The following is a 72,089-nucleotide window of genomic DNA, read 5'->3' as shown; positions in this document are numbered from 1 at the left end:
ACCTGGAATCTCCCTGAATAAAATAAATTCTCAACCCTACAAATATGCAGGAGACGTTTTTGATTTCTTACCCAGACTTCATTTCTTCCTTCCTCCCTAATTTTTATTCACATACCTACACATTCTCCCTTCACTTCTCTATTTCAAAAAAAGCTAACTCCACTCCCAATTCCAGATAGGTTAGAGGAACTCTACTGATTGGTTTAGGAGTTGTGAGGCTACAACTTGGTCCAATGGGGCCTAAGGGATAAGTCCCAGTGCTTCTGGGATAGTAGCTTCTTCATTATAAAGAGCCACCAGAACATAAGGTATTTCTCTCCCTCTGGGTGAGGTTCTGTGCAGCTAAGCATCCCAGAACTACAGCAACCATCTTGCTGCTAGTTGGAGGTTGAAACTCTTGCAAAGAGAACTGAATTCCCTCCAATTCTGCCTGCTTATTATGATCAGCTAGGTTTTCTTTAAACAAACCCCCCTTCAAATGTAAGTCTGTTTGAGTTGACCTCCAGCTGTTTCTCAATGGGTGCCTTTTGGAAAGTTGTAAGGATGTTTTTGTTGTCCAAGTCATTGGCAGTGGAGCCTGGCACTTAACGTAAGGAAACTAAGGAAGCTAGAGCTTGTGAGATAAGCTTGCATGACCAAGAATCTTCCCTCATCCTGCACATTTTTTCAATGATCTATTGGGATTCCAAGTAGATGACAACTTATTTAATATTGTTTGAACCTAGAGCCTAACTCCATTTTACACAAAGTATTTAAAATTTTTGTCTGGTTTTAATACACACTGAATTTCCTATTGTTTAAATTGAGGGAAGAGTTTGAAACTCTTTCGAGATTTGTTCACCTTTTCAGAAAATCTGTTACCAATGACAGTGGCACTATGGGGCATGAGTTGTCAACACAATACTCCTTTATTAGTCTGCATTTGTAGCTGTCACCTTCATGGCAATTCTATCTGATGGTCCAAATTCTGACAAGTCCTTCATCTTTACATTGTAAAGTATTTTCTTTTTATTTCTCAACTATGCTGGTAGGGCAGGACATATTTTCTTGGTTATATGATAGGTGCCTTAAACTCTCTGTGGATTCAATCAAAGAATAATAAAGGGGATGTTACAAACTATTTAAAATAAACAGAAGGTGTTGTATTTACTGGGAGACGAAGGGAGGAGAATCAAGCTCCCAAAGAATCCTAACTGGTATAGAATCAGGCAGCAAGAAGTGGGAGTTCTTAAAATAACAGACTCTAAAATGAGAAGTTGGCTCAGCTGTTGGAGTGAGTAAAGAATAATGATAAGACTCTTTTAGGTCAGGCTGAGAAGTTAGAGATCTCTGGTTTTGCGTTGGAAAAACGTTTGTGACAAAAACTAAGTCACACTTACTCTGGAAAGATGAGTCCTAGCTGGTTTGGCTCAGTGGATAGAGCATCGGCCCACAGACTCAAGAGTCCTGGGTTCGATTCTGATCAAGGGCACATAGCTGGGTTGCAGGCTCAATCCCCAGCCCTGGCCAGGGTGTGTGCTGGAGGCAACCAATTGATGGGCCTCTCTCACATTGATATTTCTCTCTCTGTGTCTCTCCCCCTCCCTTCCACTCTCTCTAAAAATCAATGGAAAAACATCCTCGGGTGAAGATTAACAAAAAATTAAAAAACTTAAAAAGAAAGATGATCATGTACCCTCAAATCTATAGCCTTAGAGATGGTGATATAAAAATTCAGAGAAATATTGGCTATGTCCTGCAGCCTTCTGTTCGGTCTAAGAGGAAATAGATATTTTCAGCTGATGAGTCTGGAGCTGTGTGAGAAAGACATCTAACTTTACTGACTCCAGGAGGCCGTCTCCTGCTATGAACTATGTGTCTGGGAATATGCAGTAAGCAGAGTTGGAAGATGCAAACAGTACCCCGATCTAAAGGATGTGCGGAAGAAGCAGATGAGTGAGTGCTATATGTGAAGATAAAATCTGGGTCCAGACAAGCATCACCTCCAAAGAAAGCAAGCCATGAAATCTCTCTCTCTCTCTCTCTCTCTCTCTCTCTCTCTCTCTCTCTCTCTCTCACACACACACACACACACACTCAGATCACACACCATTCTCCCCATTCCTCTTAGACACATTGTCCCCGTGACTTTCATACTTCGATGACATCTCCAAAAGCAGCATCACAAAACCCTCGCTGGTCAGAGCAAACTGAACAAGGTCAGCTGCGGAAGCCCCAAGGCTGACTCAGAGCAAAGGTGCCCCTGCTGCTGTGCGCAGACGCTCTCCCTGGAAAAGCAAAATCTTCCGCAGCTGAAATGGAGGCGGCCAACTGCCGGGCATGGGAAGCTTAGGTTCCTGTTGAAGAAGTGCTTTCTTTTACAAAAACAAATGGAATTAATAATGACTATGTCACTTAGTAATTAAACTTATATTCTTAAGTAAACAAGTCAATAAGAATGATGAAAGATTTAGAATGGAAATTAAAAGAATAAATATTTCTGTCAATTTATTCTGACCACATGGTTTAATAGGTTATTTTGAGCCCAGTAAAGGAGTTGGAAATAAGACACACAAAGACATTCCAGAGACTCCTGTCTTCAATTTACTTTCTGGTTAAGAATTCTATTTGTGGGCTGCTTTGTGGCCATGTTTTTTTTTAAATAAATGAACTGAGGAAGCAAAGCAAATAACTTGAAATTCAGAGGACTGGCCCAGTTGAAAGACTGACCCCCTTTCACTTTATTCAATGGAGGAGTTTGGACTAAGATTTCATTGCCGGCTTGAGACACTGTAATACAAAGGAAAAAGCATCAGGAGTATCAGTAACAGGCAGATTTGGGACAAATCCAATGCTCTACCTAGTACCGCCTATGTGACATTGGTCAGAATCATAATCTGAGCTTCAATGTCATCTATACAATATGACTAAAAACTTCTTACCTTGTGGATCTGTGTGAGGATTTAAAACAATCCAAAGTAAAGCACCTAGTACAATTCCTAACATATACTAGACCAGTGGTTCTTAACCTTCTGGCCCTTTAAAAACAGTTCCTCATGTTGTGACCCAACCATAAAATTATTTTCGTTGCTACTTCATAACTGTAATGTTGCTACTGTTATGAATCGTAATGTAAATATCTGATATGCAGGATGGTCTTAGGCGACCCCTGTGAAAGGGTCGTTCGACCGCCAAAGGGGTCGCGACCCACAGGTTGAAAACCGCTGTACTAGACTCTCAAAATAGTTATATTATTATCTGTGTGATGATTATTTTATCATTATCATTTGCATGTGGAACTTTGTCCTGGATTCTGTATCTTGGCTCCAAAGATGAGCCTCTCCCGCACCCTCCCGCCCTGCCCCTCTGGATTTTCCCAGCACCTATAGGCCAGATCACATTCAGGTGACCTTGTAAGGTTTGTGCGGCATCTGTGTTGTTCTCTCATTGCATTGGGTGTTGGTGCCATCTCACTTACTATGTAATATTTTGCTTAAAGAAAAGGACTCTCCATCTTCTGTCGCTCCTGGGTGCCTGGGCGTGTTAGCACACGTGCCCAGTCAAGATTTCAAGTACAGTGTTGGGGACAGAACTTTGCACTTGAAGCCAGAAGACCTGGGCTGGAAGCCCTGTGTGTGGTCTGCCACATCACACTCGGCCTCTGGAAGAACATCACCAGCAGGATGTTTAGCAACTCAGGGACTTGGGGGTGTTCAACGTGGATCTTGGGGATCCAGGGAGAAGAGCTCCTTTAGAAATGAGCCTTAGCTATGATGATATTCTCCATCTCCCCCCACCTATACCCTCCATCCCTCAGGCACAGGATGCACTGATACTGGGCCCTAGGACAGTAAGATCATCAGGTCTGTAATACTAGGAAACCTAAGTTAGATCAGAGTTCCAGTGGGGAGAGGAAAGGGTGTGGGAAGGGAAGGTTCACAGGGTGGGGCAGGGGGCAGGGTAAGGAAGTAAAAGTGAGCAATTGAAAAGAACTAAGGGGAAAAGATCATGGGTTGGCTTCATCCCTAAGCCTTCCAATGGCTCCAGCCCACACCTTCTCAATCACAGGCTCCCAGCCAGGCTCCATGGTGCCCTGCCTCTGACAGTCACCCAGAGAACCTCCTCCACAAGTTCCTTCCTCCTGCTGCCCTCGCTCAGTCTCACAGTCTCTCCCACACTTTGATTCTGTTATCTGATTCCTCACATGAGCCCCAGGCCCTCCTTGTTTTGACAGCCCATTTGGATCTTTTCTCCGGTTTAATTATCCACAGATCTCAACTTGCACATCCCCACACGCCTCCTGCTGCGACTGGTGCAGGAGGTGCCCCTGGAACTTGCCTCACCCATAGGCTCATGGCATTGACTTAGCACCCCTGAAGATATTGGGGTTTTTCGGGGGGAGGTGAGGAGATAGAGATGGGAAGAGGGAGCAGTCTCCTTAATTCTACTCAGTCACATGTGATCAGATACTCTCAATCTCTTGCCAACATATGATTAGCACTGATATTGGCTTATAATTGTACGTCAAAATGTTAAAACTCATGATTTTCCTTTTATTCTTTGAGGTTTTCTCAGTTCTCTCAAGTAAGAGAAGATGATAAACATCATTTCTGACCACTCTTTCTCTCTGTCCAGGTCACGTGGTCTGATCTATGAGGTGCTGCACAGTGAGAACATCCCAGTGTAAGGGCAGGCGGACTGATAGTCACCAAAGCAGGTTTGCAGGCTCCACAGTCATTTGTGAAAAAAGCCAGGAGGTTACCAAGGCATGTTTGCTAAGACAAGCAAAATTTTTAAAGAAAGACTAAACGTACAGTTGATTACAGTTACAGTTGGTTACAGTTACAATTGGTTCAAACAGTGTAAAAACAGGTCACCAGTGTGAAAACCTGCTGCAGAGTTTTTCCTGAACAACGGGAGGAGGACACCTCAGCGATCAAAGGGTTAACTTGGACACAAGTAGTTTAGAAAGTGAAGATTTTTTCCCTAGAAGTTTTATTTATTGTATTTTAAAATCTATTTCTAGCACCGTTTCAATGATCTTCCCCCAGCACCTTATTTTTAGTAAAATGAGTAAAATCCTTTAGTGCCAACTAAGGACTTTCACCCCCAGTGTTTTTCAGACAACAGTGCCCTTAGACAGCAAGGGAGTAGGATTATTTATATGTTTATCCTTAGCATCAGGCTTGCATTTCAACTGAGCCTAGATTAGGCCAAAGGAGCCAACAGGTTTGATTTCCTACCTGAGCCATAATGAGTATATAATGCATAAATAAATCAGATTTTCGTTCCTGAAAATAACACATTAAAATAAAGCACAGCAATTAATGCAAAGATGATAATATTCCTATCTTGTTCCCCCCGCCCTCTCCCACCTAATTCTACCAAAGGATTTGAGACGATGACTGTTGTTTCATACATATCATTAAGAGATGTTACGACTTAAAGCAAGATTTCAGATTTCCATGCGGTGATAAAAGAGCACAAAGAATATGAGAATGGAAGATCAATAACTTCAAGGCTGGCTGCAATGAGCAGAATAACCTAGTCAGTTATTAACTTGTTTATTTTGACAGATTTCCCATTGCAATGACGTTAAGAGTGACTTGGCCAAATAAAAGGTAGAAGTTAATATAAATATTAGAGTCGTGGTGACTTAGAGCATGAAAGGTCTTGGAAATCAGCTTGTTCAATCCTCCCATTTACAGAGTAGCTCCTGAGGCAGACAGATGGAGAATGACTTGTCCAAGGTCATAGATCAAGAATTGGAGCCTGGCAGGCCTGGCTCAGTGGTTGCGTGTCCACCTATGAACAAGGAGGTCAAGATTCTATTCCTGGTCAGGGCACATGCCCGGGTTGCAGGCTCGATCCCCAGTGAGGGGTATACAGGAGGCAGCCAATCAATGATTGTCTCTCATCATTGATGTTTCTATCTCTGTCTCCCTCTTCCTTTCTCTCTGAAATCAATATATATAAAAGAATTGGAGATGGCTGGGAATCTGCTGTGTGTGAGTGTGGGGAAGGTGTCAGTAAGGACTGGCTTACCTTTGGGTTCTAAGAGAAGTAAGTGCAAATCTAGGTGACAAACAAGGTGATGGCATCGAAGTTGCCAGCGTGGTATTTAAGATTGCGTTCATGCAATCCCAGCTGTTTTTCTTGAGCCTTTTCGGTATGGACATGCTTTCTCTTCCAAGAATGGTTTTCCACGTTGACTTCAAAACAGGGCAGACTTTGTTTATACTTGTTTGTTGTTGTTGTTTGTTTTGTTTTGTTTCTCTGTGATTCTTCTGTTATTATTGTTGTTGTTGCTTTATGCTTCTCTATTCAATGCCAATATTTTCTTGTTATTAAGGGATTGGAGCTCCAAACATAAAAATAAGTAAAGGTCCATAGAAAAATCTTCTGAACTTACCACCCTACATACTGTGTGGCCTCACCTATGAAATGTCACAGACAGAGAATATCTCGGGTAAGGGTGGACAACCCCCAAACCATCATAAAACAGCTCTCTAAGTCCCACAGTAATTTGCAAAAAGGCCAGGGGATTATAGAAGCATTTTGGGTAAAACTTGCAAAAATAAAGAAGAGGAGACTGTGTTTTCTTCCTGTTTTTCTTCCTAACTGGCCCCAAATTCCATCAGTAAATCAAAATGTTCAATCTATTTACCAAACCAAGGCAATTTGCCTGACCACCTATGGCTCTCCAGCCAAATCCTCCAGGCAAATATGCCTTTTAGAGAAAGGCAGAGTCTACTTCTCAGAGAAGCTTTGTGGAGCAAGTTGGCCAACCATATAGTTTATTGTCCAAACCAGGACATTTGTGAAAGTGAAAGAGGGATATTCATAATCACTCCTGGACAATCGATGTTAATTAGAACTTCCCAAGGAAACTGGGGACAAGGGAAGAAGCTTCAGATTTGAGGTTTCACCAGCCTGAGGTGGAGCCTGGGGTGTATCCGTGTAAGTCATGCATCATAATACAGTGTGCTTTGCAGCGTGGTATTTAAGATTAGCTTGATATGTATGCAAAGGTCCTCACACACAGTAGGTTTTCAACTACAGGTGGCCATGGCTAACATAGCAACCCTATGAGATGGGTATAATTATTACCCAATTAAAAAGTTCAGGAGCCTTGCCAGTGTGGTTCAGTGGTTGAGTATTGGTCCACGAACCAGGAGGTCACAGTTTGATTCCCAGCCAGGGTACATGCCCGGGTTTCTGGCTTGATCCCCAGTAGGGGGCGTGTAGAAAGCAGCCAACCAATGATTCTTTCTCTTCATTGATGTTTCTCTCTCTCCCTCTCATTTCCTCTCTCTGAAAAAAATAAAAACATTTTTAAAAAATTTAGGAAATTGAGGCACAAAAGGGGCTAAGTAAGTTGTCTAAGGCCACAGAGCTCGTGAGTGGTAGAGCTGAGAAGCACCCCAACCCAGGGCATCTGGCTTCACCATCTGTCTCTTAACTTGGTCACAAGCTAGCCTCTCAACATGTGACCCGTGTAATGTGAACCTACCTGTATGTAAGGTAGGTACACAGACAATAAGGCAGCATGGTGGACAGTAGTGGGAGGAGGTGGAGTGAGGGAGGAGACAGCTGGGAGCATGTGACAGTGTGACCTCCCAGGACGGGTGTGATGGCCACATAGGCCTAGGTGCGCATCCTCCTTTCTCTTGCAATGCAAAGTTAGACACCATGAAGCTCACTTGCTGAGTGAGTGACCAGACAAGATCCCCTTTCTAAGGTCAGTTTCCTCACCCGTAAAGGGGCCTGTCAGTTCTCTGAGGCCACTTTTTTCCACTTCAGTGCTGGAGTCAACTTCTGGCTGCGCCTCTGATGTCTTGGAAAAGCTAGAAAGGCCTGAACAGCCCGGTCTCCCAGGAAGAGTGGGCTTGCCTTCTCCTGAGATGGCCTCCGGGCCAGACCCGGCATCCTGGGCTGTGTGGGCGAGAGGCGGATTCTGCACACCCACACCTCGGCCAGCCGGAGAGGCTGACCACCCAGGCTCAGGTCTGCCCTGGCCACATCAGACGGCCGCCTGGGTGGCCTCGCTGTCACTGCAGGCAGAGTTGTCCACCAGCATTAGCTGGACCAGCCGCAGAGGCTCCTGCCAGCCCCTGGTTCCTGGGGGTCCTGGGGCAAGGCATCTCCAATTCTTCCGTCTGCTCAGTGCGGTAGAATGGAGCTCGCTGTGAAAAGCAATGAAATCGCCACCAGGGGAGGAAAATCTGTGCTGGCGAGGTGTTCTGGACATGCGTGTGCACCGGCCCTCTGAAATGGCACAAGCAGAGAGCCCCGGAGAATTGCTCTAACCATTTTCATTCTTTCATTCATTCATGGACCCAGCAAACATTTCTTTAACATCTATGTGCTGGACACACTACTAGATGTTAGGAATGAAAGAGATGACTCAGACATAATCTTAATTTAAAAAACAAAACAACATGGAGTGAAACCTCACTGGAAATTGAAAAGCAACCACAAAAATAAGTTATTTCTTTATGAGCCAAAATGCAGCCGTGATAGTCACAGAGCATTGTGAGACCCTGCCTTTGCAAAAGGATGGGGTGTGCAAGGGTCATAGATGGTTTCTTAGAAAAAGGGTTCACGGCATAGACTTAGAGTAGAAGCTAGACAGGTGACAAGGGGGTGAGGAAGGTAATACAGGCAGAGAAGAGAAGCACCAGGCATCCTCTGTGTTGATAAGTTTGCTTCTTGTTCATTGGATTTGGGTGGTCTTTGGGTCTCTTGCTAGCCATGAACTGGTATTTCCCTGGAGATTTGTTAATACTCCTACTTTCAGCTGCTGCTTCTGACTCTAAAGTGAGGAATAGGCTGCTTCTCCCCTTTGATGTCTTGGAGGGGAAAGGTGGCTTCCACAGATGACAGCAGGGGTGCTGGCCCTGTGTCTGTGCAGCTGACATGTAGCACCGGCTTTCATTTCAACTGAGCCCAGATCGGGCCAAATGCGCCAACTGGGCAGGCTGCTTTGGTGCCAAGAGCATTTCCCTTGGCAATACTCCCCTGCGTCGGGCATTGCACCGTGAAGACCGTGCCTGCACCTGCAAACGGGTGACAAGTGGGAAGGCAGGTTTGCACAACAGCCCCCGGCACGCTGACTTCATCAGGTGAACTGTGTGCGCACATGTCTGTTCGTTTTGGTGAGCAGTTCTGTTTCTAGATCACTCGTTAATCGTGTCCCCAAATCATTCTGTCCATTGCCGTCTCACCACTGCGTTTTAGGGCATTGTTACCAGGTGTAATTATTGGTTAGCCTGTTGGGTAATGACTGTGACCTGCGTGGTGTTTGCTATTCTCACAATAACGGGGAGGTATATTTACAAGCAAACAATCCAAGGGGGAAATTTTATCTACAGTGGCGAAGTGAAATGCATTGTTTCCTACACCCCAGCTGGCCTAGGGATACGGATGCTAGCGATGCACATCCTTCCTGTGTGGCCCCCACCCCCAAGACCTTTACCTTCCACGCAAGCCCTCCCCTGAGGCAGGCTGTTCTCCTTTCTCCTTGGACCTCTCTCTGCTCACATGGTCATTTGCACTAAGAATGCCCTCTGCCCTTTAGTAGCACTGCCTGACTCCTGCCTTCCACTCAGATCTACTGAAGATGAGAGCTCTGATAAGGAACAAGGAACACGGACCACGGGCCATCTGGCATGCCTCTACCCAGGGCCCTGCACTCCCCGTCTGTCTCTATCTGGGCTTCTGAAGGCCCGAAGGAGGCACAGATGAAATGGACTTCAAATTGAAAAAAAAAGAGTAGAAATAGAGACTCTGGAAGGATAATGAATGCAGGAAGCACCAGTAATGGTCACTGTGAATAACCTGCTCTCCCCACCAATATCAGTCCCTACACAACATGCCTGGCACGGTCACCACCTCTTTGCTGGGCCACACATGCCTCAAAGGCAAGGAATGTGGTTTATATGCCACTGTGCCACCATTGCCAAGAACACTGTGAGGCCAGAAGAGTTGCTCAGTTAAGTGTTACAGAATTATTAATTCATTCTTGACTGAATAAACGCTTAAGGCGGTCGGCCAGCCTGGCCTCGTGTCCACTCAGTGGCTGGGAGCACACTTTCTCATACGGCAGCCCCTGTCCATTTGAATGGCTATTCCCCCAGAAATGTCTTCTTTAAATTGGATCAGAATCTGTCTCAATGTAACTCCCACCCCACGGGTCCCAGCTCCCCCCTACAGAGGCACACCGACAAGTCTCCTCTTCTGTGCAGGTTCCCGGCCAGCGGCACGTCCTCCTGAAACATCACTTCTCCATGTCGATGGACGCCAGGTTCTCCAGCAGCTGATTCAGAGTCTTCCTTGGGCTTCTGTACTCGTAAGTAAAATCTTCCTGATAGAATGTATTCTGTGGAACTCCCCCTCAAGGCCCAGTGTTTCAGCATAAGGGATGCTTGCTTTAGGGATCAAAGGCCCAGAGGGAGGTTGGGGGAGCAAAAATGAGGCTGGATGGGAGCGCACTCCCTCGGATCCATCCTGTGACCGTCCCGGCTGACAGAAGTGTGCCCACCTCCCTCCCCCCCTCACTGACTTAAGCGGATGGGTTATGAATGTAGGGATAAATCTGCCTCATTCTATAAATCACTCTGATAAATCAGCCAATGAAGAATGCAGAGGCCAGGGTGGAAGGGGGTGCTGGGGACCAGAGGAGTGGCAGTCACCGATTGCAATACAGGAAGCCTGGACGTGAGCAATACTGTGGAAGGCATGTTGGCCTCCGGAACATCCAGGAGGGACCCGTCCTGTGTATCTGAGCACCGCAGGTACAAGGTTGTAGGAAAGCAAACATGGGCCAACCAGAAACATTCACGGATAGACTACCACGTAGCTTTTCAGCTCTTTCTGACTTGGGAGGGTCTGGGTGTTAGTTTGGTTTGCCATCTTACAGCAATTACAAGGTTTCACCTTTCCTTAGGACAGTGGTTCTCAACCTTCCTAATGCCGCAACCCTTTAATACAGTTCCTCATGTTGTGGCGACCCCCAACCATAAAATTTTCGTTGCTACTTCATAACTGTAATTTTGCTACTGTTATGAATCGTAATGTAAATATCTGATATGCAGGATGTATTTAGGTGACCCCTGTGAAAGGGTCGTTCAACCCCCAAAGGGGTCGCGACCCACAGGTTGAGAATCACTGCCTCAGGAGGTATTCTCCCCTCTGTGCCCCTTGCATATGCTGTCTACTTGACTTAAAATGTGCTTCCCCGTCTACAATCCACACCCAGACCTGTCTTCGCAGTATTTCCCCGACTCGGAATGCTCTCAGCCCATCCCGTTCCTTAGTCCATACGGGCAACTTGTCCATCTCACAAAGTGCACCTTCACAGTCCCCCCCCCCAGGAATCACGTCTCTCTCCTTTGATCCCACACAGCTCTCTGTCTGCGGAGATAGAAGGACAGGCACCATTTGTAAACGTGTAGACAAATATGGCATAAAGGAAGCTGCCTCACTGTGTTGGGGAGGATGTCCACAGAGACCTCCTCTAGAAATGGCTTCAACAATGAAGCAATGCAATGATTCAAATGCAGAGAGAAATAAAAGAGGTATTATGTAGAGTCAGGGGAAAGGGTGAGCCAAGGCAGAGAGGAGATCTGGTCTGGAGGCCCCAAATTCTGGGCGGAGCAGCTTGGAGAGTTTATCAATAGCCAACGGGGATATACTGGTGGCTCCTGAAGTTCCCTGGACTGGGCTGAGTATTCCAGAGCAGGCGTGGAATTTGGGTGGATGGAGAGAGAGCCTCTCTGGTTCTATGGAACAGTCTTCTGTGGCTTTGAACCCCATTTAACGTGAGTGTCATTGCAACCACTAGGCAAAAGGTCAGGGACATAGCACCTGCTGTGGATGTAGACCCGTGGCAAGACTCCGTTGTCCACAGAACATTTTCCTAATAACCTGATGCCTATTTACCTGGCATGATCAGGGAATGAGCACTTCTACTTTAAAGACATTTCCAGATGCATCATGCTCATCCCTTTAAACATCAATAACTTAAAACATGTTCGCCAATCTGGCTAGAGATTTTCTAAAGTGAATTGCATGCTCCCCTACCTCATAATTTTCTCTTTACTTGGGCCCAGCCTCAGGGCAAAAATCAAACATCCGCCACTGCTTTTTCTTACACCAACCTTGACCCAGAGCTGTTGAAAGTGTGGCTATATTTTCATAGACAGCTGATTATGATTGAGACTATGCAAATGGTGGCCAAAGCCTATTGAAGTGCAGGTCTGACATAGCAAATAGTTCATGTGAAAACTCTTTATCTGCTGCCTGTTATGCCTCGGGTACCATGCTTGGTGAGAGGAGCCCAAAGAGAAAAGGACTCCTTAGCCTCTTCACCTTCTTATCTATCTTCCAACTTCCCAACCTTTATCCAACCGCCATAGTCATTTTACCATTCATCTTTTAATATCAATGCAGAGAGGCCAAGTGAATAGACTAAAGGTTTACCTTAAAATGAGATTATATCCTTATTCTTTATCTTTAAGAAGGGGCTTTCCTGAGGGCTGTGCAATAATTGAAATGCTTGGTTCTAGGAGAACCAAGTGATTCAGTGGTTGCATCAGTTAAATGGTGGTGGCCTCTTCTGAAGGCAGGGAGCTGGTCCAGACTGTGGTTGGCAGGTTGTGCTGTTCTGAGAACTGTGATGCCAGGACATTCGCCTTGAATGCCCAGTTGGCCTAACGTTAGCCCAGCCTGTGCTGTATGAACTCTTTCTGTTCTGCTGAGTCCATTTCTGTCTGCAGACTTCCCAGATGCAAAACAATTGCATAAGCCTCTGCTAGTTAGCTTAATTGGCACATTCAGGTTAGTCATATAAACCGGGTTCTTTTATATTTTGCCAGTCTTTCCTCGTGTAACAGGACTGTTCCCATGTTAAGAATTTCAAATAAGTGTGATTAGAATCTGACTAGACTGTACTCAGTAATTACCTGCCAACACGTTGATGCTTGTGCTTGATGGTGGATAAAGGGAGTGTGAAGGCACCTACCTCCATGACATCCTTCTTCACCTCCTCGTATAAAGACAAGGACCAGCTGTGCTGGGGTGGAGGCTCCACGGAGCACTTCTGGGAGGAGTTTTGGGGGCTCTGGAGCTGCCACAGGCTGGGCTTGTCCTGACTCCGTGCCTTTTCTGCCACCTCCCACCGTCAATCATCAAAGAGGCTGCTCCTTCACTTTCCTTGGATGCTTCAACTCTCCCCATTTCCACTCTGTCTGCCCCTCTCTACCTCTGCCCTCAATGACTGCATCAGGCTTCCAACTCATTCTCCTCAAACCCCCCTGCCTGGAGTGACCTTCTGGAAATGCAAATCTGAAACTCTCTTTCACCCCTTTCCTAGGGGGATCCCCACTGACCGTAGAATGGGCATCGAAGAAAGCCCACAGTCCTTCCCCTAGCTGGGCCCCATCTACTTGTCAGATTTCATTTCTCTGCCCTGACACTTTCTCCTTAAACTCCAGAAAAGACTTATCCCTGTTGGGGATCAAGGAGCCTTGAAGTTCAGTCTCTCAGATGGGAAGCTATTTCTGTTGGCAACTGTCAGGCAGAGTTGCATTGTGGGATAGTATTGGTGTTTACCGCCGGGATCCCCACCAGGTTCTCACAATGAAGAGCCAAGGAAGATCCCATTTGGCTCTGGCAGGAGGTAGGGAAAGTGACTGTTTTTAAATAGCCAGACTGTCTAGAGCAGTGGTTCTCAACCTTCTGGCCCTTTAAATACAGTTCCTCATGTTGTGACCCAACCATAAAATTATTTTCGTTGCTACTTCATAACTGTAATGTTGCCACTGTTATGAATCGTAATGTAAATATCTGATATGCAGGATGGTCTTAGGTGACCCCTGTGAAAGGGTCATTCAACCGCCAAAGGGGTCGCGACCCACAGGTTGAGAACCGCTGGCCTAGAGCCTTATCACACCTGTGGGGAAGGCATTTCTCCCACTCCAGCCCCTCTGGTCCCTGTGTGACCTAAGTGGGGGAACAAGGTAAGAAGAAGTGAACTAGGAAACTGTGAATTCCTAGAAGCCTGGGAGTCAGATGGCTTCAGGGGAGGACCTTGCAAGGGGCTGAGGTCATTGCAGCACCAAACCTGTAGGAGTCCGAATCCCATTGACTTCAGGGACCTCAGTCCTTTGTTAATCCCTGACTCAGACCTTCTTTCATTCTATGTGCACTTCACTGGGAAGTGAGTAGCAATATCTAAGGGTGGGGCAGGGAATCTTATGAGAAGGCAGCAATAATCCCTTTTCGACTTCCCAAGTGACTGCCAGGAAGTCTGCTCTGGCCTTCCGGTTCTCATTCTCAAACCCATCCACTCTCTCATGGTCAGTCTATGGGAGGGGCCACTAACCAGGGGTCCAAGACCCAGAAAATAGTCAAATGGGGAGCCTATGGGTTCAAGTGCAGTTTTCTGAGGTCATAGGTTCCATTATGCTTTATCAGATTCCTCAAAGCCCATTAACCAAAAGAGGCAAAGTAGCACTAAAAACAATTAGCCCCTTCTTGAGAGTGTGTCCTGAGAGAAGTGTTCCCAAAGAAAGCTATTGAAAAGAAAATCAATCCACCTAGTAAGCCCTTCTTCGGTCTCAGTTAGCCATGGACCAGTGAAAACTTAACAAATGGACCAGCACTGGTCCCTGGGCCTGTACTTGGAAATCACGTGTATATGCCATTTTATAAAAATGGAAAGTGATGAGGAGTTTTAGAAAATCTTAAGTAGAGGAGTAAGAATGTCACATTTGCAATTTAGACAGCTCATGCTGGTCTCAATATTCAGGAGGGATTATGTAGGAGAGCGGGAGGCAGGGAGGCCAGTTAAAAGGTCCTTTTAATCGTCTAGCAAAAGGCCTTAAGGCCCAGAGTTAAAGAAGACCATTGAGTACTTCTTTAATGAGACAGTTATTTTGACTTTTATCCCCCTTCCAACTGAAATAAACCCTGAATTTTCTTTTTAAATCACCAATAAAAAGCTATGTTAGGTCATTGGTTTCCATATTTTGGGTAATTGCTGGAGGCACCGTGCTTAACTGAGGTTGGTAGTGGGCACGTGTTTCTATTTGATACTTTATCTGGGACATTTGGGGGTGGGCACTGGAGAATATTTTAAGGGTTCCCTTACACTCCATCTTTAAGATTTGTTTTTCAATTTTCTCTTTATTGGCTGGGAGTTTGGATCAAAATAGTATATATTGACCGTGTTGCTCTGGCCTGTATGTGTCACTATATATTAGACTTTATTCTCTCTGTTGAAATAATTAATGTATTCTTTTGGTTGGTATATTTTAGGATGTGGGAATGCATTTTAAGGACTTGTCTCCCAAACTAGTTTTATCCTCCTCTAAACAAAATTAGCTCAGATGAAAAAAGTACCTTGAGAGGTGATTTGGCTCTCTTCTATGCAAATATGGATTTTGGTACTGAGCATTGAAGTTATTTTGAAAAAATTAGTTGAAAGTAACTTGTACACATGTAGCTCAGTGGCTGCTTTATAAATGAAGTGTAAAAACCGCTTACACAGTTACTACCTCGTAAATGAAATATAAAAACCACTTGAGTTTTACCAGTTACAAGGAAAGTGTATCTGGAAAACACTGAGCAGGAATTACCCCATCTCTGAGGATTAGCAGAGAAGAGGTGAGGAAGAGCACCAAAGCAGACACCATTGTTTCGTGTTTTAAAATGGTTCCCTTGGTAATAATTCATTTGATGGTGACTAATGATGATTAAGACATTAAAAATGGCCCCACACGTACCTTTGGTTTTGAAGAATAGATATGCCTGATTTTTAAGGGATGTTTTTAACTGCATAGCTTTAATTTTAACAGATATTTGTAGAGTATATACTGTACACAGGGTAAGAAATATTTGCTGTGAGGAGGGTGAGGACTAGAGATAAATTCAACAGTTTCCACTCTCAAAGAACTAACTGTCTAGTAATTGTTCCGAGTGAACAACACAACAATCTATAATTGTAAGACTGAACTAAAGGAGGACCTTACTTAGTAGTGATTGGGGATCATTGGCTTCATGAGGACAAAGGCTGTCTCTCTATTTCCAGTACTTTCCAAAGAACCCTCCAGAGGAGAGGCCCAGTCACTAACAATGACAGATTCTAGACTGCAAACTCCGTCACAATAAGGGTCAATTTTTATGTGTATCTGTATTCTCAGTAGCTACCACAGACCAGGCACATAGTAAGTGCTCAATAAGACGTTAACTTAACGAACTCTGCATAAATGAATAAGTAATTCAATGTTTTGGAGCATAGAAGAACTCATAATTCGACTAATTAAGATACGTCAGAGCAGCCCTAACCAGTTTGGCTCAGTGGCTAGAGCGTCGGCCTGTGGACTGAAGGGTCCCAGGTTCGATTCCGGCCAGGGGCATGCACCTTGGTTGCGGGCACATCCCCAGTTTGGGGTGTGCAGGAAGCAGCTGATTGATCTTTCTCTCTCATTGATGTTTCTAACTCTCTATCCCTCTCCCTTCCTCTCTGTAAAAAATCAATAAAATATATATTTTAAAAAAAAAGATACGTCAGAGCAATGAGGGGCGTCTTAAGAATCAGGTGGCATTTGAGGAGGGTCTTGAAGAATATATGCTCAGTGCCTATTCAATGTTTGTTTTCATATTCAAAAGGGACCTCTAAAAAATGAATCTCTAATGATAGATAAATCAAACTGCATCGTCTAGCATCCAGCCAGGCTAGGTGAACATCCCAAGAATTTCTTCCTAAGCCTAACAATCTGTACTTGGCTCAAGAATCAAATAAGGCCCCTCATAAGTGGTCTCAATCCACCTCTCCAAACTGATCTCCCTTTCTTCAAGCCCTTCCCTACCACTGCAGCCAGACCACTGTCCCCTCTGCTTCAGCACTGGCCATTCTTAATGCAGTCCCCAGCCACACCTGCAGTGCCCTAAAAGCAATTCACTGGAGAACAATGGGGAGCTAGTGAAGTCTCTGAACCACTGACATGACCTAAATGGTTTTATTTTTTTAATAGTGAAACGTAATTATTTAATTTAATGAAATGCTTTCAAACCTTCTGCAACCAAAAGAAATAGCACCTTTATACTTTTACATTGAAAGTGGTAAACAAAGAAACCCAAATAAAAAAGTGAGATACTATGTTTTACATATTAAATTGGCTTAAAAAAAAACACCCCAAAATCAAAAACAAAATTATCGAGCTGCTCTTCTAATCTGTGTTTTAGCACACAAGAATGATACATTTCTGTAGTGGTCAGGATATAGGTGCATGTTCTTTAACAACTAGAGGCCCGGTGCATAAAAGTCGTGCATGGGTGGGGTCCCTAGGCCTGGCCTGCGATCAGGGCCGATCAGGATCAGGTTCCCCGCTACCCCACCTCCCTGCCTCCTCCTCCCCTCGCCACCTGCATCCGCTACCACCCACCAGCCCGGGGCTGGCCAGGGGGAGGGACCGGGAGTTTGGCCGGCAGGTTCCATTGGCGATTGGAGCCTGCAGGCTGGGGGCAGCTCCTGCGTTGAGCATCAACCCCCTGGTGGTCAGTGCACGTCATAGTGACCGGTCATTCTGGTCGTTCTGGTTATTCCGGTCATTCCGTTGTAATGGTCACTTAGGCTTTTATATATATACATGAGCAAGATAAAAATTACTGAAGCAAAATAGTTTTCATGTTTTCTCTCATGGACCGGTCTGAAGTGGTAGGTAATCTCAGAGGCACAGGAAGCTCTGCTCCACAAAGTTACTCGAAGACCCAGGCTCCTTGTTCCTTGTGTCCCTCCATCCATGGAAGTGCTGCCTTTATCTATAGGGTAAAATGGACTCACTACTATGTCTACATGTCTTGCCCATCAGAGAATAGAAAGGCAAATGACACACAGAAATTGCACATATCACACACCATCACTCCCACGTATGACTTTTTGGACAGAATCTAGTCGTATGGCATACCTCACTGTAAGAGAAGTGGGGAAATGCACCCTCTAGTTGAACAATCCTATGCCCAAATGGACCTTGGGTGTTCTGTTATTAAAAAGAAGAATGAATATTGGGGAATGGTTAGTTGACTATAACATAGTTGGCAGTTGGCTTGCCTTCCCCTCTTGTACTGCAATAAGCTTATTGCCCCAACAATGACATTGACCTACTGACATGTGAATATAGACCAGCGCCTGGAAAATAAAGCAGCATGAAGAGAGAGAGAGAGAGAGAGAGAGAGAGAGAGAGAGAGATCATTTTTTATGTTTCTACAGAGTGCCCATGCCCTTCCCATGTTTGACATATGCTATCAAAATCAATTCTCAAAACATCAAGGAACAGTAGATGTTATTATCCCTAATATAGGAGAGTAATGTAGGTTCAAAAATTTTATGGCCACAAGACTAAGTAATCAAAGCTGGTTTGCACTCAGGTCTATCTAATTCCAATTCCTCTTCACATCGCAGTTCGTGCTTAGTCTTACTCCAGACTGATTGATACACGTACGTCTCCTGTTCCCTTTCTGGTACGTGCATGTCAAACTGTTTTTTTCCTATAGTTAATAACTATCCACAACTGCATGGAAACTCAGTCCATAGATTGTGTAATTTCTTGTCCCTGGATAACCTAACACTCAGTAGAATACAGTGTTTCATGACTAACCAATATCTGAGGGACTGGGGTAATTTTAGCAAACACTAGATCTCCCTTTCCAGGGACCACACAAGGGAAGCCAAGTCTTCTCTTTCTGTTTTGGATTTATTTTTTAATTTTAATTTTATTTTTTCATACCACTGAGAAAACATTCTGTTTGCTTCCTCATCTCAAACTATCTTTTGGGGTTATAAAACCTCCACAAACGAGCGCTAGATGCCACAGGAGAATTCACACTTAACGTTTCAGAAACAGCAATGAATATCCGCCTCTTTGTGGGGCGCTGAGGATCCTGATCTATTAAACAGTCCCCTGATCACTCCCTCCTTCCATGGGGCCAGGATGCAATTTGCGAGCAAATTGGAATCAGAATTGGGTTTTTTAAAGAGAACCTTCCCACAGTTATAAACATCCTTAATTTTTACAGCAACACATCGACTTCAAACCGGACTCATAATTATTGCAATATTTTCTTTAAAAGCCTGCATTGTAGATTTGGCAAGGTCCAGACATCTGCTTCAAATCCAGAAGTTTCTTTCCTTTCTCAAAAAAAAAAGGTTGCTCTCCTCCAATTAGCCTCGCCAGAGCAGCGGGGCAAGCGGGGCTGTGCGGATGGGGTTTCATGTTTCTGGGCACATTCCGGCCTCACCCGCCTTTTCCCACGTGGGACCCTAATAACCACTTGGCCTGTTGGACCCGCGACCAAATGGCTTTTGAAGTACAAAAGAGATATGTCTTGAGTCTTTTTAAAATATCCTCTGGCAAACCTTTGGTTCATCATAAAGAAATGCCATTTACCTCCGACAACACCCTTCCTTGACATTTCTATGTGAAGTATTGGGCAGAAAGTTTAAGTATCGGTGGGAGGAAACTTTTCTTATTGGTGAGACCTTTCTTTACACACCTGAAAGGCAAAATCCTGGAGGCTGCTTGGCTGGGTTGGTGGTTGGAGGCAGTAACTTATTATTCAAGACCCAGGGGGGCATGGTAATGATGATTGCAACTGATGCTTAAACCTGTCTTTCATCCCCAGTCATTTCAGAGCTCCTGAAAAATGGCCTTGTGTTAAATGCTAATATGGTTAAATGAATTATTCTAACTTCAGTCTACATTTTTCAGAAATTCTTCACTAAAAGATCATAGGTTTGGGCTTCATAAAAATGTAAGGTTAGGTAACAACTCTGTTACTTACCATGAATGAACTCATAGGAGACTTTTACCCTCTGGGCTCAGTGCATATCGGCCCCAGGTCTCATTTTCCCCATTGGTGAAATGGAGAGGAGTGGGGTTTTAAGAGTCAACAGTAACAATGTCTCTTTTATTAGTCTACCTCCAAGTTTAGAACCAGTTGTTCAGAAATGGGCGGAGAACAAGAAAGCCATGTCTGCCAACAGAGTGAGTTTGGGGAATGAGGCTTGAGGATGTATGGCCCATCCGAGAGCTGCCATGGGATGATTAGAAGTGTAGATCTGGAGCTCAGAGGGGACATCTGAGCTGGAGGGAGAGATAAGGCCGGCTGTGGAAATCATTAGTGTAGGACGGTCTTGTAATTGGAGCCATGAGAGAAGCTAGGATCACACAGAGGTTGTTCAAACTGAGAAAAGGCAGAGGTTCAGATGGGCAGAGCAGAAGGACCTGGGCAGGGACCCGAGTGAAAGCCAGGCCAGGAGAAGACACTCCGTTATGGACACATTTAGGCTAAGAGATATGTGTCCAAAGCAACCTGGCTTCCCCTGCTCAGCTTTCTGAGGCTCTCTAGACTCAGAGGCAAGACCAGTAACTGCCCAGCTTGGGAGAGGGTGCAGGTCTGGTGCATGGTATCCCTGTACCTGCACACTTCATGCGGTGGTATAGCCTTGTTATCAATGAGCTCTGATGCTCCCAAAATACTAAATAATTAGGGTTCCTACTCCTCAAGCTAACAGCCCCCCCCCCCCAAAAAAAGAAAATCCCAATGGAACATCTCTTTAAATTGTCCGGATTGTTTGGATGTTGTTACACACACCAGTAAGATCAGCTCTTGGGGTCTCCCAGAAAAATATCTTTTGTCAAACATGAGTCCTGAATATATATATATATATATATATATATATATATATATATATATCTCCTTTCCAACCAGAAATCAAGCTCAGCTGACTGAACCCTGGGAGTTATGTTATAGGAGGTTCAAGATTGCTCTGGCATACTGAGTCTCTCCCTGGGCAGAGCTACTGCTCTCCATCATGGAACTTGGGCACTGCTCAGCCCTTGGGGCTCTAATCACACCAGAGTTCATGTGATTACCACCTTAGAGAGTTGAAGCAAATGGCATTTTCTAAAGTTGAGCAGAGCACAATTTACACACCTCAGTGCAGAAGTCCTTAACCAAACCAGATCCTTTTCTTGCTTTCAGTCCAACCAAACAGATACCAGGAATCAGCCAACATTTTTACCAACTGCAAGCAGCCTTCAGAAGACAAACAGCATCTCTCCATTCCATGGATGAGGTCACTAAGATCTGATCAGAGGGAAGGAATTATCTGAGGTTCTTCCAGTCAGAAGGAGATCTGTCTTCCTGTAGCAGCAAGGGCTGATTTTTTCAGGGTATCAGTCAATCACTTGTCTTTGTGAGTCAAGTTTCTAAAAGCCTTACAAATGAGTCTTGGCTAAGTGGGCTCCCCTTCCTACCCTCAGCTTCTTCCACCTCTCGCTACATTGCCTAGAGGTGGTGGTAATCACTCCTCATTCACTCAGTCTCTGGACAAGGAGCTGGCATGCCTCTGAGGGCTGAGAGACTGAGAAGAGGATGGAACAAAGAGTACACAAGAGAATCTAAAGAGGAGTAGAGAGAAAGGGACAGCTGTGGTGGGAGAACAACCTTAATCACCTTATGTCGATGATGACCAAAGGATGCACCTTAGTCATAGACAACCCATCCCTAACCTCCTCTACCCAGTGTGGGTTTCACTCCAAGTACTTTGTTCTTAGATCCACAGCATATGTTAATTTCTGAAATGCATCTCAATATGCTGATTCCATCTCCCTTTCCCATATTTACCAGTTGATTCTAACAGTGTTTGCCATTCCCACATATATCTGGGGCTCTCTGGACCACTGGGAGAGGGTTGTGGTTAAAGAGGGAAAGCAGGTTTATATCTTGCAGCCCGATTGTGAATGAGTGGAAGTGGCTCCCTGGAGAGCTACTGTGACCAGAATTAGATGCTTCATCTAGGAAGGCTTGTTTCCAGATTCTAAAACAATGTGCATGTTTTAACCTTTAATGGAATTATGTTGGCAGTAAGCCAGTCATGTTTGAATAATGGCCATTACCTGTCTGAGTGCCCTTCAACTTTCCAGTGAGGGAAATGCCATGGCTCATAAATAACTGAGACAGTCATGACCTGGGTGGGGGGAAGGAACATGGCTGAACTACTGTGGAACTCAGAACTCTGTGGAGATGCTAGGGTGGAGATTCAGTGATAGGATATGATCCCTGACCCTCAAGGAGCTCTTAGTCTAATAGGGTAGATAGATATATAAAGACATAGTGACAACAGGTTTATAAGAGAATTAGGAAAGGGTGTGATGAGTTCTTCATATGATTTAGGAACTGAGTTATAAGCCTAGAAACAAGGCTTTGTCGGAAAGGAACGATTAGGCATTAAAAAATGAAAGGAAAATGAGCATGGAACATTTTGAAGAAAAGTCTGCAAACAAGTCAATGGCATGGTACACAGCTGGAATGCAGGTAGCATGGTAGAGAGCAATGATAACTCAGGGCTTGAGACCAGACTGTGGAGGGCATGGTTTACCGAGTTAGGGAATGAGACACCAATGAAAGATGTTTCAACAACAGGACCGATTGGATAACATTTGTGCTTTAGAATGTTTATGCTATAAAATGGAAATTGAATAAAAGAGGTGAGTCTGAAAACAGGAAGATGAAGGTTAGGAAGCTGCCATGGTACTCTAGGCATGATGATGGAATGAAGGTAGAGGCAGAGGGGAGGTGACAGACAGAATATTTAGGAGGTAGACTTCAGAGGATAATTTGATGACCTGGAGATGTATGGAGATGCGACAAGGGAGCAAGAGAACTCAAGGATGACACCAAGAAGAGGATGGGCAATGCATCGATTCTCTGAGTGAAGGAAAAGAGGAAGGAGGAGCATGCAGTTTGGGCCTTACCTCTTACCCATGCCTCTCACTCAGACCCTAAACTCTAGACAATGTGGAGAAGCTTTGCTGGGAGGATGCAGAGAGCATCCCAGCATTGCAGAGGATAACTCTATCCTTAGCTGTAATGTTCTAGATGTGGTTTCTAAGATGTTCCAAAATTCTGTAAAAAGAAAAAGGAGGAGAAAACTCTGAAAATTCAATTAAATGTATCTACTACTACTGATAGCTAAATAATTTAAATGACTATCTAACATAACATGGCACGTCCATGCAGAGGGGCAGTTGGGAACCATATTCAAAGGTTATTCTTAAAGCCCCCACAAAGCAAGGGTGCTTCAGCCCTCATGCCTGGCAGGGCCTTGATAACAATGATGTTTTATCAGTGTGGGCTTAGTTGTTCCTTTGGTTAAACTTCCCCTTTACCACACTGAGCAAAGCCATTGTCCTCGGAAGGAAGAGTTATGTGGTGGGGAAACCACTTCTTCAAGGGAGTTAATTGTGGCCAATTTATTCCTGGGACCAAAGCAGAGCCAAAGGGTCCCTCTGAAAAAGAAATAGTTCTCATGAATCATGAATCATGAATCATGCGTTCAGTGTGTCAAGGACAGTTAACTGGGGGAAGATGCCTGTTCCTTTCACTACAGGATGCTGACACTCATAACTCTTTCTGAAGCCACAGGGTTGGTCTGTCCTGGGGGAGGAGGGCATTCGGAAACAGGGAGATCAGTGGGGTCTCAGCCTCGTGGTTTGTGGCCTCTGTTGGAGGTGCCTACAGTGTGGATCGGCTCACTGACTGATTTAATAAACCTCAGGGGCCAGGGGCCCCTGATCCATCAATTTCTTTAACCAACTCTGAGCTTCGGGTTATAGGGAGAAAGTCCTCATTTCTCTGATCTTCTTTTATGTTCTGTGTATGGGGAAAGGGCTTTGAGTGAAATCCTTGGTCATTTTGGTGACGTTTTTCTCAGATCTAGGGACTGGAGTTTCCCTGGTTTACACCCAGATACCCCCCTATAGGGTTGACCCAGGGCAGAGATTGAGATGGGTTTACACTTGAGTGTAGGTGCGTGTTCGGGGCATCTCACACACCACTGCTCTCCCAAAAATGGAACACAATATATATTCGTGGTTGAGACTATAATCTCAAACAAGCCAGGGTTCCATTTCTGGACCCATCACTTATGGCTGATATTTTGATCATCTGAATGACAAAATATATATTTCTTGTAAATCACAAGATTGCAAACACCACCATTTCTGAACACAATTACTATGAACTATTCCCTACCAACTCACTTCTTAGACGTACCGGATTAGTCTTCCTTGAAAAATAAGCCACCTCTTTCCTTCCTGTCATTCAAAAGGCTTTTTTAAGTCCCATCTTCTCTTTCTGCCCTGCCCCTTCCTGGAATGAGCAACGAAGGCCTTAGGCAAACCAGATAATGATTAAAGTATGCTGTTCTCTGAGTCCCCCATACATTCCCACCCAAAGGGCTTTTGTTCTTGCTCTCCCCACTGCCAGAATGGCTTTCACATACTGCATACCCACCTGTCCGATTACTAGCAGTCCTTCAAGCTGAGCTCAATTATCCCTTTCCCATGAAATCTTCCATGATTGTCACCAGAAGGAATTCCTTGCATCGCTCAGAGCATACACTTCCCGTCTCTTTCCTTACACTCAACATTCTAGCTATCTTAGCTTAACTTGGACCTGTAATAAAGCATGACATATTGACCATATGTTCTGATTTACTCTTGTCCAACAAAAATGATAATTAATTAAAAAAGTATAAACCCACAATGCCAAAGAGAACAAGAGAGGAAGTATTAAACAGACAATGGATTACAACAAATTGTTTGTGGATAAAGTAGAATTTAAAAAGTTGCACAGTAGAGGGAGATTACCTCCCTCTTTCTGTTCTTTCAATGTCATTAATTCTATTCATGAGGGTTCCACACTCATGACCTAATTACCTTCTGAAGGCCCCTCACCCAGATACCATCACAGTGGAGATAAGGACCTCAACATATGGATTTTGAGGGAACACAAACATCCAGCCTGAAACACATGATATTCTTGGGATTTTAGAAATAATGGTAACAGACACTTGATACACAGAGGCTGGCAAAGACTGAGTAGAAATGAAACACTGGACTGGTGAGGAAGCAGTGCAGTTATTAACACCAGACTTTTAAAAATTGTACAAGTAATAAACAATATTTACTAAATCATAACAATGTAAAAAAAGTATTGCTGGCTTTGCTAAAATTTTACACTACTATGTCAGGAAGGTAGAGCAAAAAGTTGACAAACTTTTTCTGTAAAGGACAAGATAATATTTTAGGTTTTGTGGGCCACATACAGACTCTTTAGCATATTTATGTATAGAACTCTTTAAAAATGTAAAAACCATTCTCACCGCAGAGGCCATGGCAAAACAGGTTGCTGGTTGCATTTGGCCGACAGTTAGTAATGTGCAGACCCCTGACCCTGGACTGGAGGGAGGGAAGAGGGTGGAGAAGGTGATAAATCCTCACTTGCTAGTGGAGAAATGTAACAGATAACCTTTAAAGGTGTTCAATGGGAAAAATTGGTATAGTGTGTTATTTCAGACAAGACTAGGTCTGTGTCCAAAGGGCAACAGCTAAAATACTTGTAATCATTGCCTCTGAGGCTTGAGACCGTGGTTAGGGAAAGGAAGACTGCTAGTTGTTTTATCATCATAAATATGTTAGCCCTATTTGATTTTTGTCAAACTTATGTACATGCCAGTTTCAAGTCAAATTAATTAAAGTGACAGGAAGAATTAGTCCTAGTCTGGTCTGTGTCTTGGTTACCTCCAGAGCACAATTCCCGCTTCCCACCCGGGACCAGCAATGTGGCTCCATGCTCCTCTGAGAATTCTGGTTAGTTTAAGTCAATCCTGGTACCTCCGGCCCTTTCAAGAGCTTGGAGCAAGAGCTCAGTCTTTTTTTTAAAAATATTTTTATTGATTTTTAGAGAGAGAGGAAGGAAGAGGGAGAGAGAGAGAAACATCAATCAGTTGCCTCCTGCATGCACCCAGACCAAAGGATGGGTTGAACCCCCAACATGGGCAACCTTTTGGTGCACTGGACGACACTCAACCACCTGAGCCACACCAGCCAGGACTGGAGCCCAGTCTTAAACCCATCACAAGATGGCATTGCACTGACAATAGTCAGTGGGCCAGGCTTATGCATGTTTTATGATGTGAGGAGAGGCTTTCTCTCCTTCCCATGAGTGTGGACAAGTACATGAGAGGCTCATTTACTACTGGTAACCATTTTAACCCAACCAGAGCTTCAAGTTGGACCAAGGCTGTGGTTGGTAGAGCATAGAACTGTGTACTCAATGACATATTTAAGAAGCTAAAACAATAATCATCATAATAAATAAGCTGAATAAACCAAAGCTGGCACCCATGGCTGATGGATGCAGATTTCAAGTTCCTTAACATCTCCCACTGATCTCCGCATTTGCCGTGCCCAGAACTGTCTGTTCTGTTATTGACTTTAAGTAAATGAACAACTATACCTACAGGAACAAAAAGGAAAAATGGTAACAATAGTTGAGAAGAACAAAAGGAAGCCAATTAAACTAGAGCAGCATCCCTCCACCCCCAGCACAGGGAGGGTTGGCTCCCTACTCAGCTGTTTCCAGCTCCCATCCCCACTGAATCCCCATTCTAGGTTGAGACACTTGACCTCTCTCCATCCATCCTTAAATCCACCTTGCCCATGACATAGACCAAGCAACCCCAAGAAAACATGACACATCATTTGTTTCTTTTTAGGTCTATAAACTTCATTTTTCATCAGAAGTAGTTTAAGGCAAAAAGAAGCATTGAAACTACAAAAAGCTTAGTTCAATCAATAGCTATCCTTCAAAATAGGCTCTTTGGTTCCATTTCTGCTGCGGTGTGCTGCCTGGGAGCCTCGGACTCATTTCTTATATCCTGAACAAGAGTGATGATCTGTTTAGACTCATGTCCTCTACAAGGTTTCTCCCATCCTCAGAAGTCTGCCATGTTGGTCTCTCTTCTGTAGCCCATGGCTCCGTGAATGCCCCATGAAATAGCTCCTAAAAGAAATTACTCAAAATGGCATTTCTCTTGAATAAAGTGTGACTTTAGCCCTAGCTGGTTTGGCTCAGTAGATAAAGCATCTGCCTGTGGACTGAAGGGTCCCGAGGTTCAATTCTGTTCACGGGCACATGCCCAGGTTGTAGGCTCGATCCCCAGTGCGGGGGGCGGAGAGGGGGGGTGTGCAGGAAGCAGCCAATCAATAATTCTCTCTCATCATTGATGTTTCTATCTCTCTCTCCCTCACCCTTCTTATTTGAAATCAATAAAAATATCTATTTTTTAAAAAGTGACTTTACATTTGAGTCTTTCAATACTGGGCAAGCTTTCAGGTAGACAGGGTTGTTCTAAGTCAGTCAGTTATGCTGACCTGAATGCATAAACTGCTCCATTCCAAAGGCAGAACTCCAAATGAGAAGTTGATGGGAGAAAAACTCCAAAAGGTCCAGGGATCCAGGAAATCTCGGTGCTCCGACCAGGGCCAGCTCTTTCCCTGGAGACGTGGTTCACCATTGGGTAACTCCTCCACGGGACAATCTGATACTGCTTTGGGAGCAGAGAAGTGTAGCTGGAATGTGGGTAGATAAAGAGAAGGTAAAAGGACACATTCTAACTTTACTTTGGAAATGCTCCTACTAATGAAACATTTCCTAAGACTTCACTTTTGAAAAATTTCATGGCTGATGCATGTTTGTTTTTGAGGTGAGCACGGAGCATTATAATAGTACTGTTTAGCATAAGTGCTGGTTATCCTAAACTGAATTGTGCCCTCTAACTCAACAATTCATATGTTAAAGCCCTAACGTATTATGAGACTATTTGGAGATAGCGCTTTTAGGAAATAATCAAGGTTAAATGAGATTCCTAATCCAATAGCACAGGTGCCCTTGTCAGAAGACGGGGGAGCCACCAGGGATGTGCACACACAGAGAAAAAGCCACGTGGGAACATAGCAAGCAGGCAGCTCTCTGCAAGCCCTGGAAAGAGGTCTCACCAGAAACCAACCCTGTCGGCACCCGGTCTTGCACGCCCTCCTCCAGAACTGTGAGAAAATGAATTCTGTTAGTTAAGCCCCCCAGCCCGTGGTCTGTTGTCATGGCAGCCCTAGCTGACTAGTACGCTGGAGTCTATCGTTTACAAAGTTGATTCCTGCACATTATTTTAATCTGTCCCTTATAACAGTCCTAAAAGAAGGATATTATTATTACCTCCATTTTACAAATGAGGTAGCTGAGTCTGAAGGATCGAGGCAGGGCTTTCGATAGTAGATGCAGCCACTTTTAGAAGATGGTCACTGCTGAACAGAGAGCCTCCTTCATCACCGTCCCACCTGTACTCGGCTCCTCAGTTGGGTTTTGATAAAGTAACTGAAGTCCTGTGAGTTAGCAAGATAATCTAGGGGAAGAGTGTAGAATGAGAAGTTAGAAGAGATGACAGCTAAGCATCAAGTTTCTCTAAACCCCTAGAAGAAGGAGGAGAGGCCTGGAGTTGAGTTTTTATCTCTTGGGTTCCTTCTGCTCAGAGTGCTCAAGGACCACTTTCTATCTGTGGCCCTGACTTCCCAGTGGCTGGATTCCAGCTACTCATCCTGAAGAAGCCACAGCCCATCTGCCCAACGTGAGCTCTGCCCTGCAGGCCTCTCCCCACTTCTGTCTCATGGTCAATCTCTTTCCTTCACTTGCCTTTCTCCCCATCCATCAGCAGGGCCACAAGACCCACCCGCTACCCCCCTTTCTTAGAGTCAAAGCCCATCCAGAGCACAAGACTACACATGCCTCCTCTTCTGACCTTCTTGGTCCTTCAGCCCTTAGGTGAAGGCTGAGACGCCCCAGGCCAGAAGTTCCAGCCTGCCACACCTGCTGGTTTTAGACTCCTACTTCTTGCATTAACACTGAAGTTTTTAGAAAAAGAGGCATGAAACAGGTGCCCCCGGGGTTATCCTGCCAGCCATGGAAGTACCAGGACTTAAGGGATGTGCCCCTTAGGGTTTAGAAAGTCAAGTTTATAAAAGGAAATCCTGCTTCTTCCTGTGGGAGACTAATACAGGGAAACCTTTTGCCCAAGAGGTGGCCCAGTCAGAAATGTAAATAATTGTAAGAATTGTTGATACAGTTCTGAATGATAGGCTGGCTGGAGGTTAGTGAGGCAATATTTAAAATTTAGGGAAAGTCCTGGTCTGTCAGGAGAGGTCTATTCTGCAAATTGTTATCTATCTACAATAAGATAAGTACAGAAATTGAAAGTAAGCATCTAGAAGATTGTATTATAGTTGATATGATCATGATATCAAAGTGCATGATCATTTTTCTAGTAACTCATTTTTTGTTTTATTTTATAAAAGTATCAGCTCACAATGGAATTTCCCAAAATCTGGTCTTTCATCACAGATCATTGGAGGAGCACAAGGCCCACCCCCCAGAAGTTGACCCGTGTGGAGGAATTACAAAGATGATTGCCCTTTGTTTGAGGATGGGGTGGGTAGGATAAGTTGTTGGGGATTCTGCTAGTTATAATTCAAACCCTAAGAGTTTACTTGGCTGGAGTCCAGTTTCAGTTCCATCACAAATGGGAACGCTCATTCCATGTCCTTTTGAGCAGAGGAAAGAGCGTAAATGCACATTCTATACAGTGTTTCAGAAGGAAGGACCACTCATTGTTACTGCTATTTATTGAGTTGCAGGGCCAGAATTTGAATCCTGCTTGCCTCAGGGCCTTTGCACATGTTGTCCCTTCAACCTGGCCAGCACTTTCTCAGCCATCTCCTGTGATGACTTTTGCCTTTCCTTCAGAGGGAAGATCATGCATTTATTCCTCCAGGCACCTCTCCTGCCTCTCTCCCCTCCACTCACTCAGGTTCTTCATGGCTCCCTGTGCTTCTTTGGTATAGCAGGAACAGAGCTGACTGCAACTAGTTGTTTAATTTCTATCTTTCCACTAAACTGTGAGTTTCCTAGGAGCAAAGACCTAATCTATCCTCTTCCATATTATGTCCTCATAGTCTAGCACACTGCCTGGCACACAGTAGGTATTCAATACATACGTATATTGAGCAAAAGAATGGATGGATAGATGGATGCATGGACAAATGGATAGATAATAGCCTCTTCCCCATAAATGGAAAAAGGGTTTCTTTGCCCATTTCTCTATCTTTCGCACACATTAATCTGGGCTCTGCTAACATTACGAGAAAAGAGTCAGCAGGCTAAAGATTCTAATTCCTTGCTAACAGAGACTTAACACTGTGTTGGCATGGGAAACCTGGAATGAATGACTCCCCATGCCTAGCCCTAGCCCCCCCCCCCACCCCCCTGGAGAGATTCCTAGGGGGTGAGCAGCGGTCATGATCATTTGCTATCATAAAGTAAATTTGCAAACCTTTGTAATGTAACAATCCAATTTCCTTTCAGAAACATATACCCAGATAGTCTTGAAATCCCGAATAAGGCTGTGTTTCACTTTGCAGATATTTAAGAAACGTGGAGCAGGAATTTTAATAATAGGAGGAAGAGAGTGGCCTCTTGTGTAAACCTCAGAGTGCTGTGCTTGTGTGTGCACGCACTCACCACCGTTAATGATAATAGGAGTGAGGTGCATAATGGGTGTGCCTGTAACTCTATCCAGAGGACAATACACCCCTCAATTTAAAATAGCTGATAAAGTGTGAATAAAGGCCTCTCGTCTTTACCACTTCTCGTTGCTATTAAGAAAGGAATCACATAATATTTTAGGGCTCTAAGCTGATTAAGTGTTCGCATGGATTTGGAGAGAGCATGCATTGTGCACAATAGTTTACTCCTGGATTTACATTCATAGGAGGCGGGAACTCTGGGGCTGAGAACACTGGGTGTGATTGAACTTCAAGGTGCTCCCTCTCATTGGAAGGGGCCATCTGCTTACCTTTTGGCAAAGGAGAGAACTAGAGGAAAGAGATGAAGTCCTTTGGAAGACTTTAAGTGTCTGCCTCATTGCCTTGAAAACCTGGCCACATGCTGGGCAACCCTGAAACATGTTCATAGTGGTGGCCCTGCTGGTAAAGATGGCTTCTCAGAGATCCGGGAGTTGGCAATCTGACCATGTTTAGAATGCAGAATGGGCAAAAGGCGAGAACAAAGAGATTTTGATTTCGTCTAAACATATAAAAGCTATACATGCTTTCCACTTGCTGGTTGTTTTTTATTTAGGACTCACCTCGTTCTTGATGTTTACCAGGACCCTTCTGGCTAATGTCGACATTAGCTGGTGTTTGGTCTTCAGCTGTGACATACATAATTAACAAACAAGATAAATATGCACTTTGCCATTCTGATATAAGTGGTGTAATTAGATATTTTTCTTTACATTCCTTCCTTGGAGAGATATTCATGCTCATCAAAAGGATAATTAAAACACAAACTGATCCATTTCCAGAATAAAACCTAAGACACTGTCTCTATAAAAGCCACTGATTCAAAAGCAAAGAGATTATTTGATATGAACACTTAGTAAGCACTCAATTAAATGGAACGGAGTTGAATATTCAAAAAAAGCATGCATATGCAATTCAAAGTAGTGCTTTTCAAATGTCAGGAAGTTGGAAGCTACTCTCTCACCACAATGTAGTTTCAGGGAGTAAAGTATTAGTCTTCTATTATTCCTTCTTCTTTCCCAGGTAGATGAAGGTTACCTAGTTTTGTTAAGACGGTCTCTTTTGACTTTTTAAATTACATGAACAATATAAAGCATATAGACTTTTTCAAAAGAGAGATCACACACACAAACACCCCCTTTGCGTGTCTAGCAGTGCCATGAGTAACCAAGCAGCAAGCAGCTTCAAGGAGAGCAGGCACCATCACCAGGCAATGGCGGATTGTAACATATTGCCATGAAGCCATTACACTTCTATTACACGTCTGTGACTTTTCCTTGTCTCCCCAAATCCCAGCTCCTAAGTTGTTTTGTTTTGTTTTTGCTGTTGCTGCTCCAGATGTTCCCTGATCCTTATTGAATTTGGGGCAAAGGCAGTAAAATGGAGAACTTCCACTTGAAGGTGCCTCATTCTACCCCTGCCCAAGTACTCGGTGCGTTTGCTCCTTACTCACAGTGTAGGTTAAGTGACATGTGACTCCAGGCATGTCTGTAAAAATATCCGTGGAGCAAGGAGACTCATAATATTGCTTTTTTCAAAGTGTCATAAAACGCCCAAATCCACCAAGAGCGAGTGGGCCCTTGTACATGACAATTAAACATTAACAGGCCCCGGGCCCTGGGAGCAGGGCCCAGCAACCCTTTGAAGCCCTGTTTGCCAATTAAACACCGGCTGACATTAGCGTCAAGGTGGCAGGGATCCAAAGCAGAGATAGGAACGTCAGCCACTTCAGGGCCATTCATTAGCTCCCCAGACATTCCTGGCGTGGCCTGTTTCTTTACTATTGCCAAATCCACACCCTGCCCGGGAACTTGGGGCTCTGAGAAAGTTTACTCAGATAAGCTTATTATGGAAATAGCACTTTGTCACCCTTTACTACTCACTCCTTGTTCAATTATCTTTTATCTGTTTAGAGTATTTGCCAGCTCTCTCAAGGTTCCTGGGGATGAAGCCTTGGACTGAAAGCCCTCATGGGGCTGCGGTGGGGGTGGGGGAAGGCGAGGTACCACTCTGTGCTTGTCTTTCAAGCCCAAGAATGCTGGCCTCTCTCTAGAACCCTGGAAACTGTTATGAGACCACTAGTAAAAAGGCTTGTCATTCTGACCATGGGAAAAACTGTCTCCCCTTGAAACAGAGACCTAGGGGCTCTGTGGCCACAGAGCCAGCAGAAATAAGGGGTGAATGTTGTTTTGATTATCATAGTATTTATTGTGTATTAGTGGGGTTAAGTGTTAAGCAGGGAGTTTTCCCACTTCCCACCACCCTACATAGGAGGTGCTCTCTCTCCTCTCTTCTCCATAGCCGAGAAACCAACCTAATTAAGGCTTTTATTCATGAGCCTTAGTTAAATCCCAATCAATCCACGCCCATCCCTTAAGTCATCTGAGTCTATTATCATTGTGAATGTCACTTTTGTGTGCTAATGCTCTCAAATGACAACATGATTTCTCTCTGGTGAACTCATCTCAGATGTCAGGATACAGGTTGCATTTCCTCTGTGGCAGTGGTTTTATACTACACCCACCAATTCTTTGATACTTCTCCCATCAAGAGGTGGACATTGATTCCCCTGCCCTTGAGTATGGCTGAACTGAGTGAGTAACTTCCAACACACAGAATGTGGTAGGAATGATTGCCTGTGACTTCTAGGTGCAGGTCATACGGGATAGCTTCCACCTTGCGTCATCTCTTGTATCCCTTATTCTGGTGGAAGCCAAATCAATTGAAAGAGAGAACCCATTCAAAGGAATTACTATGAATGGATGAACTACCTAGGTCTTTACTAAGAAGATACATTACAGTGACTTTAATAGAAGGCGTGAAAAGCTGACATGTATCGTTTCCTGATTCTTTATAGCTCCAAGTGGAGGTGTTACTGTTATGACCAGATAATGCAAAAAATGGGCCAGAACAGAAATATGTCATTGTTTTCTCATGCTTGAGTGCTGGTCTGTACTCTTCATTCTCCCAAACAGACGTTTTCTTGAGCAAGAACAGTGGAGAGAATGGCCTTAGATAAATGAAACTCATCACTACTGACCATAAGTGGTGCATTCTCCCTACCCTTACAGTTTCAAGAGTGAGAGCTCTTGGAAAGATTAATTTTCATTTAAATTGAATTAGAAATTAGCATTACTATTAAATTCGGACTTGTGACCAATGTCGCCAATATCCCCTCCCCCAAACAACTTAATGGTTACCCAGTTATAGACTGGAAAGAATTGTTTCTATGGGTTGTGGCGTGCCAGAGACCAAGACTAGAGTTTAGGTTTGATTCCCACCAGGTTGTGTCATTTCTTTCAGAACAAACTATAGCTTCATTCAGGACAAGCAACCCCAAGGGCAAAAAGGAACATTGGTCACATTGGTCAAGGGGACCTGTGTATGAGTGTGAGGGCTCACACAGCCCTTGACTCTGTGTGTGTGTGTGTGTGTATGTGTGTGTGTGTGTTGTTTTTTCATAGACTGTGAGGTCCTAGAAGACAGACACAGGCCTGCTCCATGTCTCCCTGTATACCACACATCTCAGAGGGCCTGACCACACATTCTCATAAAAGTCTTGTGAATTAAATGGTTGTAGTGATCTGCATTTCCCCTTCACAAGGCCAAGGTGACGTTTGGCGTTTAATCACTTAGTTAAACACATTTAGAAATGGTAGGTCTCATAGGAAACTGAAGTTAAATTGGAAACATTCAGAAATATGCATAAACGTTAAGCGATTTTCTTTAGCTATGTTACTCTGAATATTTTACAGGAGTGAATTAGTCATGGCAGGCGGAGAGTGGAGCGAGAAAATGTACTAGTGTTTCTTCCCATTGAGCAACATTTAAGTGCATTAAAGATGCCCAAATATGTGTGTACGCCCTCATACTTCTGAATCAGTTGTTCAAGGGAACACTTAGAAATATAAAATTAAAACTATTAAGAGCATATTGGACAAAACATTGAGGGACCCTGTGGAGATAAAGTACGTATTCACTTTATAGACTCATGACACTTTATAACCAAATTGGGCAATAGCTACAACTGAGGAGGAATATTACAAAACCCTTGTAGTATGGTGTTTCTTACCTTCTATTGGCAAAGAAAAGTGTTGAAGTAAGATTTAGACTTTATTATTGATAGCAGTTCATGAAAAAGTTTGATGAGTTTGAGTCTCTGGTACAAAATTCAAAACTTAGAAAATTCATGAATTTTTCCCCACTGTGATAATTTTGGTCAACCATCATGGCTCAAAACAAGACTCCTATGGAAGTTTTTTCTAAAACCATAATGTTAAACCCAACCCCATTTGTTACCTACCCCATCCCTGCCCCATCTGTTTCAAAGCCATATTTTCTCCTTTCCACTAAAATGTTAGTTGAGTCTTGAACCGTGTTCCATAATTTCTTAAGTGATTATGGCTTCAAAAGGCTTGATATCTTAAGGATGAGGGAAGTTCCTCCACATCCTTTTTCTTAAAAACAACAATTTAAAACAAACATCAAAAATTTAAGCTATTTATTTCCACATGAATTAAATTATGTTATCAATATATTTTAAATCCTATGGACTATTTGGCATTGGTACTCTATTCAACCTATAAATCAGTTTTGAAAGAATTGATATCTTCATGATAGCTAATCTTCCTGTTAAGAGATATCTTTTTTTTTTCTGACCCACTTGGGTCTTTTTTTATAACAGTCAACAAAGTGCTCAGGTTTTTTCTTTTTGTTTTTCACACATTCCTTATTAAGGGTACTATTGTGTATTTTATATTTTTTGTTTATAAATAAATTAATTTCTTATAGCACCTGTTTACTGCTGAAATATAGGATTTTCATATAATATTAGATAATTTGTCTCTTAATAATTTAACAGAAACACTCATTGATTTTCTTAGTTGCCTTGGGTAAATAATTGTATTGCCAGTCAATGAGGGCATTGTGCGTCTTCCTCCCAATATTCTTTCCTTAATTCTGCTTCACGGGTTATTGTGCTGGTTGGACCTGCCCGCTTCTCTCTCTGCCCATCACCATTACCACTCTTGTTCAAGGTCACATTAACTCTCATCTCACTGACACCATAGCTTCCTCACACATCACCCACCTTCCCACTGGCAGCCTCCTAGTCTGCTCTCACTACTGCTGCCTGGACCTTCTTCTCAACATGAAATGATGGTGCCACCTCAATGCATAAACACAGCCCGCGTCTTTCTGTTTCTCATAATAAACACACCTCTCCCTACTGTACTCTGCAATCACTGTAGGTTCTTACTGATCTCACCAGCCTCAGTTCACACCAACACCCACCTCTCCACACTCCAACCCCACTGGCCTCCCACCTCCCCCTCCAACATGTCCGTTCTCCTCACTGTTCCACACCCCCCTCTTCACTTAGTAAACTCCTGGCCCCTTTCCTCCTGTGCTCTGTGCTCATCTCTTTGGGAAGCCTTTCCTCTGTGTCAAATGCCCCAATTACATATGCTCCCGGCACCCTGGAGCTCTCCTTTGTAGCATTTGCCACTAATGAAATTGTCCATGTTGTGTGTGGTTACGTAATGAATATCTACCTCCCTTACAGGCTGCAAGCTCTGTGAGGCCAGGCCCCATATTCAGTTGTGCACACCATTTTGTCCCCAACACTTAACACAATGCCTGCTATTTCATAAGTCATGCTGATTAAACATAATGCAAACTTCTGCCAACAGATGGTAGGTCATCATTGTGATAGAGGGCGTCGCCATTCTTTCCTGATTTTAGAAAGAATGCCGGAGCATTTCACCATTTAGATGTTTGCAGTTGCTGCTGACTTTAACATATTCTTTGCCATGTTAAGGAAATCGTCTTCATTTCCTAAATCACTGTCTTACCACACAAGTGACAAATATTAGGATATACACCTGGATATTATCATTACTCATCTCATTGTGCAAAGCTTATTGTCTTAACAATCAATGGGGCTTTATCTTTTATCTTGTTCCATTATTTGCCTCTTTGTAATCTACCTTAGATCTGTGGGGAGAGGGGTTGAATATAAGCAATAAATGAGTTAAGACTTGTTACCTTTGCAGATACCACATTATAGCCTCAACTATAACTAAAATTTAGTCCATGTCCAGAATAAAAGTTTCTTAAACAGAGGGAGAGAATACATTTAAAAGCACACAGACTTGTGACTGTGCAGCTCTGCCTGAACCCCCCAAGGGCATGATGCCCACCCCTTCCCAGATGAGCAGCTCAGAGACTGAAGTCTGCAGTTTATTTGCCGTGTGTGTGTGTGTGTGTGTGTGTGTGTGTGTGAAGAGCACATCCCTGTGCCTGGCAAAGGGCTTGAGAAATGTTGAAAACAAATGTGTGCTCTGTTATGCCCAGATTTCAAGATTCCCAAGAAGCCACCAGGGAGCCATCCAATCCGATGCAAAAGCAAAGAGTCTTTTATTTTAAGCCCGGGCTTAGCTCCTCTACCTTCCTTACTGACGCAGCAGCAGGTGGCAAAGAGAAAGCAGTCTGCTCGAACCAGGGGTTTCATAGAGGGTTGGAGTAGGGGCGGGAGAGGGGGCCGTGCCCCCGGCCGATTGGCCAGGTGCGAGCTGGTGACCCATTACACAGGATGTGGTCATAGCGATGGCGTGCACTTCCCTTGATTACCATTGGTTAGTCCAGAGAAATGGTGGGTGTGGCTAGCAGAGGCTCCTTCCGAGGGGGAAGGAGCCTTCGCTGAGCACATGGTTCCATACAAAATGGAGGTCCCTTAATGGATGGGAAGCCAGCCACTCGGCTCCCATGCAAGGCCTGCCGCCGTGGGCGTCACCGGGAGGCGGGCCGCCCACCACCCCGCCTGGCCCTTGGGTCGCCCGCTGCTCGGCCCGAAAGTGACTCGGAGGCCGAGGAGGGCGGCCCGGGTCCTTCTGGGCGTCCGCGGGCCTGCGCCTATCTGGTCAGGCGCTGCCTCGGCCATGGCTGCCCGTCATCCTCCCTGCCGGATGCCTGCGGGGCCACGTGCCCCGCCGGCCCTTTCATTTGATGCCCACCCCTTCCCAGATGAGCAGCTCAGAGACTGAAGTCTGCAGTTTATTTGCCGTGTGTGTGTGTGTGTGTGTGTGTGTGTGTGAAGAGCACATCCCTGTGCCTGGCAAAGGGCTTGAGAAATGTTGAAAACAAATGTGTGCTCTCCACATCAGATCTCGGGTCCCCACAACTAAGACCTTTCGAAGGAAGGCAACACCCAACATTATAGGCAGAACAGATGGGTTATGCTAGGACTCAAGGTCCAGCTGAATTGTGGCAGTTTTCCCCACAAAGTCTTTTTTACAGGATGCATTATTCAAATGTTATAATTAAAATCTCCATGGAAATAAAAACAGGTGGGGGAAGCCATTTTTAGCTACTATTCTGTCTTTGTTTTGCCAGAAATAAGATAGTTCCCTTGGCATTGGATAATGTTCAAGGTCTCTCTGAGTTGTGTTGCCATCCACAGACATTGACCCATAAATAATCACAAGGAAGAGACCTGCCAAAGGGCACTACTGTTCAGCCACTTGAAGGATAAAGCCCATCAGAGCACAGCCATTCACTCACTGGACAGACGTTGGTTGTCCATCTGCTGCTATACCACCTACTATGTGCCTACTCACATACTCTAAGTTGTAAACATAGTTTTAGAAAAGATTTTATATGTAGTTGTATTTTCCCTCATTTTGTCCTTTGGGAGCTCATGGGTTTTACATAAATCAATTGTAAGTATTAGGACAGGTTTGCAAATACAGTGTCTGCAGTATGATATAGGAAAGTTATGCGCATCCCTGTGAGATTCATTGTACTGCTCCGGGGTGCATTAGTCCTACTTACTAGACTTGCTGCTGCAGAATTAAAGCCAAACTCAAGTTAGCTGTAGAATTAAACTTGAACAGGTATTGCCTCAACAAAGTCAAAGGCTGTTTCTAGCTCAAGTAGACAGTCCTGGGAAAGTGAATAAGTCCGTGGGTTCCTCTGTTTTACTTGGTCACTCTGGGGCCCAGAACTTCTTCCAAATTGTGTCGCTGTTGTCCCCAGGCCCTCATTGTCTTCTGTGTTCAACTAGTATGGGGGAGGGGTGGATATAAGGGCGCTTATGCCAGAGCATTGCATGGACCAAGCTGGCACATGTTCCCGCCATATTTCCTCAGGTATAACTCAGGTGTGTGTGTCCACACCTACCTGCGAAGGGGCTGGGAAATGAAGTGCAGGTATGGTACTAGAAGGAGAGAATGATGATTTTGATGAACACCTAACAATCTCTGCTCATAGGAAGAAAACTCATTCTAATGGGTGGATGTTAAAGGAGGACACATTTGAGCTCAATAAAAAGCAAGCCCACTAGTTTTAAATGTCTGGCAATGCGACACTTTGTGAGGTGAGAAGATTCCCATCACTCATCTAATGAAGATGACAGGTCCACATGGCGGGGCTGCTGCAAAGACCTTATCAGCCTCAGCGGCAGGTTTAGGCACGAAATGGAAGGGCCAGCATTGGACTCACAATAACTTGTGGTGCAAAGAGATTATTTGTAATAAAGCACCACTTCATTCAGGTCTCCACTCAAAGGTCCCCTCCTCAAAGACGCGTCCTTGACAACCTTCCTGAAGACAGATCCCGTCACCCTCTGACATCTTACTTGAACATGTCAGGGCCTGGATTTGTATGACAGGCTGTGCTTGCTTGCTCATGGTCTACTTCCCATTCTGATTCTGAAATGTGAACTCTATGAATGCATGGTCTTAGATTCTGCTGTTTAATGTTATTTACCGAATCCTAGGACAGTGCCTGGGCACAAATATTTACAAATATCTGTTGAATGAATAAATCCAAGGAAGAGAGAAGCAGACCCTTGAGGATTATAAAAGGTACTAACCTGCAGCACAATCATCATATAAATTTGATCAAAGAGCTAGCAGACCTCAGAGTTCTTTGAATTCAACATCCTCATTCCTTTGTTCTTTGGTTTGTGCTGTCTGTCAAAACAACATTTCCTAAGCATCTATTACGTGTTAGGCCCCTTGTTAAGCACTGGGAATACAAAGATGAATAAAATCGTCCTCTACTCTGGGAAGTCACAGGAAGTGTGTGTATTTCTCCAGATTAGAGCACGCATCACACCTTCTGTGCCTGTCTGGCCTTTGTTTTCTGTTTTGGCTACAAGCTCCATAAGAAGAGAGACCATGTCTGTCTGGTTGATAGGCTTGCACCATGTAGGTGTGCAGCCCATCATTGTATGAAGATGACAGAAAGAGGAAGAACAGGCAGGGAGAGGAGGAAAAGGATAGAGGGAGGGGGTGTGAGAGGGAGACACAGCTGTCCTCAGGGAGTCCACAAACAAATTAGTTCAATTTACAGGTGAGAAGAGTCACAGGGAGTGGGAATCACAACCTGTTGCTGGCAGAGCTTGGTCTAGACCCGTGGTCGGCAAACCACGGCTTGCCAGCCACATGCGACTCTTTGGCCCCTTGAGTGTGGCTCTTCCTAAGCCTTAGGAGTACCCTAATTAAGTTAATAACAGTGTACCTACCTATACAGTTTAAGTTTAAAAAATTTGGCTCTCAAAAGAAGTTTCAATCGTACTGTTGATATTTGGCTTTGTTGACTAATGAGTTTGCCGACCACTGGTCTACACTGCTTGTCGCTCATCTCCTTCTCCAACGTATTCACACTTCACAAGGAATATTAGATGTGAGCCATTTCACACCCATGCATGTGTGTCACTGTGAGTGCATGCAGGTAATCAGACGTTAGCCAACCTGTTTCCTGCCAAATACTCTTACTTGACTTGGAACATGAGGTTGCTGCTCTTTGTGAAGCGAGTGAGGTGACTGACCTGCAATGGCTCCCAATGACACTGAGAGCCCTCCCTGATCCCTCCCCCTCCTGGCAGATATCTTAGTCTGTTCGTCAAAGCCCCCAGACTGGGTGGATTATAAACCACAGTTCTAGAGGCTGAAAGTCTGAGATCAGGGTGCCAGCACGGTGGGGTTTGGTCACAGCCCTCTTCTGGGTTGCAGATGAACTTTTTGTGTTTTGTAGCCTCATGTGACAGAGAGCAGAGAGCTCTCTGGGGCCCCTCTTTTAAGGACATTAATCCCATTCATGAGAACCCCACCGTCATGACCTAATTATTTCCCAAAGGCAACATGTTGGGAATTAGGATTTCAACATATGAATTTGGGGGTTTGGTGGGGGGTGGGGGGAGGGAGCACAGATATTTAGTCCATAACAGCAGACGTTACCTTTATGGAAACAGGTGTGTGTCTATGTGAGGTTTCCCAATACAGGCATGTCCTCTTTTAAAATAGCATCTTCCTATGGGTAAAGCAGGATGTGTACCATGTGTGGCACAGATGGACCATGGAGGAACCATAGGGCTTGAAACTGGAAAAACTCAGAGCTTGGGTCTGCCATTTGCTAATGGTATAATCTTGGAAAATTCACGTTACCTATGGGAGACTAAGGTTCCTCATGGGCAAACTACATCTAGAAATACTTCCTCAGTTGTTGTAGCTCGTGAAGTAGTCTATCTGAGGACTGGGACATAGCAACGTCAATACGTACCAGCTGAACTGAAGAAGATCAGGGCACACCCCCAATGCCCTGGGGAATCTCAGTACCTGCTGTCTGCCTTGCTCTGTGCCTGCATCTGCACAGCAAGCTGGTCACTCCCTCAAGGGCAATGACCTTGCTCCAGACCTTCTAACCCTCACAATGCTGAACACACGTTGGGTTTAACATAAAAGTGGCCAGTAAATAGTTTTGGGTTGCTTTAGAGTGTACTAACTAAATGACACTTCATAAATTTGAATGAATTATTCACTCATTCTTTGCTTTTATGCATAATGATCAAAAATACCTTTTATTGGTTTTTAAGTTGATAAAAGCATGCATGTGTGTTGTTTCATTTAATGCTACGCTCAGTCTTGAGAGAGAAGACACCTTTATTCCCATGGTACAGAACAAGACATCACATCCAGGTACTGAGAGATTAGGAAATTTGACCAAGGTGGAAAACTTTGCAGTGGTGGAGAGGTAACTCAAAACCATTTCTCCTGACTCCAAATCCATACTTTTCCTACCCTAGAAGAGCTCCCAAATCCACTGATGGGTCATGGAATGCCATGAGAGTGCAAGAACATTTGGCCTGGTGAGAAACAACCTACAAATTCATTCCTAAGTCTTTTAAACATTGTCTGGGAATGAGGCATCCCTTGGGATAAATAGCATAACTTGCCAGCCTCCCCGAGATGGGGCAACATGTTTCAGACCTTTACATCACGTCTGTAGGATTATCTTCCCCTCTGTTATGTAAAAATAGTCCCTGCACTCATCATAGCCGGGGCCACTGCACATGATCCCCTCTTATCTGGGACATGCAGGCCTCTCATGCAGGGAGCCCCACTCAGCCACATGCCCTGGGAACCTCTTTCTGCTGGTCAGCAGCACGGAAGCTGAAACATCCTGGCTTGCTCTGGGGCAGCCTTCTTCCTGACGGTCCCAAGTCTATCTCTTGCTGCCAGTGTTTTCGTTTTTTTTAGTTGAGAACACTATTAATCATCTAAATCGATTGCTACTTCATAGTTAATGATTCAGTACTTGGACAAATATTTGCTGAGTGCCTGCATGGATCCAGGCTTTGTTTATTGTCCAGGGGATAGCAGTGAGCAGAGGGGAAAAGATCCCTGTCCTAGCAGAGCTTCCATTCTAGTGGTGGGGGATGGGCACTCAACCACAGAAATAGCAAGTGAAGAATATAGTGTATAGAAACGGGTTAGTGTTATGGAGGGAAAAGGTGGAGGAAAAAGAATGCTGGAGGGGTAGTTCGAAATTTTAGGTAAGGTATCTGGACTAGGCCTCATTGAGCAGGCACTATTTGAACAAAGGTGCAGATCCAGGGGAAGAGAGTTCCAGGCAGAGGAGACAACCAGTGCAAAAGCCCTGTGGTATCAGGATACCCATTGTGTTCAGGGTATTGAAGAAGGCTGGGGCAGTTGGAACAGAATTTGAGGGCTGCAGAGGGTCAGAGATGGGGTCAGGGAGGCAAGTCCAGGATGTGTAGGGAATGGTCACATAGCTTCCCATAGAACATTTTAAAGACTTTGGCTTTTACTCTGAGTGAAATGGGGAACTGTTGGAGGGAACTAAGGAAAGGGAGAATATAATCTGATCTCTTTTAAATGAGTAACTGAATATGTAAAGAATAGACTGAGGACATGGAGAGGAGAGAGTGGCCAAGGTTGAAGCAGAGAAATGACTTAGGAAACTACTGTAGTCATCCAGGTGAGGTGTGACACCTAGAGTCCAGCCTGTAGCAGTGGAGGGGCAAGAGGGTAGAACTGGCATGATTTCCTAACAGATTGGATGCAGAAGGGCCATGGATGATGCTAAGATTTGGGGCTTAAGCAAATGAGAGGATGGTATTGCCTCAATTTCTGTGGGGGCAGGGCAGGTGGTACTAAGATTTCTGTTTTGATTATGTTGATCTTGGGGTGTCTAATGGAAAGCCATGAATATCTATTGAGTCGACAGTGATATACAAGTCTAGTTGACAGAAGTAAGATCAGGGTGGAGATAAAAATCTGGAGACTTTGGCATATATGTTGCATTTAAAGCCATGAGATTGATTAAGAGTGTCGAGGGAGTGAGTGAAGAGAGGATAAAAGAAAATTAAGAACTGAACTCTGAACTCTCCCCTGGTAAGACCATGGGAGAAACAGAGGGATCAGAGGAGCTGAGGAGGAGCAACAGGTGAAGTAGATGAGGTGTGAGGGCCATGCTCTGTAAGGCAAGTAAAGAAAATGAGTGAGGAAGAGGTGGTCCCATGTGTCTGCTGCCAGAGACCAGGCAAGACAAGTGCCAAGAACTGATCACTCAATTTGGCAAATTGGAGATCATCAGTGAAACGAACAAGAGCAGTTTCAGAGTTAGAGCAAGTCTAAGAAAAAGTTGGCAATTCTTTTGAAAAGATGCAATGCAAAGAAATACTGAAAAATGGGCAGTAACTGGTGGGATAAGAGGGGTCAGGAGAAGATTTGGTTTGCTTTTGTTTTCTAGGATAGGAGGAATGGCAGTATGTTTCATTCTGATGGAAAGGCCCAATAGAGATCAACACTGATGAAGAGACATTACTGGGCTGATATCTTTGAATAGATGAGGGTGGATGGTGCACAGTGAAGGGTGTAGCTTTAGATAGGGTCACAGTAGTTTATAATAAAAGGCTCTAAAGCAGAATATAGGGATCAGGAATATTTTTTTCTCCACGGTGCCAGATAGTAACTATTTTAGGCTTTGTGAACTACATGTTTTCTGTTACTACTACTTGATTCTGCTGATATAGTACTAAAGTGGCCATAGGAAATATGCAAATGAATGGGCATGGCTAGGTTCCAGTGCAGTTTTATTTCCAAATGCAGGTGGTTTGGCATGGGCCATAGTTTGCTGATCCCTGGTCTAGGGTATACTCATGATACAGTAGACTCAATCTTATCTCTAAATTCAAATCAGCAATGAGTTGAAAGATGGAGTCACTTTGGTAGCAGGCCTCATAAACTTTGGAGTTGAAATAAAAATCAAGAACCTATTTCTATAGAGATCCCGTGAAGTGTAGCATGCAGTAGACTGTAGACTCTGACAGCAGGGAAGGAAAGTTACTCACCTCTCCTACACCACCATCTATCCCCAGGCCAGCATATGATAGGGTAGGTGCATAGGGACTGCTTATGATAGAGCAAATACCAAATGAATATGACCCTCCCGACTCATTTTCCCCTGGGTGCTCATAAATTAGGTCCTCTCTGATGCCCCTTGAGAGGGCCCCAAGAAAGAAGATCTTAAGCAAGAAGAAATGCTGCGGATCCTTTTTAATACTGCATAGCGACTTCTCAGTGTCAAATACAATGATTGGTTAGGAAGTGGATGACAGTTTATGAATGAATCTGTGCAAACCCAGCACCACCGGAGACAAAATTGAGAGGTGAGATGCTGTTATGGCTGAGCAGTGAGATTGTCTTTAAGATGAAGAAGATGATGATGGTGGTGATGATGCTTCTGCTGATGGTGATAGTGAAGTGATAGAGGAGGTGGAGGAGGAAGAGGGGGAGGGGCAGCCTCTGCCACAGCAGGTCACATAGGCCTTGCTTACGTCTGAGAGGCAGCCTGTTTACCAGAGCAAGTACCAGGTTTGGATTTGAATTCCAGCCCTGAGACATATTAGCTGCTCATCTGGAAGCTAATCACTTAGGCTTTCCTGAAAGAGCTCCGCTCCCACACGAATATAATAGTGGAAATATAATCCTTGCAGAGAAAACAGATTCTTGGTGAGGAACAAATTAACTCATGGGTGAAGATGAAAACCACTATGTGAGCAACAATCACAATTCTCATTAGTCGCTTCGCTATCAGACTGTCATCGCTGTGTTCATGGTAGGATCTCATTTTTCCTCTCTACTTCTGGCTTTGAAAAAAAGAAACCGACCAACATTACTTTATTAAAATAAAGTGGTAGAATTATTTCTGGTTTAGGTATCGCTGCAGAGGAGCAAATTATCTATTTTGTCAGTCCTAGCCTATGTCAGGCCTTTTTAGTGACCAATAAAAAATATCTTACCCACCCCGCCTCCCCCAAGGCTTAGCTTCCCTTGGTCTTGATGGCTTTTTGGCTTTTTCCCTCCAAACCTTCCTCAAGCAGAATCTGGAAATATTCTGCTGCTCCAGTAGCTAATGTCCATGTCCACTAGGGTGAAATTGGTCACCGTGGCACCTGCATTGACCTAAGGCCACCACCTACCTGCCTGCCCAGCCTTCTACATGGGTGGCCATTTGTCACTGTTGCTGGTGGTAGTGGGGCTCTTGTGGTGTGGCAAGGATAGCAAGTTCCACCCGATGCGTCATCCAGCCCCAAACACCAGCTTGTTGGCAGTGCCCCAGGCTAAGGTCCCCATGGCCTTTGGAGACTGTATCCTCTTCCTAAGGGGGCCATCCTCATACCCTGGGCTACTCTGCTCAGGAATGTATATCCCAACAGCCTAATGTCATTCTCCTTTGCTCTTGAGAGCACTCTCCATGTCCTGGCACAGAGCCAAAGTGCCATCTCCAATGTTCCCTAGAGCAGAGACAATTTCTGCTCAGCAAATATTTCACGTGCTTCCCTACACTTTCCAGATTCCCTTGCAGCTAGTATGGGCCACAGTAACAACTCAGGTCAGCATGAGCAGCGTGGTAGTTTGTATCACTTCTAGGCTGAAGCTGTTTTGAATTCTTCCGTCCCTCTCTGGCCAGGCGGTAAAAGCCTTGAAAGTCACAGTCCCCATAGTACAGCCACAAGATGCAAACGAGATGTGCACCCCATCGATGTCACCTGAGTGTCACCTTACTGTGAGAAGCCACTACAGCTTCAGAGTTTGCCCCTTGGGATAGCTAATAACAATTATCCTGACCGATCCATTCTTCAACTAAGACTCAGCCAAGGGCAGGCCTTCAAATACCGTCCCCTCCCATGGATGTAAAGTGTTTAAGAAAATGATCCTCAGCAAAACATTTTAGGACATGGTTATGTCTGCTCCTGTAAGCAAGAACTACCAAGAGAATGTGCTCACATCTTTCACAAATCAACGTTTCAAGCTCCTGGGCTGCGGCTACCTCAAGAAATGTCACAAATAAAATCGGACTCTTGATCTCACAGCACAACGTAAACACACGCAGATGCCATCTTGTCAGGCTGCCTTTGTGATGCTAAAATACAAATATAAATTTCTGGAGGCTGGTACTCTGTATGGAAACAAGGATGTTGTTTAATCGTTTCATCACTGTCTTATTTCCTTTGTCCTGGAAAGCATCCCATGCCTCGTGTCATTCCCCTTCGCTCTTGATGTGAGTCTCCTTTTGATGTGCTTCCCCAGCATGTGCGCTCCAAGAAGGCCAGCTCTTCCCCAGAGCTGTGGGCCCAGCAAGGATTGCCAAAGGCTTCCGTGCAAAGGCTAACTAACGAGATGGAGAAAGGAGGCGACCTCCACACCCCCTTGCCAGAAATGACAGGTATGGACACCACATGCCAAGAGAACCATCAGGAGCCACAGAAAATACTTATCAGCACCTACCTTGTGCCGGGCCCTTGGCTAAGGGCCATTTCCCTAATGCCCGGCCCACCCTAACTACAAACCGGGCACGCTATCACCATTGTCAAAGAAAGGACTCTGAGACTCAGAGCGGCTTAAAACCCAAGACCTGTCACACTCCAAAGCCGTGCTTTTTCCATGACATCATGGGCCTTCCATTCAGCCGTTGTTGCCACCAGCCAGATGCCTCCAAGACGTTTGGCCATTGGCCAGTCTGAGAAGAGAGCAGGGCAGGGATGGGGCTGGCCTCTTGACCACCTACTAAGTGCCAGGCCTTGTGTGAAGGCTTTCCCCAGCTTATCCTGCTGCCTGACCTCGTGCCTGGGCAGGGGATCCCTCAGGCCCCCTTCCAGGTCACACGTGCCTCCTTTATTAATGTGAGAGCGGCCACCGAACTTCTTTTTAATGAAATATTTTGGACCACTCCGTCGGTTGTTTGGGTTCAATGAGAAAGCGATGCCTCTTTATTCAAAGCTCTGTCAGAAGCTTGGAAAACATCACACTACTTTGAAAAATAAGGGTTTTTAAGATTTTTTTTTTTTTAAAAGCCCCAATGATTTGAGCACTTCTCTGGTTGCCAGTTGGCCCCGCTCCTTCCTGGGGAACCTGGCGCCACAGGCCAATCGGGAGGGACCATCGCAATAAAAGCGCCCCTCGCCCCCTCCACCCTGCTTTCAAGAGTGATTAGCTGAGACAGATTCATAAGCCTTGGTTTTGTGTTGTTTTGTTTAGGGGAGGGGGGTCTTTCTTTTTTTCCTTGCACTTGGAGAATAAGTTAATTATGATTGGTTAAAATTTGTGTGTTTTTGCTTTTATCCCTGAACCACAATTAGAGCTCCTGACAGCCTCCTGGCCCTCAGACATTCCAGCTGGTATAATAATTGATAACCGTGGTTATGAATAGATGGGGCACAAGGCTGTGAAAGAATGCGCAGCCACTTCAGAGGGTCATTTATAGCGCGCCGAAGGGAAAAGAGAGTTTCAGGCCTGGAAAGCTTAGAAACAGAACGAGTTTTTATCAGTTTCCTAGACACCATCAGATCAAAGCCTGGGTTGCACTCTCTGAGGCTCCCAGATAATGGGGTGGCCCCTCATTCATTCTGCGGCTGGAGCGGAGGCCTATTCAGAAGGGGAAACTGGGGAGTTTTCATGTTGCTGCTTTGTAGTCTTTATCGTGGTACCAATGCAAGAATCACCCTTTTATTTTAATGAGACATTTGAAAAGTATTTGATTCCCTCTGGCTAGGGGCTCCCTCCCCCGGCTGAGATGGTAAGAAAGGGTTGCCCAATGGAGCCTCATTTTCTAAAAGCAATAGTATCTGCATTCTGCCCTGCCCCCCACACCGCCCCTTGTAGTTTAATAATTTCAGTGCAAGGGAAAGCTGGGCAAGTGGGAAAGGAACAGAATACACTGCCTTTTAAATCCCATCTACTTTTCACTTGCTTTTTTTTTTCTGAGAATGAGGCTGGCACCAGTTCGAATCCCTGTGCCACCATCCTCTGTGGGTGCAACAAGGAAAATAGCTTTATGTCCGTTCCGAGCCTTCCTTCCTCCTCTGTGCGAGGGAAATAATAACAACTACCCTGTCATGTTGCTCGATGCCGTACTGTATCCAAGGTACTCAAACATCTACAGTCGCAGGATTCAGCAAGCATTCTGGGATGGAAAAAAATGAATGGGGTATCTCCACTGAGCCTCGCAAAATTCCCTTAACCATGTTGAGTAGATGTTTTTAATGCCATAAACATGTTTTAAGCATTGTAATGGTTGATTGTGTGCACGCACCCATCATATTCATATCTTGAAGCCCTAACCCCCAGTACCTCAGATGTAGTTGTGTTTGGGAATAGGTTTTTAAGAGGTAATTAAGTTAAAACGAGTGTTTTAGGGAGGAGCCTATAAAATATAACTGTGTCCTAATAAGAAGAGGAGATTAGGACACACACATAGAAGGAAGACCATGTGAACACACAGGGGAAATGGCCATCTACGAGCCAACGAGAGAGGCCTTGGGAGACATCGACCCTGCTGACACCCGATCTTGGACTTCTAGCCTCCAGAACCATGAGGAAGTCCATTTCTGTGTTTAAGCCCCTGTGTGTGTGCTTTGTTGTGGCAGCTCCAGCAAAGTAATAGAAGCATTTACCATGGTGTTGTCTTTAGTTTACAAATCCTAAACCTAAGGCTTGTTTTTCTAGATCTATAAGCTTAAGAGACTCTTGCATTTTGGGAGAAAGGACATGGGAACTGCAGACAGAAGACTTAGGTTGAGGCCCCAGCAGTGCCATGATCCAGCAGTCTTTGGAGTCAGTGCAGTATCCCGAGTCTTGGTTATCTCATCTAGAAAACTGTGACGATCAATGAAAAGTGTCTTATACAGAGAGATGCTGCTCAAACCTGGAGTGCAGTTACCTAAATTCCTTGCCAGTCAAAAAGCCCAGCTTGTGTGGCTCAGTGGTTGAGCATCAACCCATGAACCAGAAGGTCATGGTTCTATTCCCAGTCAGGGAACATGCCTGGGTTGCAGGCTCAATATCCTATAGGAGGCATGCAGGAGGCAGCCGATCAATGATTCTCTCTCATCATTGATGTTTCTATCTCTCCCTCTCCCCTTCTCTCTCTGAAATCAGTAAAAATAAATTAAAATTTATACTCACATTCAAGGCTCAGCTCAAATTTCACTTCCCATCTATAGCCCATTTCAATCTCATCAGGTGCTATGCCTTCTTCTCCACTTGTCTGGGTATTCCATTCACCCTGGCATCAGCCACACTTTGATGGGGAAGGAGATGAAGATGAGCATGAAATGCGGATGGAAATGTTTTCTAGATAGAATACTTGGCTCTATGCTGGACTTCTAAAGGACAATATCTCATATGCATGTTTTTGTTCCAGAGTTTTAACCCTGATATGTTGGGTACTTCGACTTAGAGGAATTTCAGCGAAGGAGTCAAATTAACTAAAAGTACAAATAACTGATGAATAAATTTAAATATTAACCCATTTATTGATAATTGGGAATATCCACATGCAAGTGACAAAGTACTTGAAACTCTATTTGCCATACCCCACACTCTGGTTCACCCTGGAATCCTGATACCTTAGAATTAAAATGATGTCCACACATGTTTGATTAGGTTATACTCAGAAGAGTCATGGAATGACTGGGGGCGGATATCGCACCTGAACTCCAGGGGCTCTTCCTCAGAAGGGCGGTCTCCATAGAGAATCAAAGGTTGAGGGCTCATATCACTTGGACAATATTAAATGGATTCTGACACTCATCTCTTCTAACCCAGGGTTGCTGTGTCCATGACCCTTCTACTGGTACCTTTTCCCGTAATGTATAAATGCCGTATGAAATTACCATCAATGACTAGATCTCCTTGGCCTGGAAACACTCTGCTACCTACTATGCATTGGTATTTATTCTCTCACTCTCAGAACTGTAGGTAGCCTTGGTAGAGTTGCCTTTGGCATTAGAATTGTGGTTAACAGGCGATGCCACCCAACTTTGACAAAGAGCACTGTGAAGAAAGGGTTCGTGTTCTATTATCTGTATTCCATTCAATAGTTAGCTCAGTGCCTGGCATCAAGCATGCGCCAAACAAGTTTTTGAATGAATAGATGGTGTAATGGATGGATATGTCAGATGGGGCATTTGGACGGATGTGTGGATGGATGAATAGATGGATGAGGAAAGAACTATTACTGGAATTCTGATTTTATCCCTGTTTGCAAAGACAACTCAGGAAGAAAACAAATAAAATATTTGACATGAACCCATGGTGGATGCTGTTGATTCCCCACGGTGATAAAGTGGAAGGTTTAGAAAAATGCAGTTAATGCTTCTTGCCACAAACCACCTAAAATTACCATGCAATTACAAAATATCAGCTACCTAACTTGGCCAGGAAACTATATTTCTTATTGACCCAACAAATTTTTAATTGAGAGCTATTACCAAAGCTATAGTGATTACAGTGTTCAAGGCATCCTAACAAGAAAGCACATTGCCCTACAATTATACAAAGCACGACTGAGCTTGTCTCTGGAAACCCAGGAGCACTCTCAGTCTCTTTCGTGATTTGAAATTTGAATCCAGAAAAGCTGCATTTGAATTCTGACTCAGTGACTTAACCTGTGACCTCTGGCCCGGCTCTACTTCTTTGACATCGGTTTCCTCATCTGTCCAAGGAGGACAGTCATTTCTGTCCTGCAAGGCTGACGGAGTTAGTTGGAGTAGGGTACCATCCATAAGAGCCCATTGTATGTGATACAGTATTAAAGAAATGACCATTTGTGGTGGACACCATTGTCTGCCCAGCACTGTCCTCCCTGGGAGTGCTGAGTGTCCATAGGAGAGTGGCATCTTCTTAGAGATTCAGCCTCACTCCCCACCTTCAGCAGATGTAGGGATAAACACGTGAAGTCACACTGGGCCAGTCTGTGCCTTTTCTCAGGTTTTAAAATGAGAGAGAGAGAGAGATAGAGAGAGAGAGAGAGAGAGAGAGAGAGGCTGACTCATTCCCCCTTTGAAAATGACATTGAACAATGCGAGGCCTGGGAAGAGCAGTAGGCATGACTTAGGGAAAATGGTAAAGGCCAGACTAAGCAGACGGAGCCCTTTCATCAGGAGAGGCCAAGAGGAGCAGGGAGAAAAGACAGTCTGGCTCTGCAGTGCCCTGAGTCCGTGTCCCTGAGGCCAGGCACCCACTTCTCCCTGGAGAGTGAGGCAGTAGGTGTCCCTGTCCAAGTGAAGTCAGGTTGACTTCTCTCCACCTACAAGCAAAACAGCCTCGGAAAAACAAGGTCACTGGTAATTCATCGCTTATCGTTTCAGTGTCAGTTACAGGAAGGCAAGGACATTTGTAAATGACTTCACCGCTGAGTTCCCGGTGACCGCACACAGCAGAGACGCAACAAGCACTTGTGGAATGCATCGTTATATGATTACGTTTGTAAAAAGCACCGGTATATAAAAAGCTCTTATTATTAGCAATCAGAACTAAGTGGCTTTTAGAGAACAGCAACAGCCTTCTCATGTTCTTCCTATTTCCACACAAAGCACAGGCATTTTCATGATTTGAAATAGTGTCATTTAAAAGCAAAGCGTTCAGAACAGCATTAGCAGGGATGAGGAAGTGCTCCATCGTTTTAAACTCAATCGCTCAACAGCTGGACTCATATTTACCCATGACAATGGTAGAAACCCTGGATGTTGGGATTAGAAGGCCCAGGACTGAAACCCAGCTTTGAGATTGGCAAGTTAAACTCTCAAATCCTCAGTTCCCACATCTGGAAAATGGGTTTGAGATTGATATAATGGGTTTTGCAAGGATTCAATTAGATAAAAAATATTAAAGTGCTTAGAACATAGTAGTTGCTCAAGATAGAAACTGTTATTGATATACAGGAGATATGTATGCATACAAATATATACATATACATGCATAATGTGTAGCAGTATCTTATCTTAAATGCTGATTGGCTGCAATTTCTTCCAACTGAGTTCTCAGGTTAGACTCAACCCCCCACTGCACTCCAATCATTCCCACACCAAAGTGAACCTTGGCAAAGGCCCTTCAGCCCCCGAAACAGGCTTTCCTCCACGATACGCTTCCCAGAAAGCAGCTCCCAGCCTCGTGCCCCGGAAAGCTCCCCTCCAGAGCTGCTCCCTGAGGTGCCCCCCACAGAGGTGTCACTCTGAAGTGCCTTTTCATCCCTCAAGCAGTGGTCTCACCCGCGGCCAGTCCTTGCAATGGCTGCTTCCCCAAACCCTCTTCCCTGTAAGTGCTGGGAAAATCCCCTGTGGAATTACCAGGGATCTGATGCGCTTTGAAGAGCTGGTGGTTATCTTTATGGTTTCTGCGGGGCTGAGCCTCTGAAAGAAAGGTCATGACCTGCTCTTGCAGTCTCCAGGACAAGAGTTGAAAAGGAAACGGCCAGGAATTACAGAGAGAGAGATGTGCAGTCGATAAGGGAAGCGACTTCGCAGCCACACTGAGTGGATCGCCAGTTTCTCCACAGAGTTGTCCATCGGGGTCAAGTGATTCTCACCCTCAGGGTTACGGGACCTAATCGTGTTCTGACAAACCACAGCCCCGCTTCGGATCAAATGCGCATGATACGACCGAGGCTCTGGGCCTCTGGAATTTGCCCCTGCGTAACACTCAGGTGTGCTGGCCCCCAGCAGCTGAAATCAGGACCAGTATTTATGTTTCCCACAGTGGTTTCTCCTAAGACCTGGGCACCTGAAATCAGTCGATACCTGGAATAGACACATAATGATATTTTTCACAATCACATATATCTATCTAGTATGTGCATATTTATTGATGTTTCTAGATCATATTTTGTATTGTATTCAACCTGATTGGTATCATTCAGATAGTGGGCATACGAACTAAATGGATACAACCATTATCTAAGTCCAGTCAGTATCTGTAGTTGCTAGGATAAGTGTTACATATATTCATAGATATATGTGTAGTATATCCTGTTACATATAAACGCCCATACCTTTGTGCATAAACACACACCTATTATGTCTAAATAGAATCTGAAAAGTTACATCTGGCTTAAACGTTGAAATTGATCAAGTCAGTGTATTTATTAAAAATTATGTAACAGACCACTGTCATATGAATTTAATCTTTTAGAGAAATAATGAAAGTCTGTGGTGACTTTAATGGCGACAAAATAGCTCCCAGCTTCTTCAAATGATCTTTTTTATTTTTTTCATAAGTCCCAGGAACCAAGTGCCATATGAATTTCAAAGACTTACTGTTCACCCAAATAAAATAATAATAGAAGCTACTATTCAACATCTGTGATATGCCGAGTACTATGCTAAGGACATTACAGATATCATATCTTCAAAGCTTGCCACCACCATGCCCATTTAGATGCTAGATGTCCCATTTCACAGATCATAAAATGGGTTCAGCGAGGTTCAGAGAAGAACATAGCTAGTCTGACAGGCAGTCAAGTTCCTAGCTGAGGTCCACCGGACACTTCCCACCGGCCTCTGCTCCCCTGACACTACCTGTTCTATGTGCCTGAGGTCGTCTGTCAGCCAACAGGAGAACAGCAGTGACTGGGGCCGAGTGTCTGGCATGTTCCCTGGCTGCATCAGACCTGCTTTGGTAAGAGCTCAGGACAAATGCACACGCTGAGCTAAGGGGAACTGCTGACTTCCGTCATTCAGTGAATAATCCTCCTATTTTCAGAAAAGCGTAAGGAGGAGGTGGGAAGAAGGTAAGAGTAATTCTTGTGGTACTAATACATCTCGTTTAGGAAACTGCTCTTTAAATTAAAATCTACTAGGACGCATTTCTCCAAGTGAGGTGTTGTTGTGAGATGGAGCTTTGTTATGAAATATCTGCTTTCAACTCTCAGCAAAAGAAGAGCACAGTTCCTCGTTGTGGTCAATGGTGTGCGCGTCTGGATATGAAGTTGCTTCCCCAAACTCGACTTCCTCGACCAACTGCCATTCAGGTCTCATCCCTGCCCCCACCCCCATGTGCAGGAGCCAGTGAGGGTGAGAACAGGCATGTGGAAACGGAGCCATCCATCCAGGGAGCCCAGCTCCACCAGCTTCCAGCTGGTCCACATGCCTCGCACCCTCCTTCAACCCTTAGCAAGTCCTGGAGACCTATTGTGTCCTGCAGGCCAGGCACCAAGAGAAATGAAGATGACCGATCACTGGCCACAAGGAGCTCATAGGCTAGAGAGGAAAACAGGCACATAAGCCAATGAATGAGCACAATACAGTGTGATGTGGGCTGTCTCGGTGCTGTGTGCACAACAGAGTGTGGGCTTCCAAGAGGCACCTGCCCACTCTATTGGGGGATAAAATGATGATAAGAAGATGCATCCAGTCCCCAGGAGCTAGGCCTGTTGGCCAAGGGAAAATGGGATGAGCCAAGCAAGTTCATAGGGCCACTCTACCGATCTCTGCACCTGACAATGACTGGGTCCAAAGGTCCAGAAATGGAGTAGCCACAGCTCCCCAGGTGGAAGGTAGACAGCAAGATGCCCATCCATCCTGCATGACCCATCCCCAGTGCAGCTTCTTCCAGGAGACTTTCTATAGGGGTGACCTCCCTTCCTTGGAGCTCCATAACCTTTTCTTTCCATGTCTCTCCCATGACACACAGCACCAACTTTAACTTTCTTGGGACACTTCCTTTTTTACAGAATTTCCAGCCAACGACTAGACCAGAAGTTGCCACTCAGTTCACTGATTCAGCAAGCCTTTACTGCGCACATACACTGAGCATGCACCGTGTGAAACATTGGGTGCAGGGGCCTCACCAGCTGCCAGAACCCACCATGCCCTTAGGACCTGGCCTTCACAGGTGGGCAGGCACCACTACCAAGCCCCCATCTCCATCTCTGTTTCCTTCATTTGCTTTTCACATTAGCTCCATGAACCGAGACTCTGAGGCTCATAACAGGGAGATTCTTGCTCGAGGCCACAAAGAAAGTCAGCCCCAAGGCCTGAGCTGAGGCCCACCTGCTGGGCTCCCGGCCCTGCTTCCTGTCTGGTCTCAGTGTCATTGCCAGGTGCCCATCATGGGAGGGGTATCCCCCTTCTGACCTGGGGCCTGCTGCTCTGGTGTCCTAACTATCTCCAAGCCCTAGATAGGTCCTACCCCAACGCTGGCTGCCTTCCCCTGCTGAGCTGCTGGGTACAGACCTGCCCCTTCTCTCTTCCAGGTCTGGGCCATTCCAGAAATGCTTCTAACACAAGCTGGCTTGGGGGCTCTCTGGGGTTATACTATCCAGGTGTGTGCAAGTGTGCACACATGACATGTCCATTTGTGGAAACCCAGGGGATGCAAAGCTCTGTATGTGACTATTCATGTTTATGTGCACAGGTTTGGCATGTTTTCTCTCTTTGTAACAAGTGTGTGTGTGTGTGTGTGTGTGTGTGTGTGTGTAAACATCCTTATGTTGTGTTTGGTGTATGTAGGTGTCTCTGAGATATGTGTGTAGATATCTTAGTGGTGCATGTGTGGTGTGTGTGTGTATATCTTCATGCAATATGTGAATGTGTGATATTCTTTATGGTGTGTGAGTGTGTAGCTTGTCCCTGTGGTGTGAGTGTCTGTGTAAATGTCTGTGGTGTGTGGATACATAGATATAAATATAGGTGTGTAGCTGTCCCTGAGGTATATGCAGAGGTTGCTGTGTTGTCTGTGTATCTCTATGTTGTGGTGTGTGGTGTGATGTGTAGTGTGGTATGTGTGGTATGCATGGTATTTGTGTGTTGTATGGGTCAGGTGCATGTGTACCTCTCCATAGTGTGTGTGCTTGTCTGTCTCTATGATGTGTATGTGTGTGTCTCTATGGGGTGGTATGTGTGTGCGTGCGTGTGCAATCCTGTGCAGATTTCTGCTGACCTGGCTTTTCTGGGAGCCCCAAGCACTCAGCTGACACAGCAGAACACTGAGAGCGAAGCTTGGGAGGAGGCCACGGGGAGCACGTCCCCACGCCCAGGCTGGGCAAGCAGGCCCGTCACCCTTCACTGTCCAGCCAGCAGAGGGTTCCCAGCCCTGGTTTCCCAGTCCTCTGGGGGAGCAGGGCCAGGACTAGCCAAGGGCACCCACAGAAAGGAGTTCTTCTTGCCATTCTGTGCCGTCCACACTTGACATTGGTGGGACTGGTCTCCAAGGTCTGAACCCTAAGTCTGCACTGGAAGATGGAAGAGAGCACAGTTTAGGGAAGAGCAGAGGGAGGGAGGGAGAGAGGTGTTCCAGACAGAGCACACATGCTGAGGATGAGGGTGTGAGTGTGTGTGTGTGTGTGTGTGTATGTATTCACCCACAGGGTCACATACTTCCAATTCTTTCTCATCCCACTTCTGGCTTCCGGAGGGGAGCCGACATTCACCATGGGGCGGGTGGGAAATAGTCAGCTCTTCCCTGCTTCCCCGGGGCGCCCCGGCTGGCAGATGACACCCCGGGACTCCGTAGGCACACCAAGGCTCACCGGCTGTCAGAAACCCCGGTTTCTCCGGGCAGCAGGCCTTGGCTCCAGGCCACTTCCCATGCTTTTATCTGTAGGTTTGCCTTGAACAAACCCCTGTTCAAATGGTCTCCACCTGATGATAAACCCAACCTTCCAGATTACAGCTTAAACTCCTGTCACACCGGGCAGGAGAGAGAGAGGCATTCCTGTGCGGTTGAGAAAACCTCTCTGAATAATCCCTTGAGCCTCCCATGGCTCCAGCCCCCTAATGGATGCTTTGATGACAGCAGATAAAGGCCAAAGGTACTTTTATTCTCTCAGAAATTGCTCCAAATAAACAACCTTGATGTGTAAAGCAATAGAAATCCCCAGAAGATTGATGGCTTGGAAATGCTGCTGAGTGAATGAATAACTTCCCCTTTATTTCCAAGAGCTAATATTTGTCCACACTGGCTGCCTTTTAGGGAAAAAAGTGCAACCTCTTTTTGTGCTGAGTGTTGGTCAGAGACAAACAGTCACCATCCAGTTATTACTTGAACTTTAAACTGAGCTCCATTTGGGAGCGACGGAGGCTGCTGTCAGCGTTCACCCCATTTATCAGGCTCAGGGCGGGCCTGCCCTCAGAGCGCCACCCCTGGGTGTGGCTCTAGGGTGGAGCCGAGCATTGAAACTGCTTTTGAAGGCCTTCAAATGCACCAGTGGCTCCGGAAAAAAAGTCCTGGCACTTTTTTCGGTGGTCACGTTCAATCAATGTCTGAACAAGATCTGCCTTTGAATCCCAAAGGGGAGCTTTTCACAAGCGATGGCACCATTCTGCCCTAACGGGGCTGGAGCTTCTCACCCGTGGCCAGGACTCTGCGGGGGCTCCAGCGCCAGGGGGACGGCCGCTTTCCCGGGCTGGCCCTGGGCAGCAGGTGATGTGACCAGCCCACACGGTGCAGCCAGAGGACCTGGGAAGATTGTGGCTTGCACAGCACACCACCCCAATTTGTGTCCCAAGAAGCGTCACGCGGCCAAGGCTGGCCCCTGTTCAGATGGTGGTGTTTTGGGGCAGTCACGTTATCTTCTTGAATATGCTTTTTCTGTGCATTATCATCCATTCTGGGGCCTCACTGAACGTGTCTGTCCTGAAGACTCCAAATATGTCTCTCTAACGCCAGTGCTGCTCCCGGCGCCCACGAGCTCTCCCCTGGGGTCCTACCCAGCACCTCCCCGTGGACCTCCACGCTGTGTGGCCAGAGCTGGATTTCCATCGTCTCTGCTCCAAGCCTGGTTCTCACCATCTTCCCAACATCTTCCTGGTTCCCAAGCCAGCAGCCTGGACAGATGCTTGACTTCTAGTTTTTCCACATCCATCCAAGCTGGCACCTCTCTGCCGGGTGTGCCAGTCCCCTCCCCTGTTCGCTGAGGCCCTCGAGGGCAAGGGCACGTCTGGGTCATCTGGGCACGTTAGCACTTCAGGCGGTGCCAGGGACTTCTGAAACTCTTACTGCATGTGGAACTGAGTGGCGAATGCTCTGCAGCAACTGTTGTCACATGTTTACACATGGCGGAGGCTCAGAAAAGTTAAATCACTTAACCAAAGTCAGACAGTCAGCAAGAGGAGCCAAAACTTGAACCTAGATCTGTCTAAATGCAGAATCCAAGCCCTTCCATGTTTGTCCTCTGTCTTATTTAGGGATGTGGCATTTTCATGTGCCAACATTCTGCCCACATTTATGGGAATTTGAAAGCTAAACATGTAAGATATTTTCCTTGTTAATTGAACTTGGAAACAAACGTTCATGTTCATCTCTCAGTCTTTTAAATCCCAGGGCGCCCCTGTGATGATTTCTGACAGATAGGGACCAAGGCCTCCATGCCACTGAGAAAGTCTTCTTAATCGCCTCTGGTGCCGGCCCCGGCTCCTCCTCCGCTCCCTCTCCTTCATTCTTTCCTTTCTCTCCAGGTGGCCACCTGCCATCTGGCAGCTGTGCCCAAGGCCCCACTTTGCCAACAGAAGGCAGCAGAGCCTAGAGCTTTCCCTGACACACACACACACACACACACACACACACACACACACACACACTGTCCTGCCCAAGTCAAGGCTGCTATGCCCCAGGCTTTACTACAGATGGAGGGAGCTGGCTGAGACTTTAATGAGGCCAGCCAGGTTTTCAGCCTCTCAGATGTGCCAGGCTCTGCAGCATAAGCTCAGGGTAGGCCTGGGTTGGATGAAAAAGATCAGGTTGCCGGCCAGTGTTGCTCAGCGGCTGAGCATTGACCCATGCACCAAGGGGTCACCTGTTGGATTCCTGGTCAGGGCACGTATCTGGGTTGTGGGCTCAATCCCCAGAAGGGGGCATCCAGGAGGTAGCTGACAGATGATATTTCTATCTATCTCTCTCTCTCTCTCTCTCTCTCTCAAATCAATAAAAACATATTTTTAAAAAATAAATATATGGGGTTCATCCGCATGTCAATGGCAATGGACAGCATGAGGATGTAGGAGTTTGCCCAGGAAAAGCATTAAGAGTAAGACGAGAAAAGGACCAAAGATAGGTTCCTGGGGAACATCGATTGGTTGGGGGAAGAAAAAGACAGACAAGCCTGTCGGGGGTGAGGAAGGAAGAATAGTCAAGGACAAGGGGCACTAAGACAATATGATGTCATCAAATTTAAGAGTTTCCCCCAAAATGAAATGGTTGATGGTGTCAAATACAACTGGAAGGCCCTGACATAATGATATCAGTGACAATACCAATAATAAGGGGGAGGAAGAGAAAGAGGAAGAAAGGGGAAACCATTTATTAAATACTTACACATGAATTCTTAAAACAACCTTTTGAAATGAATATTAATCTCTCTATTTTGTAAATGAAGAAGGTCTGGATCATGTCCATGGAATTTGGCCAAAAGTGCATGACTGGGAACCTTAGTAAAATGAATTTTGTTAAAGGAAAGTGACTAGAGGCTGAATTGAAAAGGGTTGAGTAGTGAATGGAAGGTAGGAAAGGAGAGAGAAAAGAATAGTCTTTCAAGAAGTATGGATGAGAGGGAAGGAAGAGAGAGGACCTGGGGACTAAGATGGAATATAAATCAAAGAAGGTGATGTTTTAGTATAGAAGAGGCTTAAGCACGTTGATAATCTGAGAAAAGAGCAATACAGTGAGGATTGAAGACACAAGTGGGCAGGATGGGAAGTTAATGAAGCCAATATAGTGGGAAAACTAAGTCAAAGGTTAGGGGGAGATGTCCTTACACAGGAGAATAAAGGGCCCCATATGTAGGGACTAGAAAAAAGGGTACTGAGAAGGGGTGTAGATAAATCTGTGGCGGGAAGATGGGAAGGTGAAGGAGATTGTGGTTAATGGTGGCAATTTTCTTAATGAAGAACTTGAATAGAAATAGAGCAGGAATGTTTTAAAGCACAATGCAGCAATTTATTTAGATGCTGAAAATAAATACGAAGGGAAATAAATATCATAAAATTATACCAACTCTGTAGTGCGTCACATATGAGATGGGCTCAATGAGTACACCAGGTGGTGTTTCACCAAAGATAAAACTAAATGTCCAAAGGGCAGCACTCACTGGTTTGCTGCTTTTAAACAGATCCAAAAGGTATCAAAATTAGTAGCTGCAAAGTCAATTCTTGCGTGTGATTTTAGCTTTAAAGATTTCTGAAAACAGATCTGCAACACCAGTGTTCATTTGTTGTTTGTCAGCTGTAATGTCAAGGATATTCAGAAAAAGAAAAATTCTATAATGCAAAAGTCCAAATATATATTTTACATGGCTGGCCTCTGTCACAAGATTGTACAAGGTTATGTGCAAAAAAACTAAGTCTGTTTAGAAGTTCATGCTAGCGTAGTTTCAAGCTTTTGCTAGGTAAGCTAGATGCAGCGTTTATTATACAGCCAGGGCAACCCTAAAGAAAGAAACAAATCTAGGATTGGCACATAATTACAATATCATAAGCATCACTCAAGTAGGCCTAAAAGACTGTATAAGTACATATTTCAACTATTCAGAATGAATACGTGAAAAAAAATCAATTCCCCCCAAAGTCTACTCTACACATCAGATGGTAGCTTGTATGTGAATCCAGGTAGCACTTCTTAAGGACACCAACCAAACATTTCACGGAGGGAAAACAGGTTGAGAAGGCAGATAACAAACCTCTGCTTTTCCTCCTGTGCATTTGTGAGCCACCAGCTTATTGGTTTTCACATTTAGTTACTGTGTCTGTCATGGCAAGTTCTGAAGCAAGATCAGCCAATCACGTCCCCTAGAAATAACCATGGGGATTGTGCACAGTTGACAGCAAGGCTGGGGAGCGGTTTGATGACATGACTGATGGAGTAGCTGAGCCAATGTATGACAGCTTCGGGAGCTCCCCTGAGCAGCCAGCAGGCAGAGGTGCCAGGTTCTCTGGCATCAGCACTGCAACCGGCCACTCTGTTCTCCTTCAATTATGACTGCGACACTGTATTCTAACTGCCTCCCTTGTGCTGGGTCCTCAGGACATGTGGCCACTGCACTTTCAGTGGTTATTTCCATGACTCGTGATTGGCTGATCTTGCTTCATAATTTGCTGTGAGCAAGAATTATTTTCTTAGAGTGAAGAGCTGGAGTAAGATAAGGAGCTTGATGAGAGAGGTAGATGTGCAAGCACTCTTCGGGGGGGGGGGGGGTGGTAAATGAAGCAATCCCCCAAATTAAATAATTGCTAGATGGTTCTGAAGACCCCACTGGAAAATGGGACACAGGAAGGTGCAGTAGCTCCAGACTCTTGGTTTCTACTTTGTACAACATCAGCCCTGCATGGCCATATTGATGGGCAATGAAGGAATTCAGTGGAAGTGAGGCACCTAGATGGAACTTAGCTCTTTTCCCACAACATTCCCACTGATTCCTAACTCACCCCTCTGCTTTGGGTACAGGCATTTGTCAATATGCCCTTTGGTCCAACTGCTCTGTAGGGTTCTGTGTGTGGACAACATGTCTTACGGATGTTTTTCTCCTTCATAGTGCCTGGCTTTTAGGAAAGGATCGGTAGGAAAGAATCAGCAGATGATTTGTTATGATTATCATTCATGATATTTGCATAGCTCTTTGAAGTTTACAGAGTACTTCTACACACGTTATCTCCTTATCCCACAAATCTGTGACCTGTGTAGATGCCACAGCTTCCATTCAGAATCATATTAATGAAGGCGATGATTAGGCCAAAAATAGGATGGTGGCAGAGCTGAAGGCCACACCATGTGTCTTAGTTCATTTGTGCTGCTATAACAACATACAACAGGCCAGGTGACTTACAAACAACAGGAATTTAATTCTCACAGTTTTGGAGGCTGGAAAACCAAGGTCAAGTTGCCCACGATTGGCTGAAGGCCCTCTTCTGGGTCATAGACTTCTGGTTGCCTCCCCTCAGGGTGGAAGGGGCGGTGGAGCTCTGTGGGGTTTCTCATAAGAGTATTAATCCCATTCACAAGTGCTCCACCCTCAGGAAATAATTACCTTGCAAAGGCCCTGCCTGCTAATCCCATCACCTTTGGGAGTTAGGATTTCAAATTAGGAATTTCAAGGGAAACACAAACACTTAGACCACAGCACAGTGGCTTCCTCTCTAAAAGTCTAGAGTTCTTCTAATCACTTAAAACCAAAACAAGGCCTTCTGACTTTCCTTTCACTACAACCAGATTATGTAACCCCTACTTTCTGAAAGAAAGCCTCCTGGGGCCCCCACCTCCTCAGCTCCAACCTCTTCCTCAGGACGTCTCCACGATGGTAGTCAGCCTCCGGCCTGGAGATCATTTCAATGAAGCTGAGCTCTGGTCTGGACTGGGTTTCTGAGGACCATCCTGGTGCACCACATGCACTGTCTCCCCAGCATCAGCAACCAGGGTCTCTGCTGGGCTCTGGCAGCCTCCTTCCTCCTCCATCCCCTGGGACATGGCACCGTGTTGCTGCTCTTCCGGCTGCTGTAGAGACCAACAGCACCGTCAGGGGCCAAGCTGGGAGGCAGAAGCCCCGCAGAGGTGTGTGTCCTGCCCCTGCCTCCGTTCTCACTCCAGCGGTTGATTAAAAGGTGTCAGGCTATTTAAATGGTTGCTAACTTCATGACTAAAGTGTCAAACCTAATTTTTGGAAACTTTAGAAAATATGTTTGAAAAGCTTTTCAAATGGAAACTTTTTTTTCCCTGCCAAGTTCCACCATAGCACACATTTTTACAGCCCTTATAATTCCTTGAAAAACTCAATGTATAATAGAAGTGCTGACAGATGCTGGACCGTAGCAGCTAGTCTAACAGCTCAGCTGTATTTATTTTTCATTACACTTGACTCTAATTGGTGCTGGTTTAACTGTGGCTCATACCAGCGAGAACCTTTTAACTCAACATCAGCCTGAGGAAATTGGCTTTTTCCCCCCCATTTCTTGGCTCTTACGATTAGTGACTGCCCGTGTTTCTCCCCATTCAAACTATCTTCGTGTTTACTGGGAGGCAGTTAGAGTCATGTCTTAAAAGCACAGGATTTGAAAAGCACATTTTAACCAAGCCTCCTCCATCCAGTGGCCTCTGGAATGCTAGCCATTCAGCCTCTGGGAACCTCAGCTTCCTCATCTCTAAATGGATGAGGAATGATAATTCTTATTTTGCAAGGAGGTGACATACATCTTGTAGAAGGTTAGATAAGAGGTTAGTGATGCTTCTAGCAGGATGCCTAGAGCAGAATAAGAGTTTGTTATTTGATATTATTTTCTAGACCTTATATAGTTATCAATATTTTAACCAATGGCAATAAATTTTCATGCAGAAAAGAACTTCCTGTCTGATTAGTCTGTGTGGAATTTTTCTATTACTGTAATGAGTTTCAAAACCACTAACTCATCCATGGAGAACCCTGGACAATCCCACACAGACCAGGCTCTTTTCATGAGAAAGCCAGCAGTCTTGCCTGGCCGGTGTGGCTCAGTGGTTGAGCGTCGACCTATGAACCAGAAGGTCATGGTTCAATTCCCAGTCAGGACACGTGCCCAGGTTGCAGGCTCGATCCCCAGTGTGCAGAAGGCAGCCAATCAATGATTCTCTCTCATCATTGATGTTTCTATTTCTCTCTCTCCCTCTCCCATCCTCTCTGAAATCAATAAAAAATATATTTTAAAAAACAGAAAGAAAGCCAGCAGTCTTGGGCCAGACATGGACCTGCAATTCAAGGTTGCTTGGGTCTTCCCAGCTGCACTGAGATGCGCTTGGGTGTGGGAATTCTTCAAATGACTCTTAAGTGGCCTCCTTAGAGATGTTGACAGGTCCAATCAAACTCTCTTCTCCTGGGGCCTGAGATGAAAGGCAGTGGCAGAGGTGTCTGAGAAATGAAAAAGGCGCCCTGCCTAGTCCCGAGGAAATTCCCTTGGAACAGAGCAACACATAGCCCAAGCTCTTGAGTTCTCAAGGCATGCATCCTCAATGGAGGCGATGTTAACAAGAAGAGTGTCTGTTCATCTAGATAGAGCCACTCTGGAATCCAAGCTGAAAGCCCTACAGCTGTCACAAAGCCCCCCCCAACCCCCCATCCCCATGAGAGACCCCAAAGTAGACTCATTCCCTACCCCACCTGGATTTACACTGGAGGATGGGAGGAAAGAACTTCTCATGTAGTCACTGCTAGGCACAAGGGGCTTTACATAGGTGACCTTGACCGAACCTCATAGCAATCCTTCAACTCCAGTATAATTACTGGTACTTTGCAGCTATGGATGTGAGAATTGGAGAGGTAAAGTCTTGCTAAGGCCACACTGGGCCTGAAGGGGCCAGTGTTTCAACCTAGATCTCCCGAAGACTCTTGACCACAGTCCCAAGTGTGAAGGAATAAAAAGAATTAATGAACTCAGGCTAGATCTTATTTTATTACACAAAAGGTTAGAATAGCAAAAATAGAAATTTTAAAATTAAAAAAAGCACACAGAATCCGAACCACCTCATCAAACCACTTCTTTTTATTTTTCAACACTTCTTTAATGTTTTTGTGATGAGTAAATTATTGCATCTCATACTATTCTTTGAAATTTTCTATATTTAAAAAATATTTGTAAAAAGAAAAAGAAAAAAATATTGAAATGAGCTTTCTGGTCCATAACTTTTTATTTTCCTAAGATATACAAATGAAATGAAATTATGGTTCTGGCTCAACAAATTTGAACTAATTGATCATTTGAAACTTAGTTCCAAATTGCTTCCCTGAAAGCTTTACCAATTTTAATTCTTAATTATAGTGAATATGTGTAAATAGCCATCTCATTATGCTCTTGTCAATTCAAGTAATACTTCTATTTTTATTTATTGTGTGAAGCATATTGATGTTGCTTCAATTTTTCCAAGAGTGATTATTTTCCTATATTTTCACATATTGATTGGAAACATTTAAATACACTTTTATATGTTTATTGGCCATTGTCTTACTTTTTCCATTACTTTTTGAGGACATACTCTTTGCTGATTTTCCTGACAGGTTACCAATTCTTTATATGATAAAAACTTTATTAAGCTTTTCTCCTGTTTACTTTGCCGCCATGCTAGTGAGGCTTCCCCACAAGTTGCTAGTAAATAGCAGCTCACTCGAAAAATGTGCTTGGCTGCCATGAAGGGCTTCAGGAAGGTTTGTGCTGTGAACATGTATCATAAGTCTTTGCTCTTAAACATGACTACTCAGCTTAGAAATGGCATCAGCCCTTTCTAGTTTCTAGTTATTTGAATGTTATTGACATTATAGTGCCTTCTCCATCCACCAAATGGCACACCCTAAGTTGCACAATATAGAAATTCTTTCTAAGAAATAGGGAGTTGTTTTGCTCAGTCAGTAAGTCATGCTTCCATGTTTCTGCATATTTATGTTGTATGAGGTCCTATCTCCCCACGTGATTGTAGGTCCCTGATTCCTATCAGAAGGCAATTGTCAAATTTTTAGTAGAATGTTGAGCGATGGCTTGTGGTAGCGGTAGCAGAGGGCAGGTAAGAAGTCTCTCATAGGTTACCGTGTGGCTCTGGGCGCCTCCCTTGCTTTCTCTGGATTTTCCCTCTCAACATAGGAAGTGGGCTGGATGCATGGACCCCCGATACCCCATTTCCCTCTGGTACCTTATACCTCAGTCTTCCTCTGAGATAGTAAAGATGGAAGGTTTGAAAGCAAATGTGATTGGGCCACGGCTCATGCTAAGGAGCTGCCATCTCCTCCCTGTCCTGCAAGGGATGGCTTCTCATTTGAGGACATCCTGAGAAGACCATACATGCCTGGTGTGTATGTGTGTGTGTGTGTGTGTGTGTATGTGTGTGTGTGTGTGTGTTCATAGTGGGAGGCCTGAGCTTGGTAGTGTGGGTCCCCAAGAGAGTTGAGGATGTCACTGGCAAAGCAAATATTCCTACAGGAGAAAGTATCTCTGGAAAATTAGTGGAAGTGAGAAGTGGCCCAGGAGGAGACAAGAGGGAGGAAAGAGCTGTAATCTATGATTGCCGACCACTGTGCTAGGCATTTAATAGGTAGTTCCAGTTCTGATAACAGCCATCCAAGGTAGGGTTTCTTCCCATTTTCACAGATGTGGGATTTAAGGCTTAGAGAGGGAAAGTACATTTGCAAGGATGCACAACAATTAAGTGGTTCCAGAACTGAATTGCAATCTTTTTCACTCCCGCATGATGCCATGGGCTCCACCTTACTTATTTCTTTGGCCAATGAGGATAAGATCTGGTGGCATGTGACTACCCAACCCCACCAGCTGGTAGGTGGCAGAATGAGTCTGTGGCCTACAGCCCATTTCTGAATGCCAAGGACGAGCCTCCAGATGCTTACACATTTCATCTTCACTCTATGTTCCAAAATCTGCTTTCCAACTACATGAAAAGACTAAATTAGATGATAGAATTATTCTTACATTGATCTTACTCCTGCTCCAATTCTCGAAGTAGTGAATTAATTCAATTTGGATGATTTTGTGGGAGAGTATAATTTAAAAAACCCACAAAATTTGGATTCATATCCTAGCCTCCATCACTTCCAAACTGATTGAGATTAAGTAGATCACACCATCTCCCTGAGTTTTCGTGTCCTCAGATGTGATGTATGGATAAGGATGTATAATTCAGGGAGCATTGCCAGGATTAAATGACAAAATGCATGTAAATTGCCCAATACAATGCTTGATCAAATCTTAGTCGCTGTAAATGCCCCTTTTGCACCAGCTACTAGCATTTCATTATCTTGATTCTAAGATTATTTAGAAAATAAGACCCACAGGGAAGCTCACTGGAGAGCACACAAACAGACCCACGTATCCAGGGAATTTTCACATACAGCAAAGCAGGTGTGGAAGAACAGAGTGGAAAGGAGGGAAAATGGGTCTGAAATAGATTTTCACATGAAAGAATTAAATGGGATTGCTACCTCACACCATATACCAATACCAACTCCCTTTGGATCCAATGCCAACAACAACAACAACAAATTGTAAAATTTTTGGAAGAAAATATAAGAGGAAATATATTTGCCTTAATATAGTTAATAATTTCTTAAACAAGACAATGCAATGTTAACTCTATGATAAGATGGATCAATTTGACTACCCTAAAATTTAAAAATTCTGTTCATGGAAATCTTTTAAAATGTTTTTAGGGGTTATATCAGCAATATAGCAGAAAGAACGTTTTTATCATCTTCTCCCCCAAAAAACACCAATGTAGACAAGCAGCAGGGGTCCAGCACAGAAGCTTCACACACTGTCGGAGAAAAATATCTGTGATCAGAGACCCTGAGGAGGGTCAGAGGAACAGTTTCACTCACCCATGCTGCCCATCCCTAAGCTGGCACAGCTCATGCCGAGAGACCTCGGCCGTGATATTTCTTCCATAGGGTAAAGTGGAGGTGTGTGAGTGATAGCCCACCTTCCTCGGCTGTGCGGGATGTCACCAAAGAGACTACCTCTCCCTTGCCCCACCCAGAATACGGAAGTGTGCTGCATGACTTGGGGGGAGGAGGGCAGGAGGCAGCTGGGGGAACAGCAGTCAGGGCTCTCAGAGGGTGTGTAAGAGATGAGGACCTAACTGCTTCATGGACTTCGTCAGGAAGCCCACCCATGAGCTGCTGGGCCCCTCTCTCCTATGGATCCCCCAATTGACACATAGGTACCTCCAACACTTGGGCCTTCACCACATGGCCAGCTTGTTGTGTGCACAAGAGTTAGCCTTTGCAGGCAGCTAGCAAGCATGTAACAGAAAGCTAGCCCCACTCTGCGGGACTGGGGGAAAGTGCACAAATTTGAGTGTTCAGTACCAACCTGCAGAAAGCAAACAGCAGGCTGTCAGCAGCCAGGCAGGCTTTGCAGAATCAAGAGAAGGCATACCCCCTAGCTGGCTTGGCTCAGCGGATAGAGCATCGGCCGAAAGGGTCCTGGGTTTGATTCTGGTCAAGGGCACATGCAGGCTCCTCCCCAGCCCAGGCCCTGGTCAGGGCTCATGGATGAGGCAACCAATCAATGTATTTCTCACATCAGTGTTTCTCTCTGCCTTTCCCTTTCTCTTCCACTCTCCCTAAAAATCAATGGAAAAATATCCTCAGGTGAGGATTAACAAAAATTTAAAAAAAGAAGAAGAAAAAGAAGGCATACAATCTTAAGAATTTCCACCCAACCTTGGAGCACATAAATGTATGAAGCAAATATTAACAGATCTGAAGGGAGAAATGCGCAGCAATACAATAGAGCGGGGGACTTCAATACCCCACTTTCAACAATGGATAGATCCTCCAGTCAGAAAATCAATAATAAACATTGGACTTAAACTACACAGTAGACCATATGAGCCTAACAAAGAGATACAGAACACTCCATCCAACAGCAGCAGAATACACATTTTTCTCAAGCGCATGGGGATATTCTACAGGATAGATCATATGTTCAGCCATAAAACAAGTCATAAAAATTTAGGAAGGTTAAAATTATATCAAGCATCTTTTCTGACCACAATGGTGTGAAACTAGAAATTAATTACAAGAGAAAAACTGGAAATGAATAAATTCTTAAAAACCTACAACCGACCAAGACTGAATCATGAATAAACAAAATCTGAACAATCCAATAAAGACTAAGAAGATTGAATCAGTAATTAAAAACCTCCGAACAAAGAAAAGTCCAGGACCAGATGGTTTCATGGGTTAATTCTCCAAAACATTTCAAAGATAATTAATGCCAGCCCTTCTCAGACTCTTCCAACATATTGAAGAGGAGGGAAAACTCCCAACGTTATTTTACAAGGCCAGCATTACTTTGATACCAAAGCCAGATCAGGATACTACAAGAAAAGAAAACCATAGGCCAAGATCCCTACTAAAAATAGATTCAAAAATTCTCAAGGAAATACTAGCAAACAATATTCAACAGCACATTGATTAAAAGGCTCATATACCGTGATCAAGTGGGATTTATCCCTGGTTGCCAAGGTATTTCAACATACACAAACCAATAAATGTGCTACACCATATTAATAGAATGAGAGATAAAAGGCATTTGATCATCTACATAAAGAAAAAGCATCCAACCCAAATATGCATCAAGAAGAAAAGGAAGATATTCACATCATGAAATACTATCACCATGGAAATGAAGGAATTTCAACTCCATGCGTAACCATCCACAATATCCTATTTTGCATCTCATCTTGTAACTACAAAGAAATAAAATATTTTAAAAAACACATGTATCCCCATTGCCTAATACAGTGCTTCTCAAACTATCTGGGTCAAAAAACAAAACAAAAACAAACACAATTTATCTGTTTGTTTTTCCCAATTCCTGGTATGCTGATAGTTTTGTAGGTGTATCCCGTTCAAAGCAATGAGTTGACTATGGACTTGGTTTTAGTGGCAATGCTGAATTGCTAAAATGTTTATACATATTTTCTCATCCAGTGAGAACCAGTACCAGCCAGTTCCCAGCCTGGCACCTGGTAAAAGCAGTTGCTTCCCTAGCATTGGATAGGCTTAGCTCCATCACCACGCATTTGGATGGTCAAGTTATTTTAGCTCTCTGAGCTTAATTTCTTCACGTATAAAATGAGAATGAAGGTATTTAAGATAGTTACTGTGGGGCAGGGCTGGGACTAGGGTGAGGCCAAGACTCACTCTTAGAGTCACGCAAATGCCTAGTCAATGGTAAGAGTGAAGCCTCCTTAAATTCAGTATCCCAGGTGCCTGACTTGCCTTACCCTCATTCCAGCCCTGCCGTGAGGATTAAATGAAAGAAGGTAAACAAAGCGCTTAAACAGTGCTTGGCACAGAGTAAGGTGTTAGGCAATAATATTTATTCTGATACTATGATGATTACTTAATGTTCCTTATTATTATTTGTGTTGTTTTATTGTTATCATCAGTGTGACTTAAACCATGAGCTCTCCATTTCTGCTCATTAAGCTGAAAATGTAATGAAAATCCCTTTGCAGAGAAAACGTTCATGTGCAAAATGCAATAGATTCAACTTAGCTAGCCTCTCATCCATTTATTCATTTTGCAACATAAAGAGCCTGTGATCTGCCAGAATTACCCTGTTTACTGGAGGCAGAGAATAAATAAGGCACAGTCTGTGTTCTCAAAGAGCTCCAGCCTGAGGTGGAGCGGGAGGACAGATTCAGGTAAGACAGCACTATGGCAGCTGCTATACTAAAGGAATACGCTGGGTCTAGGGTAGACCAGAGGAGGAGTCACCTGTGTTTGGTGAGATCAAAGAAATCTTCCAGGTGGCAGTGATGGTGGGGCCAAGGCACGAAAAATGAACGGCATTTCACAAACCTTCCAAAGCATAATGGATTCTTTTCCCCCAGCGTATTCTCCCGTACAGTGAAAATGCATAACACAGGGAGGAAAATAACACTTCTCGGAGATGAAATAGACTGTAGAGATCATCAGGTGCCGATGGTGATCAGCCAGAGGAAGTACTGCCCTCTGGGGGTTTTTGAAGACTACTGAGTTATTTTTAGTCATTATAATAACTGGTGGGGGTGGTAGCATTTTGTAGGCAGGTAACGGAGATGGTAAATATCATGCAATGCACAGAGCAGTCCAACACATGGGAGAATTGCATTTACAAAATGCTAACAGCATTTCTCTTAAGCACTAAGGACAGCCTATGAAATATAGACATCTATGAGGTATATATATATATATATATATATATATATATATATATATATATGTACTAGAGGCCTGATGCACGAAATTCATGCAAAAGTAGGCCTTCCTTCCCCCAGTTGCCATCTTCGAGGTCCCACCCCCTGCCTGCACCTGCCTTGGCCTGGCACTGCCCATGTCCACCACCACACACCCCCGTTCCTTGGAGACCCCCAATCAATTGTCCCGCAGAGGGTTGCCTGGGCCACCCTCTTTGGGGCAATCACAGAGCCCCCTGATTGATCACCCCACTGGCCGGTGGTCTGGGCCTCCCTCTGCAGGGCGATTGTGTTGCGATGGCGGGGACCCCAGACCAATCGCATCACACCAACCTTGGCTGGCCTGGTGCCAGTGCGTATCATAGCATGGTCGTCCAGATGGTCATTCTGCCGTTCGGCTATTCGGTCAATTTGCATATTACACTTTTATTATTATAGATATATGAAGGTGAAAATGCCAAAGACTTTCAGACAGTCCAGCGTACCCTGTTGTGGCCCAGGCCTTCTTACATCTAATCTAAGACTCCAAGTCTCCTCTCCTTTGTGACTTCTGAGCATGTTCTGAGGCAACATCAAGACAGATTATGCAGGCTGGGCCTTGGTCCTTTTCTCTACAGATCATTGCCCCCAAGCTGGACATCCCAAACCATGTTGAATGGAAATTTTAAAAACTTGCAAAATTGTCCTGTGCTTTGTCGGTTAAGTGTCCCTAATATCTTTCCTTCTTTCACTGATGTCTTTCTTTGGAATGTTTGAAGAAATAACTTTTCTTCCTGTCTATCAATAATTTATCAATAAATATCCATTCCTCCCCAGAGGTCCACACGTGTGATGATCTCTGTTTCTAAATTGGAAGTTTCTTATTTTATTTGTCAAAATGCACAAATTAGATTGTTAGCTAAACCAGGAGAAACTGTCTTTGCAAGTTGTGTTTAACAGGTTCTATTGCATGAATAGTGGGTTTTTCTATTGACTAAGACCCACAATTCAACGGGGAATTTCATACAGGACTGATACTGAGCAAGTTTTCTTACACTGAGGGATGACCAGTGGAAGAGTTTTAACCTAGATAATATGAAACCCTTACTAAACAGTAATAAGCAGTATTTCTCAGAGTTATCTGCATATATATATATATATATATATATATATATATATATATATGCCTAAGCGACTATTACAACCAAACAACTGGAACGACCAGTTGACCAATTACTATGATGCGCACTGACCACCAGGGGTCAGACGCTCAAAGCAGGAGCTTCCCCCTGGTGGTCAG

Source organism: Myotis yumanensis, unplaced genomic scaffold (genome assembly GCF_028538775.1).
Source record: "Myotis yumanensis isolate MYYU_CA2020_CCGP unplaced genomic scaffold, mMyoYum1.0.hap1 SCAF_11, whole genome shotgun sequence".
Taxonomy (NCBI): Eukaryota; Metazoa; Chordata; class Mammalia; order Chiroptera; family Vespertilionidae; genus Myotis; species Myotis yumanensis.
The sequence above is the reverse complement of the archived record's forward strand: the minus strand, read 5'-3'. Positions refer to the sequence as shown.